Source organism: Dromiciops gliroides, chromosome 4, assembly GCF_019393635.1.
Source record: "Dromiciops gliroides isolate mDroGli1 chromosome 4, mDroGli1.pri, whole genome shotgun sequence".
NCBI lineage: Eukaryota > Metazoa > Chordata > Mammalia > Microbiotheria > Microbiotheriidae > Dromiciops > Dromiciops gliroides.
This window is the reverse complement of record NC_057864.1, coordinates 298,831,725-298,903,813: the sequence shown is the minus strand read 5'-3', so window position 1 is coordinate 298,903,813 and position 72,089 is coordinate 298,831,725.

The following is a 72,089-nucleotide window of genomic DNA, read 5'->3' as shown; positions in this document are numbered from 1 at the left end:
TCCATGTTATATCCCACAAGAATAAGTCGTCCACATAACATTTTTAAAGGAAAAATTAAAAAAGTAGAAAAGAAAGTCAGCAAGAAAAATCAATAAATTAAAAAATCCAAATGTATATTATATATTTTTTAAAATTGCAAAATTATAGATGTATATGTTTCTCATATTTTTTCTTTTGGACCAAGTTTGTAATTTTGGAGCATTAATGTTCTATTGTTTTGTGCTTGCTATTCTTTCCATTTATGTTGTTGTAGTCATACTCAAGGAATAAGTTACATTCACTTTCTTTACTATGGTTATTTTACTTTGCAATTGTTCAATCAATGTCTTCCTATACTTATCTGTATATATCATATACACTAGTTCTTATAGAATAATTATATTTTATTTCATTTTTGTGACACTGTGCTTTACCATCCCCCAGTTTAGGGGCATCTTTTTTCAGTTCTTTGCTCTCAAAAATATAACGCTATAACTTTCTTGGAGTATTCCCCTTAACACCAGAATTTCTTTTCCAGTGAAGTCTTATTTTCCAAATATAATGACCAAAGTGTCATTCTCATTCCTCATCTTAAAACTTAAAAGTGTTAACCACTGATTTTTCCTGGATACTCTTTCTTCATCCAATTTTCATGATAGTATTCAGTCCTCATTCTCTTCCTACCTATTTTACTGGTCATTTTCAATACCCTTTTCTCTGTTTTTATTCTCCCTACTACCTCCCAAATGCTAGTGTCTTCCAATGTTCTGACTTATAAATGATTACAACCATTCTGGAAAGCATTTTATTTTTTGAAGTTTTTCATTTCTTTGTTTTTAAAGTATTTAATACAATACTAAATAATAATTTTCCAGTTACATATAAGGATAGTTTGCAACATTTGTTTTCACATGATTCTCAGTTCCAAATTTTTCTCCCAACCTCCCTTGCATCCCTCCTCCACAAGATGGAAAGTAGTCTGATATAGGTTATATATGTACAATCACCTTAAACATATTTATACATTAATCATCTTGTGAAAGAAGAATGAGAGCACAAGAGAAAAACCTCAAAAAAGAAGGATAAAACAGTACAAAAGTAGAAACAGTATGGTTAAATCTGCAATCATAATTCAGTTCTTTTTTCTGGATTTTGAGAATGTTTTCTATCATGAGTTCTTTGAAAATGTTTTGGATCATTGCATTGCTAAGAAGAGCCAAGCTTATCACCATTGTTCATCACACAATGTTACTGTTACTATGTACAATGTTCTTATGCTTTTGCTACTCTCAGTCAGCATCAGTTCATGTAAGTCCTTCCAGGTTTCTCTAAACTCCTCCTGCTCATTGTTTCTTACAGCACAACAGTATTCCAATACATTCGTATACCACAACTTGTTTAGCCATTCCCCAATTGATGGGCATTCCCTTGATTTCCAATTCTTTGCCATCACAAAGAGAGCAGATATAAATATTTTTGTACATGTGGCTCCTTTTCCCTTTTCTATGGTCTCTTTGGGATACAGACCTAGCAGTGGTACCCCTGGCTCAAAAGATATGAACAGTCCCATAGCCTTTTGGGCATCGATCCAAATTGCTTTCTGGAATGGTTGTTCACAGTTCCACCAACAATGCATTAGTGTTCCAATTTTTCCACAGCTTCTCCAAAATTTATTATTTTCCTTTTTTCTCATCTTAGCCAATCTGATAAGTGTCAGGTGGTACCTTAAAGTTGTTTTAATTTGCATTTCTCTGATCAATAGTGATTTAGAGCATTTTTTCATATGGCAATAGATAGCTTTGACTTCATCAGAAAACTGCCTGTTCATATCCTTTGACCATTTCTCAAATGGGGAATGACTTCCATTCCTATAAGTCTGCTTTAGTTCCCTATATATTTTAGAAATGAAGCCTTTATTAGAAATGCTGGCTGTAAAAATTGTTTCCCAGTTTTCTGTCTCCCTTCTAATTTTGGCTGCACTGCTTCTGTTTGTACAAAACCTTTTTAATTTAATGTAATCAAAGTCTTCCATCGTGTGTTTCATAATATTCTCTATCTCTTGTTTGGACATAAATTGTTTTCCTCTCCATAGATCTAAGAGGTAAACTATTCCTTGCTCTCATAATTTATCTATGGTATCACCCTTTATGTCTAAATCTTGAACCCATTTTGACCTTTTTTCAGTATAAGGTGTAAAATGTTGGTCAATGCCTAGTTTCTGTCATACTATCTTCCAGTTTTCCCCCCAGTTTTTATCAAATACTGAGTTCCTATCCCAGAAGCTGAAGTTTTTGCAGTTATCAAACAATAGATTACTATGGTCATTTAATGCTGTGTCTCCTGTGCCTAACCTATTCAATTGATCCACCACTCTATTTCTTAGTCAGCACAAATAGTTTTGATGACTGCCACTTTATAGTATAGCTTCAAATTTGGTATGGCTAGCCCACCTTCCTGTGCATATTTCTTTTCATTAGTTCCCTTGATATTCTTGACTTTTTCTTTTTCCAGATAAATTTTGTTATTATTTTTTCTAACTCTATTAAATATTTTAGGTAGTCTGATTGGTATGACACTGACTAGGTAAATTGATTTAGGTAGAATTGTCATTTTTATTATATTAGCTTGGCCTATCCATGAGCAACTGATATTTTTCCAATTACATTGATCTGATTTGATTTGTGTGAAAAGTGTTTTGTAATTGTGTTCATAGTGTTCCTGGGTTTGTCTTGGCAGGTAGACTCCCAAGTATTTTATATTGTCTACCATTACTTTAAATGGAATTTCTCTTTCTATCTGTTGCTGCTAAGCTTTGTTGGTCATGTATAGAAATGCTGATGATTTATTTGAGTTTTTTATATCCTCCAACTTTGCTAAAGTTGTTAATTGTTTCAAGCAATTTTTTGTTAATTCTTTAGGATTCTCTAAGTATACCATCATATCATCTTCAAAGAGTGAAAGTTATGTTTCCACCTTGCCTATACTAATTCCTTTAATTCCTTTTTCTTCTCTTATTGCTATAGCTAACATTTCTAGTACAATATTAAATAGTAGGGGTGATAATGGGCATCTGGAAAGCATTTTAGAAGTGTGCATGAAAAAGTTATCAATAGTATATGTTCTTTGACCCAGATATACCACTGCCAGGCATTTTGATAACTTCATCCACTTTCATGGATTCATTCATTTAATTGCAAATTGCCTTCAGTAGCCACTCAGCTGATCCTATTCAATAAAAATCACTATGATTCTGGGAAATTCCAGAATTAACTGGTTATTTTGCAAATGAACTCTTCTATGGAGAATCTCTGTAATTACAGACCTCACTATACCTTTTAGAAACTAATGAGTTTTGGCTCTCCTTTGTCTATGGGGCAACACAGTTTTGTTGTCAAGGTATATGCTGGTTGACATATTCTGCATCCTTTTGGACCTTGCTATATTTCAGAGCCTCTGTCATGAAACCATCGTAAAATGGAATTACCTCTTCACAAAACAAATAAGAATGATTAAATGAGATGCTGTATGCATTATTTTTACTCCTGGCATATATTCTCTAATCAAATAAACAATATATAATAGTAAGAAAATGCTATTCAATATTTCAATTTGATAAACATTCAGTAAATACCTACTAAGTTCCAGACACCATGCTAATTTGCTAGGGACATAAGTACAAAAAAAACAAAAAAAATAACCCAGTCCCTGCACTTATGGAGATCACTATCTAATAGAGGAAGATTATACACAAAATGAAGCAGAAAAAAATGTAGTGTAGGGTAAGGAAGTACCTCACTTGGAGACTCAATGGAGAAGACAGTCAGAAAACTCTGAAAATAGTATAGCCACATGAAAATCAAAGAGATGGAGGATAGTGATGGGGTACTATGGCTGATGAGATCTTTTTTTTTTTTAATTTTAATTTTTTTTAGTGAGACAATTGGGGTTAAGTGACTTGCTGAGGGTCACACAGCTAGTGTTAAGTGTCTGTGGCAGGATTTGAACTCAGGTACTCCTGACTCCAGGGCCAGTGCTCTATCCACTGTGCCACCTAGCTGCCCCTAATCTTCCTCCTCCAAAAGGTGAGGTTGTTCAAAAACTGCCTATGGAGAGTGGTTTCTCCTTCTGACCTCACTAGCATATGTCACTTTAGGGCAGGCCAGGTGTGGCCCCTCTGAATGAGTCAGTCAAATTCCAATAATTTTACCATATTAGGAAATGGACCTATTTGTATAAAATTATTTATAGCAGCTCTTTCTGAGGTAGCAAAAGACATGGACACTGCAGTGGTACTCATCAACTGAGGAACTATTGACTAAGTTATGTATATAAATGTGTTGGAATCCGGTTGTTCTGTAAGAAATAAAGAAATCTATGACCTAGAGAAGTACTCAAATGAACTGATATAGAGAGAAGTGAACATAATTAGAGTGATTCATATTATAAGAGCAATGATGAATATTTACCGATTGATTGAATATAAAAATGAACAATTGTGAAGGCATAAATTAATGAGGAATGAAATGAACAGAAGCAGGAAAACTCATTATACAATAACAACAACATAAAGATAAACCACATTAAAAGTTGTTTGAGGGGCAGTTGGTGGCGCAGTGGATAAAGCGCCAGCCCTGGATTTAGCAGTACCTGGGTTTAAATCCAGTCTCACATACTTGACACTTACTAGCTGTGTGACCCTAGGCAAGTCACTTAACCCTCATTGCCCTGTCCCCACCCAAAAAAAAAGTTGTTTGAATTATGATCAATGCTTGTTATTCAGTCATTTCAGTCATGTCTTACTCCTTGTTACTCAATTTGGGCTTTTCTTGGTAAAGATATTGGAGTGGTTTGCCATTTCTTAATCCAGTTCATTTTACATATTAAGAACAGAGATAAAAAGTATTAAGTGACTTACCCAGGGTCACACAGTTAGTAAATATCTGAGGCCAGGTTTGAATTTAGGAAAATGTGTCTTTAATACTCCAGGCCCAGCACTCTATTCATTGCTCTATATAGCTGTCCATCATTCATGATTACAGAGGATCACTTATGAAATACACTATTCATTACAGAGACATGACAGATTTTACATATACACATATATACACATACATAAATATACATTTAATATGGGTATCTATATAGATATGTATGTATAGTAGATATAATACAACAAATATTATGCTTGATAATTAATATTTGTTACAAGGAAGCTTTTCTAATTAAGGGGGAGGGAGAAAATAAATTTCTGTTAAGTAAAAAAATAAAAATTGAGAGGTAGTGGGATGTGTATGTTGGATGAAGTCACTATTTTGGTAGCTTACTTAACCCTTTTACTTTGTTATAATAGATCTCTAATGAAACAACAGTAATCTGTAAATGTAGTATAAAATCAAAACAAACACATCAATAAAATGTATATATATATATTTATTTCCTAGAACATTTTTTAAAATTTCTCTTTTGCCTCATTATGTTCTATCTTCTATCAGATGATTTTATATGTGTGTATCAACTTCAGCTGTATTCTCACTCCCCTCACCTTGCCAAATTAGACTGGAAGTAAGCTTCTTGAGTGGAAAGTTTGTGTTATTTTAACATCTTTGTATACCCAGTATCTAGTATGGTTCCATGCACATAGCTATTGTTTTTTCATGAGTTGATGACTTGGGATCACTTAGATTATTCTTTTTGTCTGCTGTCTTTCTCAAGAGGTTTAACTAAAATTAAAAGTAAAGATTTTATTGCATGAGACCTTTATTGTGTGAAATTAGTAAAACTTAGAACTAAGGAGATATTGCAGAAATAGGCCTTCAATTGTCTCCCAGTCTTCTATTCTGTATCCTTTCTTGTATCTGGGAACATTTCTATATTTTCTTTATATGTCTTATGCCCCAAATGTTAAAAATCTGAAATAACATTTTAATTAAATGACATCTACATTAGACAAAGGATCTTCCAATTAGTGATCACTGAGAGAAGACTTACTCTGAAGTTAACTATGCTTAAAATAGTTGATGCCTAAGAGAAAGTATAGGAAAGTCATTAGAGGTAATTGAGGTGTTATTTTCGCTGTCCCATGGATACTTTCCAATTACTGAATAGATTTTTAAAAATCCTTTTGTATGTGTGTGTGTGTGTGTGTGTGTGTGTGTGTGTGTGTGTGTGTGTGTTTATCACACATTTCCTAATAGGAAAAGAAAGTTCCTTCAATGCTAATTTAAAATAAACATTAATTAATTCAGTTGTGATATAGTTAAATGGAAGGAACTTATGAAAATTAATATTAGCTATTACTAACAAAGATGATTTTATATGTTTCATAGTTACAAAACACTTGTTTTATGTCATTTCATTCAATCATACCAATAAATTTGTGAAGTATACAGCATATTATTCCCAGTGTATAGATGTTGCTTCTGTACCACATACTAGGTACCCTTGAGTCTCCCTTCCCTAACTCCCCATGTACTTTGTACTTTTTTTCTACAAAAAGCCCAAGAAGTAAGGGAAGCTAGGTGGAGCAGTGGATAAAGGATTGGCCCTGGATTCAAGAGGACCTGAATTCAAGTCTGGCCTCAGACACTTGACATTTACTAGCTGTATGACCCTGGGCAAGTCACTTAACCCTAATTGCCTCATCAAAAAACAAACAAACAAAAAACAAAACAAAACAAAAACAAAACAAAAAGTCCAAGAAGTAATGATAAGATTTTCAGTGCAGGCAAATGGTCCTTACACTTGCTTGCTCCACTTTCTATACTATTCACAAAAATTCTACACTGTCATAGTTTCTAATCTCTTTTCAGGTCCTGTGCTATATCCTGGGAATATAGAGACAAAAATAAAACAGTCATTGGAATCGAGGAGCTTGAGTTATATGGAAGGGTAAGGAATCAGGTACCCTAGCAGGATGGTTAATTAACCCTACCCTTAAATAAAGCAGGGAAAGATTGACAATGACAACTGTCTTCCTTCTCTCATGAGGGTAAAGTACACAGGCATATTTTACTCCATTCTTATCATTCTAAGCTTAGAGAAGTGGTAACTCTTTCAAGGTCACAAACTATAAATGTTGGATCTGAGACTAGAATTCAGGTCTTCTGATACTGAGTATGTTAATCCTGACTTCATACTGATGTGGAGGGGAAGGTGTACAGATTCATCACACGAAGTGATGTTCCTGAAAGAAGTTCCTAATGGTAGTATTTACTTCGTACAATTCAAATAACATTTCTTAAAGCCACAATGGGAAATTATATTTGCTTCAGTCCTAAGTATTATAATGTGCATCTGGCTGTACACTCATCCTGTTTACAGTTTTAAAGGACTACTATTTATAGAGACAGTTTGGTGCCACATTGGATAGAGTATCAGGGCTGGAATCAGAAAGACACAAGTTCAAATACTGCCTCAGACATTTAGGAGGTATGTGACCATGGGAAGGTCATTTAGCCCTGTTTGCCTCAGTTTCCTCATCTGTAAAATGGGCTGGAGAAGGAAATGGCAAGCCATTTCTATATCTTTGCCAACAGAAAAGCCCAAATTGGGTCATGAGGAGTTGGACACAGCATAAATGAACAACAACAAAAACTATTTGTTAGGTTATTGTTTCTTGAAACTAGAAACTAGTAAACTAGAGGGTAATTCTTTTAGAGTAATCAGGAGGAATGGAAGTGGAGATGAGGAAGGAAGGTAAGGAGAATTGAGCCCATAGTAAACCAGTCATGACAATATACCTTTCAATAACTATGTCTGAATCTGTGACACAGTGATCAGATGGTTGAGAAAGGAATTAATTGCAAGATACAAGCATGATAGCTTCAGAGGATCACTAGAGCAAACATGTGTTTTGACAGAGAATAAACTGAATTTGCCTGAGCATGGGAATCAGTACCATCCTTTATTTCACTTTTCTCTCTGATTGACTGTGAGTGGGCTGGATTTACTCCCACTTGCTTTATTATTCCCATTTTATAGGTGTAGCTACTGTTCTACAAATTAGGTATCCTTGAGTTCCTCCACTCCAACTCCCCAAGTACTTTTTTTATACAAATAGGCTATGAAGTTATCAGAAAATATTCGATGCAGATAAATGGCCCTTGCAATTTCTTTCTCTATCTCCCATTTTGTTGTTGTTCAGATCTTTTTTCAGTCATGTCTGACTCTTTGGGACCCCATTTGAGATATTGGAGTTATTTGCCATTTCCTTCTCCAGCTCATTTTACAGATGAAGAAACTGAGTTAAACAGGTTTAAATGAGTAGCCCCAGGTCATACAGTAGTAAGTATCTGAGGCCATATTTCAACTCAGGAAGATGTCTTCCTGACTCCAGGCCTGTAACTCTATCCACTGTACCACCTAACTGCCCTATCACCACCTTGCTGCCCCAATACCATATCACTCACAAACATTTTCCCCTCCCCCCACTTTATTTGGGAGCATATGAGTTAATTATTGAAGATGAACATTTTTTACAATCTGAAGCCTGTCTGCTTTTCTAGTCTCATTTCATAGATTTGGTTTCATATATTCTCCAGTCAAACTGGCCTATTAACTTTTCCCTACACGTGACATTCCATGGCTCATGTTCATGCTTTTATAGATGAGGGATACCCTATGCTTAGAAATTCACTTTCTTCATTTTCACTTTGTAGCATCCCTAGTTTTCTTCAAAGCACACATTAGGTTGCTCTTACTACATATGTTTCTCCATTCTCTGAACTCTAAGTGCTCACTCCCTCTTGCACCTCATTTGTACTTGTTTTGCCTGTGACAGGACTGAATTTATAATTTCATTGGTATCGAGGATTACCAATGAGGACACTCCTTCTACCAATGCTGAATGGTACTTTCAGAAACTTATAGCCTTGGGGAGTTATGTAAATCATTGGGAAGCTAAGTGACTTACCTAAAGTCATACAGTAGATATTATAGGCAAAATTAAAATGCAGGTCTTCCTGACCCCAATGCCAGTTCTCTGTCAACTACACTGTACTTACTGTTTTTGCCTGGTAATTACTTATTCCCATATGTATTAAATTCCTCTTTCCTAATAGAATATTAGATCCAGGAAAGCATGGACTATTTTTCTTTTGTTTTTGTTTTTGTTTTGCCAGTGCCTAGCACAGTGCCTGGCATATACGGGTGTATACATTATTTTTTTTTACTTTATATTTTGTATCATGATACAGTTTATAAGTGTGGGAATTCATTACAATTTGGGGACCCTGCCTTTGGGCTGAGATTAAAAAGCTTTAGGCTCTCAGCGATTTTTTCTGTGTGACAGTCTGGTTCCCCTCCTCCTCCACTTCAGCTGAGCCAAAAAAGCTCCATGGGCTTTTCAGGATGCCAGGTCAGACAGTTGGGGGAAAAAAAAGCCCCAGCTCCCTATGCCCTGAGGGGAACTGTCTGGAAATCCCAGGCTTGTCCTGCCAGGCCTTAGCATAGCCCGCGTGGAGGTCCCAGGTGCACAGCATGGGGCATGGGCCCCTCAAACACCACTGGGTACAGCCCTAGTGGGGCTGGCGGATTAGCTTGGCATGTGTGGGGGCGCAGAGAGCTTGAGGTATGAGGGGAGAGAAGGAACACACACACACACACACACACACACACACACACACACACACACACACACACACATATATATGAGAGCTAGCAAGACAGTGAGGGGGGGACACCAGAGGACTAGGAGGATGCAAGGAGGCCAGAAGATTAAGAGGATGGACAGAAGTGGGGCTGCTTCAAGGGCACTAAGGAGACTGAGGCTGTGTAAAGAGAGGGGCTAATGGGGATGGAGAAAAGGTTAAGAGCAAGGAGAAAGAATGCCAGAAGGCTAGAGACATAGAGAGGTCAGTGAGAAAGGGACGCTAGAGATGCCAGGGGTTTGGCAATACAGAGGTGAGGATGCTAAGGTGCTTTTCATGGGGGTCAACAAAGTGAAACAGGCTTGGAGTTAGAAGAAAGGAGCTGAGCAGTGAAAGCAAAGTTGGAGAAAGTGAAAGTTGGAGCACACCATAAGGCAAGAGGCAGTGGGCCCTTATTGTATTAAAAGCAGACAGGTTGTATAATTTGCATTTCTTTACCCTTATCATTTATAGTGATTCTTATAAATAAATTCTGCTTTGGTTATTTAATTAAGAGGCTTCTTAATTGTTTGCTTATCAATTTGGGAGCAGTGTGGAGAAATTTTTAAATGGCCCATACTAAATTAATAGCAGTCAGATAGCCAGCCAGTCAAACATCCCTAAATTAGTCATCCACAGATTAGTCCCCAAGTTAGCCAAATTAGCCCCAAGTTAGCTAAAATATTCTTACATTTGAATGGCAACCACGGCAGAACTTAAGGCCCAAATATAATTTTTCTAAACTTATAATGTTTCATATGGATATAATTTTTCATATCAGTACAGTTCTATAATTTTTCAGATTAGCTAGATAATTTTTTTTTTACATAAGATACCTCAAATCCATTAGACTATTTCATCCCAGGTATAACCTTGTACAGTAGATGAAGCAGATAGTATTATTCCCACTTTTTGGCTCTGAATACTAAAAGCTCAGAAAATTTGCAGCTTGTCTAAGATCAAATAGCTAGTAAGTGACATAACTACTGGTTTTTCCTTTGTTCTTTTCCCCTTATAAAGAATACCTTGGAGCTATTCTAAAAGAAAGAATACTGAACTGAGTGTTTATTGGTCAGGATTGGTGAGGCCACTTTTTGAGTAACTGGGCAAACTAAGCTTTTAGGAAGGTAATATTTTGTTGGAAGTATTTAATTATTTTTTTGAGAGGTAGGATAAACTAAAAACTTTTTTGACTAGCTGGAAATGGCAAAGGCTAACATATCATCATCAATTCACTGACTCTTAGAACCAAAATAAGAAATGATAATGGTTTCAGCCCTTAATGTCAGTCATTGCTCCTTGAATAGTCATGTACTTCAGACTCAAAGTAACTCTGATCACCAGAAAGGGGAAGGAGGGAATTATAATTTGTATAGGAAATATGATGTGCTACAAAATTACAAATATTTCATTTGATCTTAACAACCTTGTGAGCTAGGTGTTATTATACCCATTTTACTCAGGGCTTCATGACTGGAGGCCCAGTGGTCTATCCACTGTGCCTCCTACCTCCCTTGATGATCATCTGAGCATCAAACACTAATTTACTTCTTCCGCTGACACATAATAGGTGATTAATCCATGATTGCTTAGTAATTAATTGATTCTCTATAAGAGTCAGACAGATGTTTCTCCATTATAGGCTCTTAACTAAAGACTGAAGAAAACAGGTCAAATTTTAGCACCCTTCAATACCTGCTTCTTGCTTCTGGCTTCACCCTGATCTACAGTTACCCCCAACCTCTATGCAGTACTCAGTTTCCATGACTTTTTTGATTACCCTTATTAGAGTTTGCCTTGTAGCTCACTCACCTTATTTATTGGCAGTTCTATTTCTAGACAACTCCTTGATTTTAGGCCCCTTCTTATTTTTTGTTTCTTCTTATTTTTTTCTTACATGAACTAGTTTCAACTTCCTTTTTACCTCTATATTTTCCATGACATCATTTCCCATACCTTTGACATAATACCTTGTGGAAATTCAGAAGAGAGAAATCAGCCCAAATTCAATCAGGTACTACTTTAGAGGCCTCATTTCTCATGGTAAATGTCCACATAGTTCATAACTGCACAAATGTGTGCTTGCTGCACAGCACCCAAATAATTCTTGACATGCTCTCATCTTACTCCTGTTATGTCAATAAAACATAACAACACAATGCAACATATCATCATTAAATGTAACATAATGTATAATATACCATCATTATCTATCTTATCATAAGGTAACATGTTAATGAAATTTATAACACAACACTACTTATCCTGACACTAAATGTGATGTTGAATACATGTATTTGTGCCTCTTGCTCTATAATTATTCTGCTGGATATATTAGGGGAAATATATTTCATTAAACTCCTAGAATAGCACTATTATGCACATGGGCTAATATTTTGTTTAAACCTTCATCCAGGGCATTTTCTTCTAAAGGAGTCAGGAATCAAAAATCAAATGACAATGCCTTTATTTGGACCAAGAGAAATTGAGCAATAGAAAAATGTTCAGTTTCCCTTACAGAGCCTTTCATTCACACTTGTGGGTGAGGAAGGAAACATCTTGCTAGGAAGTTCTTGTTCTATGTTGAGGAAAGATTTTGGGAGGCTGTCAGCTCTGTATCATGGAAGCCACACTTTCCTGAATTCATGAGTCTACTTCTCACAGCTTCATGGCATGGGCCAAGCACTCGCTTACTTCTCAGGGTCAGCTCTCTTCTGCATCCAGCCCTTTTAGAGCTGGAAACTCCATTACTCTGTTGTTTCATTCCACTTCCACAGTTGAGATCTATTGAAGTCATACCTGACATTTCCTGAAACCCTTAACAAATTCTATACTGGTTTGAATAGAAGTATGTGGGTTGCTGAAAAGGCCAGGAATGGGATGGGGGAAATGCAGACAAATTATAGTCTAAAACATTTTAATGAAGAAAAAGAATAGTAGGGAAGTCAGAAATATGGCCAAGAAAGGAGGATAGCATTTAAAACTACAGGTTGATCTTATATTCTTAAAAAAAAATATCAAGGTGTATTTAATACAAACTGTCAGTTTCATATAAAATTCTATTGTGTTTTTTATGTTCTACTTAGTATATACAAATGCTGATTCTATTTGGTGTTTATGTTCAAAATAAAAGAGTTTAAATTCCGTTTTTAAAAGATCAAAATTAATCATGTTTGAAACCTCAAGGCTAACTGAATGAATGACTGACTCACTCAATGAAGTCATGAACAGAGACAGATGAATGAATGAATGAATACATGACAGAACAAAGATCCTTGAAAATACTAAAGAAGTATCCTTAGCTTGAACTAAAATTCTAGAAATCTCTTTAAAGGTCCTGGTCTCTCACCTTTCCTCTCTCCCCCTGCCCCTACCCCTATTAGATGGAGTGCGGGTCGTGGAATCAAAAAGACTCATTTCCTTGATTTCAAATCTGGCCTTAGACATTCACTAACTGTGTGACTCTGGGTAATTCATTTAACCCAGTGTGCCTCAGTTTCCTCATCAATAAAATGAGCTGGAAAAAGAAATGACAAGTCACTTCAGTATATTTTCCAAGAAAATCTCAAATGGGGTCATGAAGAGTCAGGCATGACTCAATAACAACAACCCCCCCCCAAAAAAAAGTATTAAGTATTTCATGATCCCATGTACCTATGAAATCCTATTGATTCTGTGTGTGGGGGTTAATATTCAGCTTAGGCCACCATCTGATGCTGTTGAAGTTGGAAAGCTGCAATGATTATTGCCTGTTGTAGTTCCACCCCCTGTTGATGCTCTGTCACATTCTTCATCTTTCTTTCCCTGATTTGTGGGCTTCTCATTTGATATACATTGAGTGTCCACCTTACTTTTGTGGATGCCTCTTTTACCATTTAAGGAGAATGTTGTTGTTTTAGAGTGAGACCCCCTGAGCTACTTTCTTCAGTTTGATTATCAGTTCTGTTATTAAATAGCTCCATAACTTCTGCTCGGCTGGTACCCAAAAGGGCCACTTAGTCAGCTATGAGACTTGAATTACTCATATTTTCCTCTGGAGTATGCCCAGTCCTTAATCCTATATGAGATAGAAGCAAAGAATTTTAATCATGTTTTCTTGCCTCACATTGTAGACAAAAACTAAGTCACATAGTAGATTAAACACGGGATTAGAGTTTAATTCCTGCCTCAGATATGAATTGTGTGACTTTCACAGTCACCTAATTTCTCACTTCCTTAATTTCTTCATCTTTAAAGTAGGAACCACTTATCTCACAAAGTTGTTGTGAGGATTAAATAAGATAATGGATTTAAAAGGCTTTGTAAACTTTAAGACACTATAAAAAAGCTAGCTATTATTATTTTTTACCTTCTCCTATGATGGTCAGAAACTTACTTGAATCTCTTTGAGGCTAGAACTGAATATTTTTTACCTTTTCCCCTTTATCTTTTGACCTCCCATGAATCCCCTAGGAACTATTATTCAATCATGCAAATGGCTCTGAACTTCCAATAGGTCTCCAGAAAAGCCCTACAAACACTGCTGGAAATGGGACAAAAGCTGGCAATCCAACCATCACAGAGAAGGTTCCAGATTCATAGTTTATTAGGTTGTTACTTTGGGAACACTATTTTGGGAGTGATCAGGAGAACGGCAGATATGATAAATCAAGGAGAGAGAATGAGTTCTCAAGCAACATTAGATTCAAAGTGAATGAACAAAAGTCTAAATTAACACCTTTCTATTTCTGGACTAGGTGATGGGAAGATAGTGCCATTGGGGTGTTTTCCTTTCCCTTCCCTACCCTCTCTGCTCCAGTCCAGGCTACAGAGACCCCATCTGGACTACTTGACTGTTCACACTAGATGGACAATATGAAAATCATCAGTTCTATTCCCTCAAGTGAGATGGAGGACCACTAGCCATGGCCACTGCACTTTAAAGTTCTCTTGGTTTTACCACCATACCCTCAGTCATTGCCATCTAACATACTGATGTAACCTGAGAATTCATGGACCTTTGATACTAAATCCTTATGACTTCCATTCCTTTCCATATGCTCTTCAGCTGACCTTTATTTTACATGTCATTTTCTCCAGAGTATGAGTTGCTTGAGAGAAGAGATTGTCTAACTTTTTGCATTTGTTTTTTTCAAAGCTTAGCAAAATGCTTGGTCACATTAAGTATTTAATTATCATTTTTTAAATTTTATTTTTATTCAAGTCAGACATATGAAATTGTGTATCTTTCTTTTATTAAAAGTGTTATCACATAGTTCTGAGAAAATTTGATGCATTGGCGACTTTCATTGTGATTAAATACCCATTGCTCCAGTTTTCTTAATGAGAGGACAATACAAATTCCTTATGGGAAAAAGAATGTAGGGCAAGTGTTGGAGTTTTTCCCCTCCAAATGTACATTGTGAATTACTTATCACTACTAAAATAATAATGACTAACATTTTTATAGTACTTACTACATGCCAGATACTGTGCTAAGCACTTTAAACATAGGATTTCATTTTATCCTCACAACTATGGGACATAGATTCGATAATCCTCATTTTACAGATGTTAAGGGCTAAAATTCTAGCTAGTCTGTCTAAAATATCTAATGAGTGGTCGCCAATAAATTATAAGCTTTAGCAAGAGTTAGACTTTTAAGTGTTTATTAAGGAGAATAAGAATTTGATAAAGAGAGAGAGAAAGGCCTAGATTCCTATCTATTAAAGAGAGAGCACATTTTTAGCTCCCTTCTCTGCCAGAGTCCCCAGGAAAGAGTGTCAGAGCGAGCGCCAGTCTCTTCCTTCCTCCTCCCACTAGCCCACGTCACTTCCTGACGCCAAAGAAAAGACTCCTGGTCTTTCCCTCAAAGTCCTTCGCTTCATGGGTGGAACTCTTCTACAGTAAGTCTCCAGCAGGTGGCGTCATTCCAATCGTTACAGTTCCCTGCTTTGTTTCTTCAAGAAACGGTACGTTTCCTTGATGAAACAGTCAAAAATAACAGAATATAATAACCTATGCTAACTAACAATATAGAAAAGGGAGAGAGGAAAGTTTTGTCCAGAGGGGCAATTTTTTGTCCTCATGAACCGACACTTTGACATTGGTCTTGCAAAGGGAGGGCCTCTGCAGAGAATACATGTTACAGATGGTGTATATTATAACAGAAAGAGAAAAGAGAAAAAAAAACAACAACAAAAACAAAACAAAACTGTTCATTTAAAGTCTCTAAAAGTCTTTTCTCAGATGTCCTCTAGGTGTAGTCATGGAATGGAAGTCTTTTCAGGGGTTGATGTGTGAATGCTAGTAATCAGCCAGGAAAATTTCCTACAAAATTGAGCTTAATACAACTTTAAAATAGCTGTGTCAATAATCAAACCAAACAATGAAAGTTCTCAAAAACATGTCTAAGGGAATACAGAATCTTAGTTGTTAACACATGAAACATACAATAAAACAAAAATTGAACCATTCTTTAAAATTATATTATTATTATAGTCCCCCCTTATGGAGAGTAATTGAGAAGACAATTGCTGTGATATTAATTTTTTAAAATAATTTTTATCTTTGTTTCATCACTTTTTGCATCATCTACCTAATTATCCTCATGCCATTATGAGAAATTAGAAAATCTAATATAATTGGTAACAGGTTTCAAGGCCAAATTCAACACTGTATTTATCATGACACCTGAGATAATTATGGGGGTTACCATAAAAGAACAGAGAAATGATGGGATATGAGCATTCCCACACTTGAGCAATATGTACTGCCCATGCAGTATGCCAGGCTTAAAATAGGTGGATGGAATATATGTCCATGCCACCGAACATATTGGAGGAAACTGAGTCAGACTTAATCAGATGCATGGGATTGAGATGTCCATGGCAACAGGCATATAGGAGGGAGCATAGAAGCCAGGTGTAGAAGTGAGATGGGTGGGATCAATACTTCCAGCCATCCGTACAATATTGTGGGGAAAAATAAAATAAAATATTAAACCAAGAGAATCCAACCTCAACATTTGTCAAAAGCGGTTCCCTTGGCCATACCTTGACTTCATGCATGTCTCCCCTCATGTGACAGTTCACATGTCTGCTCTTGCATGTATTCCTCTTCTGATTGGATGGCATCTTGGCCAACTGGCATCTGATAACTCAGAATAAAGGCAATTAATGTCTTAAATGATAAGTTCCCATAATCCAGGTCTCATATGGATTTAAAAATTGAGGATAATAAATGATTGCAAAAAATGTGAATACATCTTGACTCAGAACACAATATATAATTATGCAACAATTTCAAATAATACCCTTTTTTTACTTAGTATACAATTACTTTTGTGAAAAATCAGAACATATTTAAATACAAGTTAAAGCACAACAGAATCTCAAAGAAAACTTTTTTTTGAAAAAAGAAAACTTTTACAAATGTTCCCCTCTTTTTTTTTTTTTTTTGGAATATGCTTACCAAAAATAATACTTCTAGAATCAATTTACACTTGCCATGGCAACCAATTTGCCAGGGAAATGCTTTAAAGAGTTTGATCAAATAATCAGTTGAGAAAAAATAACAAAAACAAACAACTCAGAATATGGGAGCACAATACTCCTAGAATTAACATTGTATTATGAAATCAAAACCATGTTTCAAAATTAGATAGATGAATGAATAGAAGAAAATACACATGGAATAATAAAAGACAATGAAATTCAAACTAGGGAAATCTAAATGAATATGAACTTAATATTAATAAGAGTATTATAAAATATAAACTTTATCACATGACTATAAAAAGCTTTTACAAATATTCTCCTTGTTTTAGAAACTAAGTATAAGACACAATCTCAAAAGCATGAAAATCTCTATGAAAATAAACCCATACCATGAATTTCAAAATGTATATGTAATAGCATAGAAATCCTATGTAACCTCTGAACTGATACTATTACTCTGAGTGAATTCAGAACACTTTTGATTCCGATATCTAAAATCCCCAATACTCATATCAATATCTTGCTGTTTACTTCTACATTTCTGTAAAATATATACCCTTCCATGGCAAAAGAAGCAGAGTCTTGAACTATGTTGATGGTTGTCATTCTTATTCAGCTTAAGTTTTTCTTCTTTAACCCCTCTATCTTGTCTGTCGGGCTTTTCACCATACAAATGCTTTATAAGATTACTAATTAAAGACAAAAGCAGGTTAGCAAAATTATGAACAAAACGAGCATATCTGGAATTTAAAGGGCTTTTTAAGGTTGTCTCAGAAGCAAAGCCAGGCTGGGGAAGGGCTGAGCCTGAAGCTGCAAATGTAGTTAGAGAAAGTTGAGCATGCGCATCAGATCTCTGGACTTCCATGGCAGGGGAATCAATGGGCTTGGCCATGGTAGGAGTAGAGGGTGGGGTCTGGAGAGGAGGGGAGGGACCAGTGCAATTTGAATCAGACTTGATTTTGAACTCAGGACTGGATTCCTCTTCCCCCACTTTGCCTCCAGGTGCTAGGGGATTAAAAGCTTCAAGAGGGTGGGTCTTTGCCTCCAGGCATGCAAAATTAGAGCAACAATTAGTGTTAGAACTGGGAAAAGCTGCAGGAATCTCTTCAGGTTTCTCTGAAAAAGCATGGTTGGGAGAGGGGGAGATATTTCCTTGTGTGAGTACATTGCTGGCTCTTCTAACAAAAATAAAAAGAAAAATAGAAAATCCACAAAAACAAATCATTAACATGATCTTATCCCCCATTTGTCTGGTTAAACAGACTAAAATAAAAAATAGGGTAACTAGGGAGTTTAAAAGGCCCATTTGAAAAAATTTAAAGGGAAAACGCAGCCAGTACGCCAGTACTTAGCAGTTAAAGGGAGAGGGTAGGGGAAATTTCTTACCCAACCAGAAGATCAGAATACTGAGCTTCAGCTTTCCTCTTCGTGGTCAGCCATCTGTTAAGGGCTAAAATTCTAGGTAGTCTGTCTAAAATATCTAATGAGTGGTCGCCAATAAATTATAAGCTTTAGCAAGAGTTAGACTTTTAAGCATTTATTAAGGAGAATAAGAATTTGGTAAAGAGAGAGAGAAAGGCCTAGATTCCTATCTATTAAAGGGAGAGCACATTTTTAGCTCCCTTCTCTGCCAGAGTCCCCAGGAAAGAGCGTCAGAGCGAGCGCCAGTCTCTTCCTTCCTCCTCCCACTAGCCCATGTCACTTCCTGATGCCAAAGAAAAGACTCCTGGTCTTGCCCTCAAAGACCTTCGCTTCATGGGTGGAACTCTTCTACAGTAAGTCTCCAGCAGGTGGTGTCATTCCAATCGTTACACAGATGTGACAATTGAGGCAAACAAAGATTAAGTGACTTGTACAGAGTTGCACAGCTAGTAAGTGTCTGAGGCCAGATCTGAACTGAGTCCTTCTTGATTCCAGGTTCAGTACTTAGTCTACTATGCCACCTAGCTGGCCCATTATAGAAATACAATGTTCAGACTCATCATAATGATCCAAGACAATCCTAAAGGACTAATAATAAAGCATACTATCTGCCTCCAAAGAAAGAATTGATATTGATTTAACACAGACTGAAGCATGCTGTTTTTCACTTTCTTTCATTTTTTTCTTTCATTTAAGATTTCTTATACAAATTGACTAATATGGTAATGTTTTACATAATTGCACATGTATAACCTAAATCTGATTGCTTATTGCCTCAGTGAGGGGAGGGAAGGGAGAGAGGGAAGGAGAGATAGAATTTAGAACTCAAAACTTTAAATAAAAATGTTTATTATTATTAAAAAATAAAATAAAAAATACACACAATGAAATAAATCAACATGAGTGGATTTGAAAATTTGATTCAAAATAAAATAAAGGACAGTAAAAAATAAAAAGAAATAGAACTTTCTGATCTTATGCTTACTTGAGCCAGTTTGAGAGTTTTGAAATGGACATTTTTAGCTTGCTCAATTTGTCTAGATCAGCACAGACTTAGGATATTTATATGTTTCATTGAGGAAAGTTCCAGAATGCAGATGTAGGTTCTTTCTTTTGGGGGTTTGGGACACATGTAGAAATTTTAGAAGCATAATTACAACAATGGAAGGAAAGATGAAACATGCAGCTAGCTATGAGTCAGGATCTTAAGTTGGAAAGTTTCATGTAATACAAAGTTTCATGTCACAGAAAAGTAAAATTGAAGGTAATATCTTGCCTTCATCTTATCTCTCAAACGATTATTCAACAATGTCAGATAATTATTACAGAAGTGGGTGTTCTCTGCCAAATTTCCCTATGTTCTTTGACATTGCCCTTTCCTGGTTCACTTCTCAGGCCTATTAAAATCCTGAGCACAGCTCTCAGAGCCTGTATTGTACACTGACTCCTTGTTTTGATCATTCTTTCACAGAGAAGGTGTAAGAGCCACAAGAGACTGTTAAATAACAATGAGGTGCAATGAAATGAATTCTGTTCTGTAAGAGAAGGGTCGGGAGTAGATGCATTGAAAGGGAGAAGTTTCCTATTAAGTTTCTGAAATTAAAAAGGGCCTAAGAACTACTTTTAGGTAGTCTAACTTTTTCTTCTTTTGCATCCTGTAGGCAGCTAAGATGGAATTCTTCATTCATAAATTAAATGAACATCTATTAAGTACATAATGAAATTACGGAGGTAAAGCTCAAAAGGACCCAGAGATCATTGAGTCCAATTCTCTTATTTTTCAGATAATGAATACTGAGGTCCAATGAAATTAAGCAACTTTCCAAAGGTCTCAGATAATTAGTATACAACATGGGATTTGCACCCAGATTATTCGAGGCTCGAGCCAGTTTTCTTTTCTCTGTGATATGCCTCTGATGTGAAACAATAAGGTACAGTGGAATGAGCACTAGATTTGGAGTTAGTGGGATCAAATTCTTGTACATGAATTGATAATACAATTATTTTAGGCCCAAAGATTTAAATATTTCAACTTGTTGATGAAGAAACTGCTGATAAGGTTTATGTGAAGTTTCTAACTACCACATAGCATTGAGGAGAAGGTATTTAATACCAAATTAACATAAGATAATTTGCTGTGGAGTTGTGGTGTATGCCTATAATCCCAGTTAGAAGGGAGTCTGAGGCCAGTGGATCTCTTGAGCTTGGGAGTTAAGAGCTACAGTGTGCTATGCCAACTGGGTGCCCACTCTGAATTTTGCATAAATATGGCGAACCCTCAGGTTCGTCAGGTGGCCTAAGGAGGGATAAAATGACTGATGTAGGAAATGGAGCAGGTCAAAGCTGCTATGCTGATCAGCCTATAAGTAGCCCTGAATTTCCAGTCTGGGTAAGATGAAGAAACCTAATTTAAAAAAAAAATTGGAAACAGTACTATGGAGGTCTGTGATCAAGAGGTATATTTCCTATGAGATACATGGTACCGTTAAAGCTGCTTCAACTTTTCATAAGAATTATAAATGAAATCTTAATATTGACAAATGTGGCACCATGTGTGAAAGGAATAGATCTCCCAGGTACTCAGAACTGGTAGAACTTAACAAACAGATAAAGAGTCTACAAGTAGGGAGAATATGATCCAGTTATAGAAAATGTCCCACAGAGTCCAAGATATCTTTCCAAATCTGGACTACAAATATCAAATAAGAGTCTAGCCTGGATTCCTCAAACTCCACTTCAGGAAGGCATATCTACTGGAAGATGGCTTAATGAGTCACCCTTAGTGAAAGGAAACAAACGAAGGCTTGGGAAGAGAGGGCAAAACTTTCCAGAATAGCAAAATTAGACAATAAATTTGAACTATCTTGATGATCAAGTATAAATGCTGAATAAGATTGAGAGCACAATCTGGAATTAATATATCAGATACGGAATACCACTAGATTAGTTTTAGTAAATACCACTCTCGGTATTTGGTATATACCAATATTGGTATTGGTCAAGAAGAATGAAATAGAATAAACATTTATTTAGTACCTACTAGGTTCCAGACACTATGCTAAGCACTTTTAATGAATATTATTTCATTTGTTATTCACAACAAACACAAGGTAGTTATTAACCACAAGATAATATTATTATCCTCATTATACAGTTGAAGAAACTGAGGCAGACAGCTTTTAAATGAATTGCCCAGGGGCACATGACTAGTAGTATATGAGATTATGTTTGAACACTTGTCTTTCCTGGCTCTGGGTCCAGTGCTTTATCCTCTATGATAACCTAGATCTTAAATAATCTTAGCCATAATCTACTTGCTTGTTATTTCTTGGCTCTTTCCACATGAACTTGAAGGACCTTAGGCACCAGGAACTGTAAGGAATGGAGATATAGAATGTCTTTTGTTAAAAACTAGATTAAAAAAATTAAAACTGCATTTTAGTCATTTTATGAGGGATACTTGCAAAATATCTGCCAATGCAGAGATGAGGTCTCTGTGGACTGGGTTAGAGAGATTATTTGTATTTGGGTTACATGGATAAGGAGGAGGGAATGTTTTGCTTTTCTATGTATATTCTCAGTGCTTTGCACACAATACACACACACACACACACACACACACACACATATATATATATATACATATATAATATTTATAGCAGCTCTTTTCTGGTGGCAAAGAATATGAAATTGAGAGGATGCCCAACAATGTGGGAATGGGTGAAAAATTGTGGTATGTGGTTATGATGGAACACTTGTGCTGTAATAAATGATGAGGGGGTTGCTTTTAAAAAAGACTAGCTTGGAAAGACTAACATGATCTAATGCAAAGTGAAATGTACTCTGTATAAGGTAACAGCAATATTGTAAGATGATCAGCTGTGAATGACTTTGCTCTTTTCAGCAATACAATGATCCAAGATAACTCTGAAGGACTTATGATGAAAAATGCTATTCATTCCCTAAAGAAAGAACTGATGGTGTTTGAATATAGATTGAAGCATGATTTTTTTAAACTTTATTTTTCTTGAGTATTTTATCTGTTTTCTTTTACAACTTGACTAATATGGAAATGTTTTGCATGACTACACATGTATAACTTATATTGAATTGCTTGCCTTCTTAAAGGGAGAATTTTGAATACAAAGTTTTGAAAATGGATGTTAAAATTGTTTTTACATGTAATTGGGGAAAAGAAAATGCTAAATAAACAACAAAAAATAAAATATAATGGAGAAACATATGTCCAACTGATTATATGTCAGTAGTATAATCTGTGTGTGTGTGTGAGTGTGTACACATACAAGGGCATATGGGATAGAAGAAATGTTTTGGAATCAATAATTACTCGAATTAAATCCTCATTAGAACTGACAAGCAATTTTTCCGACTTCTGGCCAATCGTTTTAAACCTCAGTGCCAAGGCAGCTATCTTAGACAGTAAAAAAGGACAGATTGTTTCTCTGACTCTTTGGAAGGAGATTCTACACCAGACCTTGCCTACATTGATAAAATCCTAGATCTGTAAAAACAAATAAAAAAAAATTAACAAACAGCCACTAATAAATTCAGTTCTCATTGTTCTGAAACTTTGGTAAGGGTACTGGGGATTTTACATACATTGCATTCCTGTGTACTGAAAGAAGGATGAATGAGATATTCTATATCTAAGTTCACACAGCAAAGGAATTGGCAGGTGAAGGAGCAAGATTCAATATAATCTTCTACCTTGATCCAAAACTCTTTCCATTAGACAAAGTCACTTAGGGGATGTGGTGGTTGGGGAGGGGGGGGGGGAACAAACATAAACTGAGGACAGTTCAATTTACTTAATTACTTACTTAGCTTTTCTTTCTTCAGTTGGGATCAAAGATCCATTATTCAATTTATTATTTTTCCATATAAACACTTTATTATTTTCCAGTCAAATTTAGAGATCGTTTTCAACACTTTTTAAATAATATTTCTAGTTTCAAATTTTTGTCTCCCTCCCCTCCCTCCCCCCTCTACAAGAAACAAGTAATCTGATATAAGATATATATGTACGATCACAATAAACATATTTCGGCATGTTATGAGAGAAGAATCAGAGCAAAAAGGAAAAACCTCAAAAAAGAAGAACAACAAAAACAATAGAAATAGTATGGTTTGATCTGCATCCAGATTCAATAGTTTTTTTGTTTTTGTTTTTTTTTTTCCCTAGAGTTGGAGAGCATTATGCATCATGAGTCCTTTGCAACTATCTTGGACCATTGTATTGCTGAGAAGAAACAAGTCTATCATAGTTGTTCACCACACAATGTTGTTGATACTGTGTACAATGTTCTCCTGGTTCTGCTCATCTCTCTCATCATCAATTCATGCAAGTCCTTCCAGGTTTCTCTGAACTCCTCCTACTCATCATTTCTTACAGCACAATAGTATTCCATTACATTCATATAACACAACTTGTTCAGCCATTTCCCAATGGATGGGCAACCCCTCAATTTCCAATTCCTTGCCACCACATAAAGAGCAGCTATAAATATTTTTCTACATGTGGGTCCTTTTCCCTTTTTTATGATCTCTTTGGGGAAAAGATCTAATAGTGGTATTGCTGGGTCAAAGGGTATGCACAGCTTTATAGCCCTTTGGACATAGTTCGAAACTGTTCTCCAGAATGGTTGGATCAGTTCACAGCTTAATCAACAATGCATTAATGTTCCAATTTTTCCACAGCTTCTCCAACATTTATTATTTTCACTTTTTTCTCATATTAGCCAATCTGCTAGGTGGCAGGTGGTACCTTAGAGTTGTTTTAATTTGAATCTCTCTAATCAATAGTGATTTAGAACATTTTTTTCATATGGTAATAGATAGCCTTGATTTCTTCATAAGAAAACTGCCTGTTAATTTTCTTTCACCATTTCTCAATTGGGGATTGACTTGGATTCTTATAAATTTGATTTAGTTCCGGATATATTTTAGAAATGAGGTCTTTATCAGAAGTACTGGCTATACAAATTGTTTCCCAGGCTTCTGAATCCCTTCTTATTTTGGATACATTGTTCTGTTTGTACAAAAACTTTTAAATTTAATGTAATTAAAATAATTCATTTTGCATTTCATAATATTTTCTAATCTCTTGTTTGGTCATAAACTGTTCTCCTTTCCAAAGATCTGAAAGGTAAACTATTCCTTTCTCTCCTAATTTACCTATGGTATCACCTTTTATGTCTAAATCATGTACCCATTTTGATCTTATTTTAATATAAGGTGTAAGATGTTGGTCTTTTCCTAATTTCTGCCATACAATCTTCCAGTTTTCTCAGCAGACATCCCTGTTTCACCCCTGAACCTATTGGGAAGACCTCTAACTTATCTCTATTACATATAATGCTTGCTGATGGTTTTAGGTAGATACTGCTTTTTAAAGGAAAGCACCACCTATTCCTAAACCCTCTAATGTTTAGATTAGGAATGGGTGCTGTATTTTGTCAAAAGGTTTCTCTGCATCTATTGAGATAATTATATGATTTTGGTTAGTTTTCTTATTGATGTAGTTGATTATGTTTATAGTTTTCCTAATGTTGAACTAGCCCTGCATTCCTTGTATAAATCCCACCTGGTCATAGTGTATTATCCTGGTGATGACTTGCTGTAATCTCCTTGCAAATATCTTATTTAGAATTTTTGCATCAATATTCATTAGGGAAATTGGTCTATAATTTTCTTTCTCTGTTTTGGCTCTGCCCGGTTTTATTATCAACACCATACTTGTGTCATAAAAGGAATTTGGCAGAACTCCTTCACCTATTTTGCCAAATAATTTCAATGATATTGGAATTAATTGTTCTTTAAATGTTTGATAGAATTCACCTGTAAACCCATCTGGTTGGGCAGACTTTTTTCTTAGGTAGTGCATTGATGGCTTGTTCAATTTCTTTTTCTAATATGGGCTTATTTAGGGATATTATTTCCTCTTCAGTTAACCTGGGCAATTTGTATTTTTGTAAATATTTATCCATTTAATTTAGATGGTCAAGTTTATTGGCATAGATGTGGGCAAAATAGTTCCTAATTTTTACTTTAATTTCCCCTTCATTGGTAGTAAAATCACCTCTTTCATTTTTGATACTGGTAATTTGGTTTTCTTTCTATTTTTTAATCAAATTAACCAAAGGTTTATCTATTTTATTGATTTTCTCATAAAACCAGCTCTTAATTTTTATTGGTTCATTCTATGGTTTTCTTGATTACAATTTTATTAATTTCTCCTTTAATTTTCAGGATTTCTAATTTAGTATTTAATTTGGGTTTTTAATTTGTTCTTTTTCTAGCTTTTTAAGTTGCACACCCAATTCATTGATCTTCTCTTTCTTTTTTTTAAATTGATGCAAGCCATTAGAGATATAAAATTTCCCCTAAGGACTGCTTTGGCTGCATCCCATAGATTTTGGTATGTTGTCTCATTATTGTCCTTGCCTTGGATGAAGTTATTGCTTGTTTCTGTGATTTGTTTTTTGACTTACTCATTCTTTAAAATGTGATTATTAAGTTTTCAATTAAGTTCCAGTCTACCTGTCCATGGCTCTTTCTTACATGTAATTTTTATTGCATCATGTTATAATAAAGATGCATTTACTATTTCTGCCTTTCTCCATTTGGCTATGAAGTTTCTGTGCCCTAATACATGGTCAATTTTTGAATATATGCCATGTACTTCTGAGAAAAAATATATTCCTTTCTATCCCAATTCAGTTTTCTCTAGACATCTATCTTGTCTAACTTTTATAGTAATCTATTCACCTCTTTCACTTATTTCTTATTTATTTTGTGGCTAGATTTTGTATTTCTAAGAGGGAAAGATTCAGATCCCCCACTAATTTAGTTTTTCTGTCTATTTCCTCTTGTAACTCATTTAACTTCTTCTCCAAGAATTTGGATGCTATACCACTTGGCGCATCCATGTATAGTATTGATATTTCTTCATTATCTATACTCCCTTTTACCAAGATGTAGTTTCCTTCCTTATGTCTTTTAATTAGATCTGTTTTTGCCTTTGCTTTGTCTGAGATAAGGATTGCTACCCCTGCTTTTGTGACTATAGCTGAAGCATAATATATTCTGCTCCAACCTTTTACCTTTACTGTGTGTGTCTCTCTCTGTTTCAAAAATGTTTCTTGTAAACAGCATAGCGTAGGATTCTGTTTTTTAATCCACTCTGATATTTGCTTCAGTTTTATGGCAGAGTTCATCCTGTACACATTCACAGTTATTATTACTAGCTGTCTATTCCCCTCCATTCTATTTGCCCCCTTTGTACTTTTCACCCCTCCTTTCACCCCATTCCTCCTCATTAACCTTTTGCTTATTACCCCTGTCTCCCCCAAGCTGCCCTCCCTTTTATCAGGCCCCTCAATTTTCTTCACCCTTTTCTCCCCTGCTTCTGCCTTGCCTTTTATCAGTCCCCTCTTTTCCCCTTTCCCTTTTACATCCCTAAATAATATGCTAATATTCTTTATCAAAATAAACATAAATATTATTCCCTCTTTGAATCAAATCTAGTGAGAGTAGGGTTGAAACAATGTTCACCCCTCCCTTCTTTCTCTTTGTTGTAATAGGATTTTTTCACCTCTTCATATGATGTAATTCACCCCATTCTATGTCCACCTTCCTCTTCTTACCATAAACTACTTTTAACCCCTTAATTTTCTTTATATTATCATATCAAAGACAATTTATATTTATACCTTCTGTGTATAATCCTTCTGTCTGCCCTAATATACATACATATATACATATATATGTGTGTGTATATATATATATATATATATACACTTCTCAAGAGTTATAGGTATTAATTTCCTGTGTAGTAATTTCAACAGTTTAACCTTATTGAATAACTGTTTTCCCCTGCTTACCTTTTTAAACTTCTCTTGAGTCTTATATGTTAAGATTGAATTTTCTATTCAGTTCTGGTCTTTTCATCAGGAAACTTTGAAATACCCATATTTCGTTGAATGTCCATCTTTTCCCCTGAAAGAAAGTGATCAGTTTTAATGGGCAATAGATTCTTGGATCCAAGCTCCTTTGTCTTTTGGAATATCATATTCCATGCCTTGCAATCCTTTAATGTTGAAGCTGATAGGTCCTGAGCCATCCTGACTGTGGCTCCATGATATTTAAATTGCTTCTTTCTGGCTGTTTGGAGTACTTTCTCCTTCACCTGATTATTCTGGAAATTGGCTACAATATTCCTTGGAGTTTTCCTTTTGGGGTCTCTTTCAGGAGGTGATCAATGGATCCTTTCAATGATGATTTTATCCTCTGATTCTATAATGTCAGGGCAGTTCTCCTTGATAATTTCCTGGAACATGGTGTATAGACTCTTTTTACTGATCATGGTTTTCAGGCAGTCCAATGATTCTCAAGTTGTCTTTACATTAGGTATTTCACATTTTCTTCTATTTTTTCATTCTTTTGATGCTATTTGCCTGATTCCTGGTGTCTCATGGAATCCTTAGCTTCCCACTATCCAATTCGAATTCTTAAGGCATTGTTTTCTTCTTTTAGATTATGCACTACCTTTCCCATTTGGACAAATGAATTTTTTTAAGGAATCATTTTTTTCAGTCAATATTTGTGCTTCCTTTTCCAAGCTGCTGATTCTTTTTTCATAATTTTCTTCTGTTGCTTTCATTTCTCTCCCCATTTTTTCTTCTACCTCTCTCAACTGATTTTTGAAATCCTTTTTGAGCTCTTCCAAGAAAGCTTTTTGGTCTTGAGACCAATTCATCTTCCCTCTTGAGGCTCCACATGTAGGCAATTTGAGAGTATTGTCCTCATCTGAGTTTGTGTTTGGCTCTTCTCTGTTGACACAGAAGCTCTCAGTGGTGAGAGCTCTTTTTTGTTGCTTACTCATATTGCAGCTTATTATTATTTTTTTTAAGTTGAGGTCTACTCCTGGGGCAGCAGGGTCACTGTTTCAAGCTTCTTGTTCTGGGAGATAGGGGCTGTGTTGCTGGCTTCTACTCTGAGGCCTCTATGGCTTGTGAAATTCTCACCACCCTGGGTTTTCTCCCTGTGCTTGCTCCCAGTGTGCTGGGATGGCTAGGCCTTGTTGCACCCATCCTGTGGGTGACCTCCTAGCTGACAGCCTGCCCTCTCAGCTGCTGCTGGTGGATTTTTCCACTGGTCTGCTGTACCACTAACCTGCTGAGCCAAGATCAAGGCACCTCAGTTGCTCTGCTGTGGGCTATTCCTTCCTGCTGACTTGCCCCAACCCCCTCCACACTGAGCTGCACTGAGGTGCACTTTGCTTCCCCCTGCCAGAGTGAGATGGACATTTCCTGAAGTCTTTTAAATTATCTCAGTCTTTTTGTAGGTCCTGTAGTTTCAGAATCTGTTTACAGGTTTTATTTAATGCTCTTTTTGAGGTAACCTAAGGAGAGCTCAAGCAGCTTGCTAGCTTCTCTCCGCCATTTTGGCTCCCCCATTCTTCAGTTTAAAAATAATCTTACCCCTTTCCCGTTATGGCAACAGTTAACATTTTGAAATAACAGAATGGAATTTATATTAGCTTGCAAATAATTATCTTTGGTGATGTTGGAAGTAGTGCACTTTTGGACAGCTCTGAACTTTTTTTTCATGGGTTGGCTACAGCTTTAGCATGTAATTTGAGAATCAGATTTTAGTACTAGAATGGATTTTGTAGATTATCTAGTTCAAATATTCATTTTACAGATTTCAAAACTGAGACCCAGAGTATAGAGGAGATTTATTCAAAGTCATACAGGTATTTACATACAATATTTAGTACTAAGATCCAGGTTTTCTGAATTAGATGCTCTTTATGGATACCAAATTTGCTTGTGGCAAATATTCAATGCAAGTACTAAGTGCCAACCTTTTTTTCAGCAACTCTGTAGGGAAAGTGAGCTGAAAATTATCTTGTTAAATCAGTTACAGCAAAATTAAATGTTAGAGGTAAACATGACCTTAGAAGTTATCTAGTCTAATCTGCTTTTTTTTAAAAATGAAAGTTTAATTTCCTTGCCCAAAGGAACATAGCTAATTTGTGACACCTTGAAGGGTTGGGTTTCTGATATTGCGATTTCAAGTTTTTGTTTTGGTTCATTTTGTTTGTATACTCCCCTGCCATCTCATCACCTTCCATTCCATACAGTTCTCAGAATTTTAGAATTGAAAATGACCTCAGAAATCTTTTATTCCAAACTGACCTTAACAAGTATCCCTTATAAAATACACCTGGCAAGGGCCCAACTAATCTTTGATTGAAAACCTCGAGTGAGTCCAAATCCATTCCTTCAGGAGACATCTAATTTTACTTTTGAATAAGTCTAATTGCTAGGAAATTATTCCTAAATTCCAGTCCAATTTTCCTCTTTACAATTTTTCTGGATTGCCTATAATTCTGCCCTTGGAAGACTCTTTTCGACTGCCCAAACACCAATTTTGAAAACATCCACCTCCTCATCTCCCACTCAATATGCTCCTATGCTTTCTGATTGCTTTGAGTATTAGATACAAATTCATTTGTCTGGGATTTAAAACCCATAACAACTTGACTAAACCCTACTTTTCCAGGTTTAACACTTATTATTCTACTTAATAAATTGTGTAGGTGAATGAAATTCTCCTCCTTGCTTTTTCTTTTCAGACATGAAATTCTATTACCCATCTTCATGCCTTTGCACAGACTGGCCCTCACGCTGGGAAGTCAATTTCTCATAATTGCCATTTACAATACTTACCTTTAACTTTCTTCAAGGCTTGGCTCAAACTTTATCTACAACATGAGACCTTTCCCAATCTTACCAGCTGATTGTTTTTTTCCCTTAAAAAGAAATCTTTGTTTATATTTTGTATGTACTTTTATGAATAGGTATGAATTCCTTTAAAAAGCTCCATGAAGACCAGGATTCTTTAATTTTGTCTTTTTGTGTCCCTTGCCTAGCACAGCTTCTGACACACATTGAGTACTTAATAAATGATTTTTGATTGGCTGATTAATTGGACCATAATAATTATAATAATAGCTGGCATGACATAGTGTTCATTAACTACCATTTTTATGGCATTTTATGATTTGCAAAGTATTTACATGCATTGTTTCTTTTGATTTCACAATAGCCATAGGGTGTAATCATACAATAACTTTTAACCTCATTTAATAGATGATGAAATTGAGTTCTCATAGTGGCAGTATTTGATTCTACGTCTCTTTTGAATTGTAGATGAATACTTTTTCCATAATAACTTACTGACAGAGGGATGGAATTGGAATCAGGAGAAATGGGATTACATTTCATCTCAAATATTTATCTAGTCGTGTGATAAAGAGCCAACAACCAGAACCTCAGGATCCTCATTGATAAAGTAGAAAAAAAAATTTCCTCTTTACAATTTTTCCTTTTTGCCTATAATTCTGCCCTTGGAAGGCTCTTTTCAACTGCCCAAACACCAATTTTGAAAATATCCACCTCCTCATCTTCCACTCAATATGCACCTATGCTTTCTGATTGCTTTGAGTATAAATGTCTTAGTTAACAGAAGAGGAAAGAGAATACTTAAATAACACTATCATAGAAAAAATAAATTGAATACATCATAGAAGAGCTTCCTAAGGAAAAAAAATCTCCAGAACCAGATGGATTTTTAAGTGGATTCTATAGAACACACTATAGAAAAATTAGTTCTAATACTATATAAACTAGAGGAGTCTTATTAAATTTCTTTGATGACACAGATATGTTTTTATTTTCTTCCTTGGTGAGGCAATTGGGGTTAAGTGATTTGTCCAGGGTCACACAGCTAGAAAGTGTCAAGTGTCTGAAGCTGGATTTTAACTCAGGTCCTCCTGAATCCAGGGCTGGTGCTCTATCCACTGCACCACCTAGCTGTCCCTACAGATATGGTTTTGATACCTAAACCAGGGAGAACAAAAATAGAGAAAGAAAAGCATAAGGCAATTTCCCTAATGAATATTAAATACAAAAATTTTAAATAAAAAAAATAGCAGCAATCTATAACAAAGATCACTATGACCAAGCAAGATTTATTCCAGGAATACAGATGTGGTTAAATATTAGGAAAACTATAAGCATAATTGGTCATATCAATAACAAAACAAAAATAATATGATTATGTTAGTAGATAAAGAAAAAATTTGACAAAATACACAACCCATTCCTATTAAAACACTAGAAAATATGGGACTAAATGGAGTTTCCTTTTTTGTGGGGCAATGAAGGTTAAGTGACTTACCCTGAGTCACACAGCTAATAAGTGTCAAGTATCTGAGGCCAGATTTCAACTCAGGTCCTCCTGAATCTAGGGCCAGTGTTTTATCTACTGTGCCACCAGCTGCCCCCTGGAGTTTTTCTTAACATGCTAAGTACTATCTTTCTAAAACTAAGAGTAAGCATCTGTAATGGGTATAAGCTAGCAGACTTCGCAATAACATCAGGGAAAGGATGTCCATTATCATCATTGTTATTCAATATTGTTCAATTTACAAATTATACATAGAAATAAGAAAAAAATTTTAAAAATCAAAGAAATAAGAATAGCAAAGATAAAAAAACTATCACTCTTTGAAGGTGATATTGTGGTATACTTGGAGGATCTATCAACTAAGGAATCAACTAAAGAATTAATTAAAACTTTAACAATTTTAGCAATTTGTAGGATATAAAATAAACCCACACAAACCATAAACATTTCTATATACTACCAACAATACCTAGAGAAAAGAGATAAAAGGTATTTAAAATCACTTCACACAGTATAAACTATCTGGAAGTCAACCTGCCAAGACACACCCAAGAAATATATGAACACAATTAAAAATTGTTTCACACAAAGACAGAAGCAAACAGTTGGAAAAACATTAATTGCTCATAAGTAGGCCAAACCAATGTGATAAAATTATAATTTTACATAAGTTCATTTACTTATTCATTGCCATACCACTGAAACTACCAAAGAATTAGTTTATAAAGCTAGAAAAAATAATAAGAAAATTCATCTGTAAGAATAAAAGGTAAAGACTCTAAAGGGAATCAATGAAACAAGATGTGAAGAAAATCTACCTATCATTTCTAGATTTTAAACTGTATTATGAAGTGGTAATCACCAAAACAATCTTATACTGGATAAGAAAGAGATTGTTCAATCAGTGGAAAAGATTAGTTGCACAATATACAGGAGTAAAAGACCATAGTAAGTGAGTGATTGATGAACACAAAGATTTAAGCTTTGGGGGCAAAAACTCAATATTTGAAAAAAAAATTTGGGGAAAACTGGAAAGAACTAGGGATAGTTTGATATTTCACATTATATACCAAGATAAGTACAAAATAAATACATAATTTAGACATAAAGGGTGATGTCACAAACAAATTATTAAAGCATGAAAATATTTCCCTGCTATATTTATAAATAAAGGAGTTTGTGACAAGATGTCCACAAGATCACAGAATGTAAAATGAATAATTTTGATTGCTTAAATTAAAGTTTTTACACAAATAAACCAATGCACTCAAAATTAGAAGGGAAGTAGAAAAGTTGGAAGAATATTTACAGTAAATTTTTCTGATAAAGTCCTCATTTATGACAAATGTAAGAAACTGAGGCAAATTTATAAAAAAGAGAAATAAGCCATTCCCCTATTGATACAAGATTAAGGGATATGAACAGGCTGCTTTCAGAAGAAACAATCACAGGTAACAATAGTCACATGTAAAAATGCTCAAAAGTATTATTTATTAGAGAAATGCAAATTAAAACAACTCTGAGGTACCACCTCTCATTTATCAGATTGGATAACATGATAAAAAAGGAAAAGGACAAATATGGGAGCAATGTGGGGGGGGGGGAAGTATACTAATGCACACTGTTGGTGAAATTCTGAATTGGTACTACAATCCTTGAAAATAATTTTTAACAATACCCAAAGAGCTATAAAAGTGTGTATATCCTCTGACCCAGCAATATCACTAAGTCTATCCCAAGGAGATTAAAGAAAAATGGAAATAACCTATATGTGCCAAAATATTTTTAGCAGCCCTTTATGTTTTGGCAAAGAACTGAAAATTGAGGGGATGCCCAACTTTTGAGAATGGCTGAACAAGTGGCATATGCTTATAATTAAATACTATTGTGCTATCAGAAATGATGAAGGGGATTATTAAAAAACAAAACAAAACTGGGAAGACATACAAATTGATTGAAAGTGAAGTGAGCCAAACCTTTAGAATGTTGTGTATGGTAAGAGCAATATTATAATGATGATGAACTTTGAGAGATGCTTCAGTATTTGGGTTTATTTATTTATTTTGTCAATAAAATGATACAAGAGAATTCCAAAGGCCTCAGAATGAAACATGCTTTCCACCTCCAATGAAAGTACTGTTGAATTCTGAGTACAGATTGAAGCATGATTTTTCTCCACTTTATTTTTCTTGCTTTTTCTGATAACGTGGTTTGTCTGAATATTCACTTGGCATGACTTTGCATTTATGATTGCTATATTGCTTTCTTTCTTTTCTTTCTTTTGTTTTGTTTTGTTTTTTGCTGGTTTTTTTGGAAGGGCAATGAGGGTTAATTGACTTGCCCACACAGCCAGCAAGTGTCAAGTGTCTGAGGCTGGATTTGAACTCAGGTCCTCCTGAATCCAGGGCCGGTGCTTTATCCACTGAGCCATCTACCTGGCCCCTATTGCTTGCTTTCTTAATGGGAGGAGTGGAGGGTAAGTTAGAATATTTGGAACTCCAAAAAAAATTTTAAAAGGGGAAAGATTTTCAAAGCTTTTCTGATGAAAAGACAAGAGCTAAATACAATCTTTAAAATTCAACCATGAGTTAACAGAAACCCTGAAAAGAAAATTTCTTTGAGCAGTTGGAAAGAATTGTATGATGATGCATTGCTGATATAATGAAGCAAGAAGGAAATAAGCATCTTTTCAGAACCTCAATGAGTTCAGATAATCCTTAAAGAATTAAATGAGAAAAAGAGCCATAGCTGTAGGTAGGTTCTGTTCTAAGCCTTTGAATAGGGGAAGGAGGAAGATAGTTTAACAGAATATACTGTTGAATAAAAAAAGAATAAGGGGGTAGAAATTACTATTTTCCATAACTAGAGTATATGAGAAGAAGAGTATTAACATGGAAGCAGGGGAGGGAGAGCAGGCAATAGATGAACCTCTCTTAACCACAAGCAAACTTTCTGATCCTGAAGGGGGAATTAAAAGGAGAGAGGGAGAAAAAAAGAGCAAAAATCTAAGAAGGAATCTTAGATTGCTTCTTACTTGACTGAAAGGTGGTGGTGTTTGAATGCAATGCAATATTACTGTGCCATAAGAAATAATAAAAGAGACAATTTCAGAGAATCCTGAATAGCATGAACTGAGGCAGAGTTTAGTGAGTTGAATTAAAGTAATACTTTCTATAAGGACAACAGTGTTGTAAAGAAATATATCTCTGAAAGTTTTAAGAACTCTGATCAACACAATAAGCAGCCATGTCAGCAAAGGACTTATGGTGAAATATATTACTCACCTCTTGACAAAAAGTAATGGACTCAAAATGTAGAAATTGAGATCCATTTTTAAACATGATCACTATGTGGATTTGCTCTGCCTATGATGATTTGCTACATTTTCTTTATTTTATTTTTTAATAAGGTAGGGGTGTTTTGAAGGGAGCGAAGGTGGGAGGGAGTGATGGGGAGAGAGAGAGAGAGAGAGAGAGAGAGAGAGAGAGAGAGATCAGAAATAGTCATAAAAAGAAACATTAAAACAATTCAATTCACAAAAGAGAACAGGATTTCATAAGGAAGCACAGATGACAAAGTTAGTAATGATAGCAATATGTGAAATATATTATATAGCTAAAAAAAGAAAATCAAGCCATATAAAAAAGTTTCAAGTTATTTTAGTGCATATGTGGAAATTCAATTTTTCATGTTTATGTTCAAAATTAAAAACAAAAATAAAACTAAATTTTAAAAAAGGGTTGGGTTGACACATTTTTGAAGATTTATGTCAGGAAACATATAAGAATTGTGAAGGAAGAGAATACTTATGTAGATAGATGGTGCTATGACTTTTGGAAGAGAGACACATATGGATACAATTATGGATGTATTAAAGTATTGAAGAATTGAAACTCTTTAAAGATTATTACATGTTTTAGATACATTGTCTCCTGCTACAACAATGGATACTTGTGAATATTATTATCCCCATTTTACAGATGAAATAACTGAGGCTCAGAGAAGTTGTTATATACTCATTCATCATCACGCAGCCAGCAGAGTTGCACTATGAACATAGGTCTCTCCTGATTCCATATCTGAAGTCCTTTCATGCTACCCATGCATTTACAGAGGTAAAGAAAAGAAAGTGAGAAGGAGAAGTGTGCTAGAAAATGATTTGATAGAAACTATTGCACAAAATGATCAGGAATATAAAGTAGTGAAGCTGAAAATTGGTCCTATAAATAGAAAGAGAATCAAAAGAGAGCAGGCAATCAATGAAAGAGAATTTCTGAGAGGTGTGGGTGTTCAACAGGGCCAATAGCTATAGAAAGTAGAAAATAATGTAGAATATAACCTGTGAAAATACTCAAATTGTGCCATCACTGGGAATCACTTATAAAGCCATTCAGTAATTTAGTGAGGTTGGAATCTTCCAAAATCATGTGTCTAAAGTATCTCTCTCAAGAATGTTTTGTGGATCCCTATTGTCCTTAGGATCAAATAAAATTTCTTTGTTTAACACTTAAAGCCTGTCATAATCTGTCCCCAGCCTGCATTTTTAGGTTTATTAACTATTCTTCTGCTTGTGAACATTATGCTTTTAGCTAAATTGCTCTGGTAGCTATTCACCATGCCCAGTGTTCCATTTCCCATCTGTCTTTATGCAGATTATCCACGATAATTGGAATGCTCTCCCTCTTCATTTCTGCCTCATGGGATTGCTTCCTTCATATCTTATCTCAAGTACTACCCTTTTTAAGTTGAGATCTTTTCTGATTTCCATTCATACTAGCTCCCCCTCAACCACTTTATATTTATGTATACATACATAATACCAACATATATACATGTCAGTATGGACTTACATGCACATATGTGAACACATTCATATACATGCTAATATATGCACATGTATATGTATGTATCTTTCTCTATCCAGAGACATGCATGTGTTTTCATATAAAAACAAATAGTGGGGGCAGCTAGGTGGCACAGTGGCTAAAGCACGGACCCGGGATTCAGGAGGACCTGAGTTCAAATCCGGCCTCAGACACTTGACACTTACTAGCTGTGTGACCCTGGGCAAGTCACTTAACCCTCATTGCCCTGCAAAAAAAGACCAAACCAAAACAAAAAACAAATAGTATTTTTCTGGTAGAAGGTAAACTCCTCAAGGAAAAAGTCTCTCCTTTTTATATTTGTATCTTTCTCACTATTTACAGCCATGTTGCAAATGAACCCTAGATTACTCAGGACCTCATCACCTCTGCTTTGTATTAATGAAGTAGTCATCTATTTAATCTTCCTTCCTCTAGCCTTTCCAACTATAATCCATCATCTGTAAGATGCTGAGGTGAATTTCCTAAATCCCAGATCTGATCATATCACTTTCCTACTCAATAAATGACACTGGCTCCCTATTGCATCAAAGATCAAATACAAACTCATTTTGACCCTTAAATTTCTTCATGGCTTGGCTTCTTCCTAGTTTTCTTATCTTATTTCATAATGTTTCAAATTATACATTTGGTAATACAGCCATCTCATCCCACCCATTGTTCTGCACAAATGAAATTTCATTTTCCATCTCTTTGCCTTTGCCCTGAAATGTATTCCATCTTCATCTATGTTTCTTGGAATCCATGTTTTATTTCCAAACCCAGCTCAAATATCATTTTCTGTATGGCTTTCCTACTCTCCTCATCTGCTAATGCCCTCCTCTCTCTAACTACCATAAATATGATTATATGTCTGCTGCTATCCTCCATTAAAATATAAACTCCTTGAAGCCAGGGGATATTTAACTTTTTTCTCTGTATTCCTAAGGATTAGCCCAGTGCCAGGCACACTCAAAGAGCTTAATGAGTGTCTACTGATAAAAATCATTGATCAAAATTGAAATTTTGTGGTATAGAAGAGCATGAAAGGACTTACTCAGAAATGAGGATAATATAAAAATAATAGATACCATTATGATTCAAAAGACAAGCACATGAAAATGGCTTACAATATAGGGCTGCGCAGAGGCCTTGGTTTAAATATTGTTTCTCCAACTTTTATGTCACCTCTTTAGGCTTCAGTTTCATTTTCTAAAAATAAGGAGCTGATATTAGGATATCAATGTTAAAATTTGACTTTTAATCCTAAATGCCATTTGAAAAATGGTGAAATTAAGTGCTATAGATTTTTGAATCTGGACATATCATCAGGACACCTGGAGAAGGCTTTGCAGGAGACCTAAGGCTTGAGCTGAGATCTGTAAGGAGAAATGGTAGCTCAGATTAATTGAGAAGTGAACAGAAAGCATTCAAGGTATTTTTCCTGAAATGAAAGCAATAATAATAATGATAATTATAATTATAATAATAATCATTGTGATGATGATAATTTTCAGTAAGCTCCTATTCTAATGTCTTGTGCTTAGAGTCGACTTCTCAAAGGTTCTGCCAGTGGTAAAAACTTGGATCACTCTTCTTCAGGTAGAAAGCTTTTGATTTCTGAGATATATGCCTTTTTAATGCTGAGATATTTCTGGTGACCAGCCTACCTGAGTTTAAAGAAATTCATCATCACACTAACCACACAATGATGATTTTTTCAGCCACAATGACTCTTTTTGTCCAATGATTAGATTGTAGAAGGGATATTCATATCTCTCCAAATCACTGTTCAATGAAGCATTAAAAATGAGGCATATGACCCTGAGAAATTTCATATGTTCTTGGAGATAGCAATAACATTTTAATCATGAACATTTTGTCTGTTAGGGAAAAATTAATTCTAAAAATACTTCTATTAAAATGTAAACACATTTGTGGCATATATTTCTGAGCAAGAAGTTCATTGGATAATATAAGCCGTCCACTGCCAAGGTTTGGGAGGCTGAATTTTCTATGCAGTATATATATATATATATATATATATATATATATATATATATATATATATATATATATATATATATATATATATATATATATATATGGCTTGATTTCACTGACTTTGAATTGTCTTATGTTGGAATAAATTTGAAGGCACAGACACAGCAGATACTATCTGCAAAATGTGACCAATACAGACACAGGTTCTGAAAAACTTTTAAAATTATTTCATATGCAGTCCATATACATACTGAATTTAATGTAATTCAACAGATATTAATTAAAAGAGTACGCTGTGCCAGTCACTGTTTTGGAAGCTGGGGAAAGAAAGACAAAAGAGTAGATATTTTCTGCCCTCTGAATGTTTATAATCTATTGGGTGTGAGGCAGTAGAAGAAAATATTTATGCAGATATGTAAATATAAACTATATATTTTAAAAACATATTGAAGCAAGGGAAAAACAGCATTAACAACTGACAGGGCAGTTAAAAATCCTCAATCATGAAATTTTCATGTTGTCATGAAAATTTCTATTTTCCATAATCCTATTATTACTTCTGATATAAGAAATATTCTTAAGTAAACGTTCTCATAGACTTATCTATAGAAAGACCTTGATAGTGCATTCCTTAGGCATCTGAGGGCTTAAGATAGTTTCCCATTCAAAAGCCTTTTAAGATCATAGAATGATCACAGATTTGTAAAGCTGAAAGTGACTTAGGACATCTATTCCAACCTCTTCATTTTGTGGGTGAGGTAGGCTAAGGCCCAGCTTCATAAACTACAGGTCACAACCCCATATGGAGTTGTAAAACTGAATTTGGTGTGCCTGAAAAATTTGGCAATAGTAAAAGATCATACATATTTGTTTTAATTACCCATATGCCTGGGGTCACATAAAAATTTCCTGGGCAAAAAGGAATCCTGAGTGGAAAAAAAATTAAGAAGCTGTGGGGTAAATGACTCATGAGAGACAGAAGAGAAATGCAAAGCTAACTTTCTGTGTTGATCTCATTCTTTAACCTGATGCTGCCACACTGATGATTGAGGTTATTTTCAGCAATGCAATGATCCAACTGCTTCATTTTTCTCCACATAAAATATCAATGAATCCTAATGCCTTAAAATTGTTATTCCAAAAGAAATGACTTGGCCTAATTTTTTTCTTGAGACAACTAAGTGGCACAGTGAACTAAATACTGAACCTGGAATGAAGAAGACCTGAGTTCAAATATGACCTCATGTCCTTATTAGTTATATGACACCGAGTTAGTCACTTATTCTGTATCTCATCAATAAAATGGGGGATAATGAAATCATCCACTTTATGGACTTGTGGTGAGGATAAAATGAAATATTAGTAAAGTACTTTGCAAACCTTCAAGCATTATATTTACTACTACTGTTTTCATCATCATCATCATTGTTGTTGTTATTATGACTATTCTTATCACTATTATTACTATTGTGACTTATTGAATATAGATGTGAAATTTTTATTGGTAGGTGTTATTACTGCTATATTCCCTGAGATCATCTCAAGTTTCACATGTACAAAATCAAGTTTATTGTACTCCTTGCCCTTTATACTTCTCTCCCTTTGCCCAAATACTGCTTGCTCATAACTTTAGTGTTCCTTTTATTAGCTTTACTAGTCATAAAGTCTCCTGTATTTGAAACCACTGGGCCATTTTGTCTAGCTAATCTATTATAAGGGAACTGTCAATATTTGGTACATTTTCTATTGGTACAATTTCTCTTGCATGTTTTCTCCTTTATTCTTTTTGCCACCACCATCCCATTTGTCTAGAGTAGTACACTATCTTTTTGGGTGTCACTTAACAGGTTTTCCCATCTCCTTTCTTTTCTCCTGATGAAACATTATTCCCTGAAAGGGCTTCATTGGTTCCCTTTGCCTACTGAGTAAAAATGATAGCACTTTTGCTTGATGTTTACAATCATCCAATCAGGTATGCCCCTACCTATTTGGTCATACTACTTCCCTCTATATGTTCTATGTTCTACCCCTTTCCAATTCCATGACTTATTATATTGTCCTTTATGTCTTAAATGCACTCCTACCCATCTCCAATAAAATGTTACCTTCTCCGAGAAGTTATATTGTCCTCACCCAAGGTAGTAATGACTTTCCCCTTCTTAGACATCACCTTGCTCTTTCTTTGAAACTCTATTATGCAATTATTCTATTATTTTATGTTAGTTATTTGTCTACATACCACAACTCATAATAAACTACTATACCCATGAAACCACCAAAAGTGCTACTGTCATGCTTTACTGCAGTGTATAGGGAATCCTGGGTTCCTGAAGGCAATATGGACAAAGTAAAAGCTCAGGTGCATTTTACAGAACTAGAAAGACTGTGAGTATGGTTCCATTAAGAGATTTTTTTTTAAAGTTTTTTTTTCCATATTTCCCAATTACATTTATTACATTCTTTTTTTTTTTTTTTTTGTGGGGCAATTGCGGTTAAGTGACTTGCCCAGCATCACACAGCTAGTAAGTGCTAAGTGTCTCAGAACTCAGGTCCTCCTAAATCCAGGGCCAGTGCTCTATCCACTGCACCACCTAGCTGCCCCAATTGACATTAATTTTTTTAAAAATAGAATTCCAAATTCTCTCCCTCCCTTCAGCTCCTCCTTCACCAATTGAGAAAACAAGTAATATGATAACAATTATAAATGTGAAGTCATGCAAAACATATTTCCACATTAGTTATGATACAAAGGGAAATACACACAAATATGGAAAATAAAGAAATTGATAAAAAGTATAATTTAATCTGCACTCAAAGTTCGTCGGTTCCCTCCCTAGAGATGGATAGTATTTTTGATCATGGGTACTTTGGAATGGTCTTGGATTATTTCCTTAATCAGAGTAGCTAAGACTTGCCCAGTTGACCATCATTAAAATATGACTATTACTATGTACAAATTGTTTTTTTCTTATACAGAGTAGTATTCCATCATGATCATATGCCATAACTTGTTTAGCCATTCTCCAGATGATGGACATCCTCCCCGGTTTCTAATTCTTTTCTACTACAAAAAGAACTGCTATAAATATTTTTATACAAATGGGTCTTTCCTCCTTTTATGTAATGTCTTTGAGATAAAGACCTAGTAGTGATATTTATGGGTTAAAGATTACACTATAGCCCCTTTTGGTGTATTTCCAAATTGTTCTCCAGAACAGTTGAACCAATTCAAAGCTCCACCAACAGGACATATGTCTCTATTTTTCCACATCTTCTCCACCATTTATGACTTTCCTTCTCGGTCATCTTAGCAAATCTGATAGGTGTGAGGTAGTATCTTAGAGTTGTTTTAATGTGCATTTCTTTAATCAATAGTGGTTTAGAGCATTTTTAATATGACTTGATAGCTTTGATTTATTCCTCTGAAAACTTTCTGTTCATATCCTTTAAGCATTTATCAATTGTGGAGTGGCTTTTATTGTAAATTTGGCTAACTTTCCTATATACTTGAGAAATGAGTTCATTTTCAGAAAAATGCTATATTTTTCCTCTCATTTTCCTTCTTTTCATCTAATTTCCAATGATTTTATTTCATGCAAATACTTTTTAATTTCATGGAATCAACATTATACATGTTATTTCCTGTAATTTTCTATATCTATAGTTTGGTCTTAAACTCTTCCCTTATCCACAGATCTGACAGGTAAAATTTCTCATGCCTCCCCAAATTGCTCAAATTTACCCTTTATGTCTTAATCATGTGCCAATTTTGAACTTATCTTATTATTATGTGAGATATTGGTCTGTGCTTAGTTGTTGCCAAATGCTTTCCAATTTTACTAGCAATTTTTATCAGATGAGTTCTTGCGCACAAAGCTTGGATCTTTGGGTTTATCAAATACTGGATTACTATGTTCATTTATTATTATGCATTATATACCTAATCTATTCCACTAATCCAGGACTTTATTTCTTAGGCAGTTAAGATTTTTTTTTTGGTGATTAATGCTTTCTGATATAGTTTGAAGTCTGGCACTGCGAGGCCATCTCCCTTCACATTGTTTTCCATTGATTCCCTTGATATTCTTGACCATTTGTTCTTCAGGATGCATTGTGTTATCATTTTTTCTTTATCTATAAAATAATTCTTTGGGATTTTGATTGGTATAGTACTGAATAAGAAATTAATTTAAGTAGTATTATCATTTTATTATATTTTCATGGCCTACACATGAGCAATTAATATTTCTTAATTGTTTAGATATCTCTTTATTTATGTGAAAAAATATTGTGTAATTGTGTTCACATACTCCCTGAGTTCCATCAACTATGTGTATAATTTAAGATTCTAAATGTGGATTCTAATCTGTTCCCTCAGTTTTGGGGGAAACTGACTAAAATCACTGATAAAATGAGTTTAGGTTTTTAAGGGTTTATTGAAAAATAGAAAGAAAAAGATTGAGAACAGAATTCCTATCTTTCCTCAAATTTCCTGTGAAGTCCTCTGCCACCACCACCACCATCAAGTCAGGAACCCAAAAGAGCGAGAGCTCTCCGCTCAGGCCCTCTTTCCTCTTTCCTGTCTCCTCCCAGAAAATAGGAGGCTCCTCAAGTTGATTGGCTGGTAGCCTTGATAGACAGCACCCATGAGCAAACGTCACTTCCTGATGCCAAGGAAAAGCCACATGGCCTTGCCCTCTGAGGCATTTTCCTCATGGTGGAGGTTTCCCACAGCAAGTTTCCAGTAGGTGGCATCATTCCAATCATTACATATGGAACTATTACCTCTCTGAAGATCTACCTTTTTAAGTACAGAGAAATTCAGCAATAGTGGGATGGCCCTCAGGAAATAAGATTATTGTCTGTGGGAACCCAACTCATCCCCCCTACCCCCAGAGTATGATGGTATGTACATAGTAGACACTTAATTAATAGCTGCTGAATTAAATTGAAAGCATATTTTTGGTTCTCATGAATGAGAGAAAATCTACATGATCATTAGCTTTTACAAAATGTTAATGAATAAGAAGTTCTGGCAAAAAATGACTCATAATTTCTTTTTACTTTAGTGAAATGATTGGTTTGTTCAGTACTCCTGGATATTTCAGTTAAGAGGGAGATGTACTGCTGCCAATTCATTTTCCTGAAAGCCATAGCCAGAACAGATTCAACCACATTCTCTTCCTTTTACTGGTTCATAACTTTAATTCCATTAAAAATAAATATGCAACAATCTGTTCTTTTCTATTGCTACATCTACTAATGATTTCCTCAAAGAGAAGCAGCATGATGTTTTACTTTTTTTCTTATAACATTTCCTGTCTGTCTGTCTGTCTGTTGGTCTGTGTATCTCTCTGTTTGTTTGTCTATTTGTCTTTCTGACTGCCTATCAGGTTTTATGTACCAAGCATTGTTCCAAGTACTAGAGAATACAAGTAGAAAAGAGAAAAATATTCCTGCTTTATATTCTACTGCAGGATATAGTATTTAAACATATAAATGTAAACACTATAATGTCAGAAGGCATTGAGCACATACAACTATGGAAACATCTTCGATAAGAAGTGGCGACTGACTTGAATTTCGAAGGATGTTAGTGATGCAAATAAATGATTTGGAGGCGGGAAGATGCATACTTGCCAAAAAGGACAGTTTGTACTAAGGCTCAGGACAGGGGATGGATGGAATGTTAGGTCATGTAATAGTTTGGCTGAAACAGAGACTATATAAAGTGAATGGAAATAATGTAAAATCAAACTATAAACAGGTAGGAGCAAAATTTGAAATGACTTTAAATTTTAAATAGAGGATTTTCTTTTTAAAAATGAGAAGCAATAAGGATAAGATAGAAAGCTAGGTAGCACAGTGGATAGAGTGCTGGGCCTATGGTCAGGAAGACTCATCTTACTGAGTTTAAAATCTAGCCTCAGATACCTATTACCTATATAAACCTAGGCAAGTCACTAAAATTTGTTTGCCTCAGTTTCTTCATCTGTAGAGAAGGAAATGACAAATTATTCCAGTGTCTTTACCAAGAAAACCCCCAAATGAGGTTATAGAGAATTGAACAACAAGAAAAAGGAGAAATTGGAAATCTTTAAATGGTGGAGTGACATACTGAGAATTATGCCTTTGCACAATTATTTGAAATTATTTTAACAGCTGTGTAAAGATAGTATTGGAGACAATAGATACTAGAAGCAAAGATGATAGATAGATAGACAGACAGACAGACAGACAGACAGACAGACAGACAGACAGACAGACAGATAGATAGATAGATAGATAGATAGATAGATAGATAGATAGATAGATAGGAAGGAGTAGAACACTTATAATTATAAGACCTTGTTCTATTCTAGGTACTGTGTTAAACACTGGAGATGCTCATACAAATAGCACAGTTCCTCCTCTCATAGACCTTACACTATTAAAGGAAAACACTTTTAGGTAAACTGGAAAATGTAGGGCAGATGAAGTATAGCCACTGGGGTCATGGTATCATTTGAGAAGAAGGAAAAATCTAGAAAGTGAGTTCAATGCAATTTGATAAAATAAACATTTATTAAGTGACTTTTGTGTGCCAAGGATGGTGCTAAATGCTGGGGATATGATTAATAAAAAGAAAGATAGCCCCTGCCCTCAAGGAGCTTACAATCTAAAGAGGGAGACAGCACACAAAATGAGTTATTCGTGTTCAGGTTTGAAAGAGGTGAAGCTTGACTAAGGTCCTTCCCCAAATGGTGGTTCTAGTGAGTGTGTCAGCAATCAGAAGATCAGGGACTCAGAGGCTAGGAATCTCTGGAGTGGCAGGCATCACATGAGGTAAAGAAGTCCAACTATTACAATAAATCAAGGAAGAATATGCTAAAGACTTGAATTTCAATAGTAGCCATGTGAATGGGGAGAAGGCGTGACTGTGATAGAGTGTGGAGATAGAATTGACAAGACTTGGCAATTGATTAGAGTGAAGGAGTGAGACAGAAGGAAGAATCAAGAATAACTCTAAGGTTTTAAACCTAGGAAAGAATAGGATATAAATGAACAGATATAGAGGGGTTTGAAGGCAAGGCATACTGAGAAGAAATGGTGAGTTTTGTTTTGGTCATGTTGAGTTTGAGATACTTAAAGGACAGCCTCAGTAGAGGCAAGGCTAAGTATACATAGCATATAATCCCTGTGACACATCCTAAAATATTTTTCACCTTTTTCTGTTTCTTTTTGACTGCAAAGTGACCAGGCCATACTAGAAGAAGCCAAAGGCATAGAACAAATCAACTTGTCAAACTTCTGTCTGTGGCCACATTACCTCACCAGCTATGTCAATGTCTTCAAAGATAGGACCCATAAAAGCAGTTGCTACAAAGGATGTGTCAAGTCTTGCAGGCTGCTGAACAGCTACTTCTAGAAAGACTTATTTCTTATAGATGCCCCTGCTTACATTTTTGGCTGTCATTATGAATGCAGATGGTGTGAAGTCTGGGAACTCAAATCTCTTTTCTTTCTGTTTGGGCTGTAAACAATAAGTGAATCTGCTATTAGTATGCAAGAAAAATACTTTACAGTCTATGATACAAATGTATTATGTTTACTAGTCTAATTGTATTATAACCAAGGAAACCATGAAGCTTCGTGCTCCAAAAAATTGCTGTTCAAAATCAACCAGGAAATTAGCTAAAATGGAGAGGAGATGGTTTATAGTAAGGCTTGCTTCATCCATGGAGCATTTGCTGGGCCCACCTGAAAATCACAGCAAAAATAATAGTACTCACTTTTATTAGTACCAAAATACAAATACATACCTAATGATACTTGCCTTGATCTCAAGCTACTTTCTTGACCTTTTTTTGTCTCTTGTTCACACTTTATCAAGTGAATTAAATCTAAGATATAGGTATTAAGCACCATATTTTCTTAATGTATGCTCAGAGATAGTTTCTCTCAAAGGAATAAAGGGGAAAAGACAAGTGAAAGTACAGCATATATGTACTTCTGAATTGTATCTACCAGTATAATGTACAAATCATTTTCAACAACTGTTTTTCCCTTATATTAACTATTAAACTAATTTTGTTTCCTAGTCACAGTCTCCAAAGCTAATATGTATATATTAGTGAACAAATGCCTAGATTAGACAACTTTGAAAAAAGAATCTTAGTTCCCCGCACTTTCATATTCACATTTTGGATCTTAATATTATAGATATTATAAGATCTTATGTAAGATCTTTATGCAAACCTTATGGAGAGTATAGAGCCATTTATACTTCTGGTCTTTAGTTCTGTTCATAAAATGAAAATAACTATAAAATATACTTTTTAATCTTCATTATATTTCTCAAGGATCTGATATAAGATCAGGTTGATATTCTTGCCCACAGTACAAATTTCAAACCCTCAATGATTTAACTGACATAAGCTACTATGGCTAAAAACAAAAACAAAAAAAACCTATTTACTTGGGGCACCCATCCCATTGGTTATTAATCAGGTTAGCTAGATGGTTTCTTTTTTTGACTGATACATAATCTATTTCTGGGTCCCTACTTAACAACTTGACAGTTTGATAGGAGCTTCCAGAAGTTGTGCTTCATGGGAATAGCTTTCAAGGATGCAAGATCAATTGGCATGTCATTATAAGACATTCATATAGGCAAAATAGTGACTAAAAATTCCAGAGCGAACTCTCCACCACCAGGCCAATGCCAGCATACAGCAGGAGAACAGGGTGACCTAAGACTGCAAGTTATACCTCTGACAACTGCAGGAAACAGCAAGGATCTATACTAGTCTATAACATTTAAATACACTACTTTTGTTCTGATTTGGGACACAACACAGCACACAGACCAGTGACCAAGGATACTGAGAAAGGGGTGCTTCCAGCCTTATCAGCTACCTTGCAGATGTAGCCTTCCTAAATTCATTTTAGGGTATCAACCAAGCAATAGGAAAATATTTTATATAACAGCAATCTTCTTGGAGAGGATGACCACCACCTCCAAATTATCCTGCATCCGAAGAAGTAAAGAAAACCATGCCCTGGCCAAGAAATCTAGACCTTGCTAGCCTTATGTGATAATTACTATGAACTGCTTAGACTGTTCAGATCAAGGGTGAATGAATATTACTTATTCAGCAATCTTTCAAACTTATCTTTTATTTCTAAGAGGAATAAAATGAATGTCATGGATTATTTTGGTTTTTGTGTTACTTGTATTATATACATTTTTTACATATGATTCACTGAGTACATATGAGACAGAACTGAATTAATTACCCAAGCACATTTTATGAGTGGATGGGGAAAATATTTTTAAGTACTTACCATATGCCAAATAGTTTTTTTTTTAATGCACTTGGAATAGAAATCCCAAAACCTATTCTCAGGGAACTTCAATTCCATTAGAGGGAAACATCACCTATCAAGGAGTGGTGGCATTCAATTTCAGTGATAAAATAAGCAGCTGTTATATCTAATACCCATATTCAGCACTGAATACCTTTATGGGAAGGGGTTCTATTGTCAATATTTTAAGGAGTCCCTAGGGATGAAATTGGTTTTAGATATAGCACTAGATTCTTACACTAGGCTGGGACAGAGCCAGAGGGAAAGACCTTAGCTCTCTTTAAGGGATGAGGCAATCCTGAAAAGATTAAGGTTGATGTGAGACTATCAAACTTTTATTGGGGCTGCCCAAGATATTGGGATCATAAATGGAAAGTTCTAGAATAGTGCCCAATAACTTCCAAATGCCAATTAAATTTTATAAAAATCTTCTTCTAATTCTTCTTTAAGAGTTAGAAATGATCCTGAGAAGATGGCAGAGAGGAATCAGCAAGCTGCCTGAGCTCTCCCTCTGTTCCCTCAAAAAGAACATTAAATCAAGTCTCTGGATGGATTCTGAAACTATAGAACCTGCAAAGAGACAGAGAGACACAGTCTTCTGACCAGAGATAATTTAGAAGACTTCAGGAAAGGTCGGTCTTACTTGGGCAAAAGGGAGGTGCCGCACAGGGTGGCAACGCAGCATTGAGGGGATGGGGGCAAATCAGCAGGAAGCTGTGGGACAGAGCTGAGCAACTGAGGCCCCTGGATCCTGACTCAAAAATCTGGTGGCACAGCAGGACAGTGGTGAAACACACCTGCACCAGCAAAGTGGGCAGGTTGCCAGCTGGAGGGCCATGAAAAGGATAGGTGCAACTAGGCCCACTGATCCCAGCGCACTCAGACAGGAAGTCCAGGGCAGGGGAACTCCACACACCATAGAGGCCTCAGTGTAAAAAGCCAGTGACACAGCCCTTATACCCCAGCACAAGAAGCTCAAAACAGGGACCCTTGTGCCCCCAGAGCAGACCTCATCTTAAAAAATAAATAAAAAAGCTGCAATATGAGCAAGAAGTAAAAAAAAAGGCCTCTCCATTGAGAGCTTATGTATCAACACGGAAGAGGCAAACACAAACTCAGATGAGGACAATACCCTCAAATTGCCTACATGTGAAGCCTCAAGAAGGAAGGTGAATGGGTCCCAAGAACAAAAAGCCTTCCTGGAAGAGCGCAAAAAGGATTTTAAAAATCAATTGAGAGAGGTAGAAGAAAAAAATGGGGAGAGAAATGAAAGCAAAACAAGAAAACTATGAAAAAAAGAATCAGCAGCTTAGAAAAAGAAGCACAAAGATTGACTGAAGAAATCAATTCCTTAAAAGATTCATCTGGCCAAATGGAAAAAAAAGGTGCATAATCTCACTGAAGAATACAATGCCTTAAAAAATTCATTTGGTAAAATGGGAAAAAAGTTGCATAATCTCACTGAAGAAAACAATAGCTTAAAAATTCATCTAGCAAAATGGAAAATAAAAGGTGCATAATCTCATTGAAGAAAACACCGCCTTAAAAATTAAAATTGGACAGTTGGAAGATACGGAATCCATGAGACACCAAGAATCAGTCAAGCAGAATCAAAAGAATTATAAAATAGAAGAAAATGTGAAATACCTCATTGGAAAGACAACTGATCTAGAAAACAGATCCAGGAGAGACAATTTGAGGATCATTGGACTGCCTGAAAGCCATGATCAGAAAAAAGAGTCTAGACACCATATTCCAGGAAATTATTAAGGAGAACAGCCCTGATGTTATAGAATCAGAGGATAAAATAGTCATTGAAAGAATCCACCAATCACCTCCTGAAAGAGACCCCAAAAGGAAAACCCCAAGGAATATTGTAGCCAACTTCCAGAATTATCAGGTGAAGGAAAAACTACTCCAAGCAGCCAGAAAGAAGCAATTTAAATATCATGGAGCCACAGTCAGGATTGCTCAGGACCTGGCAGCTTCAACATTAAAGGACCGCAAGGCTTGGAATATCATATTCCAGAAGGCAAAGGAGCTTGGATTGCAGCCAAGAATCTATTACCCAGCAAAACTGATCATTCTCTTTCAGGGGAAAAGTTGGAAATTCAATGACAATGGGGACTTTAAAGATTTCCTGAGGAAAAGACCAGAACTGAATAGAATATTCAATCTTAACATACAAGACTCAAGAGAAGTTTAAAAAGGTAAACAGAGGGAATAAAAGGTTACTCAATTAGTTTAAACTGTTTACATCCCTACACAGGAATATAATACTTATAACTCTTGAGAATTGTAAATGTATTTGAGCAGACAGAAAGACTATACACAGAGGGTATAAATATAAATTGTCTTTGATGTAATGATACAAAGAAAATTAAGGAGTTAAAAAGGGAGTCTATGCGGAGAAGATGAAAGAGGAGGTGGAATGAGGTGAATTATATCATATGAAGAGGTTAAAAAACCCTATTACAATAGATGGAAAGAAGGGAGGGGTGAACATTGTTTCAACCCTACTCTCACCAGATTTGATTCAAAGAGGGAATAACATACGTTTATTTGGATAAAGAAACTTAACTCATTCTTTAGGGAAGTAAAAGGGGAAGGGAAAGGGGGTGGACTGATAGAAAGGAGGGCAAAAACAAGGGAGAAAAGGGTAAAGAAAAGGGAGGTGGTGATAAAAAGGGAGGGCAGATTGGGGGAGGCAGGGGTAAGAAGCAAAACGTTGGTAAGGAGGAATAGGGTGAAAGAAGGGGGGGGAAGTACAAAGGGGGTAAATAGAATGGAGGGGAATAGGCAGTTAGTAATAATAACTGTGAATGTGAATGGAATGAACTCTGCTATAAAACAGAGGCAAGTTGCAGAGTGGATTAAAAACCAGAATCCTACAATATGCTGTTTATAAGAAACACATTTGAAGGAGAGAGATACACACAGAGTAAAGGTAAAAGGCTGGAGCAGAATATATTATGCTTCAGCTAAAGTAAAAAAAAAAAAAACAAGAACAGGGGTAGCAATCCTTATCTCAGACAAAGCACAGGCAAAAATAAATCTCATTAAAAGAGATAAGGAAGGAAATTACATCTTACTTAAAGGTACTATAGATAATGAAGTAATATCAATATTAAATATGTATCAGCCAAGTGGTATAGCATCCAAATTCTTAGAGGAGAAGTTAAATGAGTTACAAGAGGAAATAGACAGTAATACTATACTAATGGGGGATCTGAATCGCCCCCTTTCAGAATTAGATAAATCTAGCCACAAAATAAATAAGAAAGAAGTGAAAAAGGTGAATAGAATACTAGAAAAATTAGATATGATAGATGTCTGGAGAAAATTGAATGGGGATAGAAAAGAATATACCTTCTTCTCACAGTACATGGTACATTTTCAAAAATTGACCATGTATTAGGGCACAAAAACATCATAGTCAAATGTAGAAAGGCAGAAATAGTAAATGCATTGTTCTCAGATTATGATGCAATAAAAAATACATGTAAGAAAGAGCCATGGAAAAGTAGACTGGAAATCAATTGGAAACCAAATAATTTCATTCTAAAGAATGAATGGGTCAAACAACAAAATCATAGAAACAATCAATAACTATATCCAATAGAACGACAATAGTGAGACAACATACCAAAATTTATGGGATGCAGCCAAAGCAGTGCTTAGGGGAAAATATATAGCTCTAACTGCTTACATGAATAAAAAAGAGAAAGAGGAGATTAATGAATTGTGCATGCAACTTTAAAAGCTAGAAAAAGAACAAATTAGAAATCTCCAAATAGATACTAAACTAGAGATCCTGAAAATTAAAGGAGAAATTAATAAGACTGAAAGCAAGAAAACTATGGAATTAATCAATAAAACTAAGGGCTTGTTTTATGAAAAAAAACAATAAAATAAATAAAATATTTGATAATTTGATTAAAAAAATAAAGAAGAAAACCAAATTACCAGTATCAAAAATGAAAGGGGTGATTTTACTACCAATGAAAGGGAAATTAAAATAATAATTAGGAACTATTTTGCCCAATTGTATGCCAATAAATTTAACCATCTAAATGAAATGGATAAATATTAACAAAAATACAAACTTTCCAGGTTAACTGAAGAGGAAATAAAATCCTTAAATAAACCCATATTAGAAAAAGAAATTGAACAAACCATTAATGAGCTCCCTAAGAAAAAATCCCCAGGGCCAGATGGGTGTACAGGTGAATTTTACCAAACATTTAAAGAACAATTAATTCCAATATTATACATATTATTTGGACAAATAGGTGAAGAAGGAGTTCCACCAAATTTGTTTTATGATACAGGTACAGTGGTGATACCAAAACCAGGCAAAGCAAAAACAGAGAAAGAAAATTATAGACCAATTTCCCTAATGAATATTGATGCTAAAATCTTAAATAAGATAATAGGAAGGAGATTACAGCAAGTGATCACCAGGATAATACACTATAACCAGGTGGGATTTATACCAGGAATGCAGGGCTGGTTCAACATTAGGAAAACTATTAACATAATCAACCGCATCAATATGAAAACTAACCAAAATCATATGATTATATTTAAAGACTCAGAGAAACCTTTTGACAAAATAAAGCACCCATTCCTATTCTAAACACTAGAGAGCTTAGGAATAGGTGGAGCTTTCTTTAAAATAATAAGCAGTATCTACCTAAAACCATCAGCAAGCATTATATGCAATGGAGATAAGTTAGAAACCTTCCTAATAAGATCAGGGGTGAAACAGGGGTGTCCATTATCACCCCTATTATTTAATATTGTACTGGAAATGTTAGCTTTAGCAATCAGAGAAGAAAAAGGAATTAAAGGAATTAGAATAGACAAGGAGGAAACAAAACTATCACTCTTTGCAGATGATATGATGGTATACTTAGAAAATCCTAGAGAATCAACTCAAAAATTACTTGAAACAATTACCAACTTTAGCAAAGTAGCAGGATACAAAATAAAACCACATAAATCATCACCATTCCTATACATGACCAACAAAGTCCAGCAGCAAGAGATAGAAAGAGAAATTCCATTTAAAATAATGGTAGATAATATAAAATACTTGGGAGTCTACTTGTCAAGACAAACCCAGGCACTCTGTGAACCCAATTACCAATCAATTTTCACACAAATCAAATCAGATCTAAATAATTGGAAAGATATCAATTGCTCATGGATAGGCAGAGCTAACAGAGTAAAAATGACAATGCTACCTAAATTAATTTACTTATTCAGTGCCATACCAATCAGACTACCTAAAAATTATTTTATAGAACTAGAAAATATAGTAACAAAATTCATCTGTAAAAACAAAAAGTTGGGGCAGCTAGGTGGCACAATGTATAGAGCACCAACCCTGATACAGGAGGACCTGAGTTCAAATCCGGCCTCAGACAGTTAACACTTACTAGCTGTGTGACCATGGGCAAGTCACTTAACCCCAATTGCCTCACCAAAAAAAAAAGTCAAGAATATCAAGGGAAATAATGAAAAAAAATCACAGGAAGGTGGGTTGGCTTTAACAAATCTGGAGCTTTTTATAAAGCAGCAGTCATCAAAACTATCTGGTACTGACTAAGAAATAGAGTTTGAGGATCAATGGAATAGGCTAGGCACAGGAAACACAGTAGTAAATGACACTAGTAATGTAGTGTTTGATAAACCCAAAGACTCCAGCCTCTGGGATAGGAATTCAGTATTTGACAAAAACTGGTGGGAAAACTGGAAGATTGTATGGCCGAAATTAGGTATAGACCAACATCTTACACCTTATACTAAGGTAATGTCAAAATGGATACATAAGAGGTGATACCACAGGTAAATTAGGAAAGAAAGGAATAGTCTACCTTTCAGATCTTTGGAACGGAGAACAGTTTATGACCAAACAAGAGTTAGAGAATATTATGAAATGCAAAATGATTGATTTTGATTACATTAAATTGAAAAGTTTTTGTACAAACAGAAGTAATACATCCAAAATTTGAAGGGAGGCAGAAAGCTGGTAAATAATTTTTATGGCCAATACTTCTGATAATGGCCTCATTTCTAAAATATATAGGGAACTAAATCAAATGTATAAGAATCCAAGTCATTCCACAATTGAGAAATGGTCAAAGGATATGAACAGGCAGTTTTCTGATGAAGAAATCAAAGCTGTCTATTTCCAGATGAAAAAATGCTCTAAATCACTAAGGATTAGAGAGATGCAAATTAAAACAACTCTGAGGTACCACCTGACACCTATAGAATTGGCTAAAATGACAAAAAAGGAAAGTAATAAATGTTGGAGAAACTGTGGAAAAACTGGAACACTATTGCATTGTTGGTGGAGATATAAACTGATCCAACCATTCTGGAGAGCAATTTGGAATTATGCCCAAAGGGCTATAAAGCTGTGCATACCCTTTGACCCAGCAATACCACTTTTGGGTCTTTTCCCCAAAGAGATCATGGAAAAGGGAAAAGGACCCACATGTACAAAAATATTTATAGCTGCTCTTTATGTGATGACAAGGAATTGAAAGTTGAAGGAATGCCCATCAATTGGGGAATGGCTGGATAAGTTGTGGTATATGAATGTAATGGAATGCTATTGTGCTGTAAGAAACAATGAGCAGAAGGAGTTCAGAGAACCTGGAGGGTCTTGCATGGGCTGATTATGAGTGAGATGAGCAGAACCAGAAGAACGTTGTACACAGTATCATCCAACATTGTTGATCTACTGTGATGGACTAGATTCTTCTCACCAATGCAATGGTACAGAAGAGTTCCAGGGGACTCATGATGGAAGAGGATCTCCAAATCTAGGAAAAAAAAGAACTGTTGAGTATAGATGCTCATTGAACCATACTATTTCTTTTGTTTTTGGTGCTGTTGTTTTTCTATTTTGAGGTTTTTCCTCATTGCCCTGAGTTTTGTCTTATAACATGACTAATGCAGAAATATGTTTAATTTAATTTTATATATATATATGTAACCTATAGTGGATTGCCTGCTGTCTAGGGGAGGGGGGAGGGAGGTAGAAAAATCTGAAATTGGAAAGCTTGTATAAACAAAGGTTGAGAACTATCTTTACATGTAAGTGGAAAAAAATAAAATACTTTTATCAGAAAAAAATAAATGATCCTGAGCTTTTGAATGCAGTTCCTGGGAATTGTTTGCAAATGTAACAAGTAAAGTTTTGGCAAGTAAAGGCTACAATCCTAGAATTTGTGCCTCTCCCTCCCTAGCCTCTTATGTCCAGAATCTTTTTTAAAAATAGATTTTTGTTCATAGTACCTTTTTGTTATTTTCACTTTCAAATAATTCAGGAAAAGACCAGAATATCTCAAATAGTATCTGCTATCTGAAGACTGGCCTAGTTAAATGCAGAGAACCAGAAACTGCATCAAACAGGTGTTAAGTTATTTGACCATATGACCAGTATGAATAGATGAAAATACAAAAGGAGTGAAAGTCTTATATGTTTTCCTTCTCCTCCTGCAATGAGAATGATAGAGAGGTAGAAAAGGGAACCTTGTATTATGAGAATCAAGCAGCTCTCAGACCACCACAATATATCAGTATAGTTGTTGATACTCCAAATGTATGATCTTTGTCCAACAAGTAATGAGTTACTGCATTGCTGGAGTGATTTAACCACATCAACACTGAATTGAATCAATACTTTGAATCAAGTTGGAAGACATAAAGACAATGCAGCTAAATTGAAAAATAGATCACAAATTTCCTCCTGAGGGATCAATAAAGGAGTTGGTGTTCTGTACTAAAATAATCAGCTGAGGTAAGATTTCATTGACCAAGAATTTCAATGATGGCTGCAACCCTTCATCACCAACTAGTTTTGAAGAAAGTTAAAACTTTTCCTAAGGATTTGTTATTCTATGCTTGAATTTGGATAGCCTATTTGTGAGATGGGAGTATACCCAGGCGCTACCCATACATATACCCAGAATTATCAAGCCCCATGCTTTTCTTTCATGGATTACAGTGTGTGCCACACACTCAAACTCACTCATCCACCATTAGGATTCTATTTGTACAGCAAGTAAGTGTCATACACTCTTTTCAATGACTTTAATTCAAGAGATTCCCTTGAAACTCACAAGTACTTCTCTTGGTTTTGTGCTTTATCCTTTGCTCCTCATAAAAAATGGGAGGGGTGGAGACTTAATAGATAAGAGATTAGTGCCTCCTGAAAAAAGGAACTGCTTGATGATTTGTCTTGCTCCCTGGAGTAGTCCAGGCAATTGTAGCCACAGCAGCAATCATGGAGAGGACTGTGATTCTCACAAGCTTTGAGAAAGAGGGCTGGCACCCAAGGAAATGAAAAAAAATATTAGAACTGTTATTATCTGTACTTACAATAGAAGTATTGCATGGCAGATAACAGCATTCAAGGTTCTCTTTTATTTATCTTGACTTCCATCTGCTGAACAAAACCAGTGTATAGACAACAGAGGCTTGTTCTAATAACAGTGTTGCCTAAAATGAAATTCTTGACATACCAATCATTCTCTGAAGCATAATCATTTCTCATATGAAACATATTTGGGATTGGCTTTAATGAATGTTTTAAACTGCGTCATCTACTTTATTTTCTTAGTGAAGAAAGAATTTCAATAACTATTAAAAAAAGAATCTTTTATAAGAGATGAGGAGGGGGATTTTAATCAAGATCTACATACACTGTTTGATTTTTATCATCTGATTAATGAGGAAGAAGACCTTGAAGATTTTAGGGGAAGGAAGGTAGGCAATAACTGGGAGGATGAGAAACTACTCCCCCCGCCAAAGTGTGGCAACTTAAAAGGTTTCTTTTAAAATGGAAAAAAATAAAGGTCATATAAAAGAAGAAGCAGCTAGGTGGCACAATGGATAGAGTGCTGGGTCTGGAGTCAGGAAGACTCCTCTTTTTGAGTTCAAATCTGGTCTCAGACACTTACTAGATGTACAATCCTGGGAAAGTAACAACCCTATTTGCCTCAGTTTCCTCATCTATAAAATGAGCTAGAGAGGGAAATGACATACCATTCCAGTATCTTTGACAAGAAAACCCCAAATGGGGTCATGAAGTGTCAGACATGACTAAAATTATTGAACAACCACAAAAAGAAGAGGGATGAAGAAAATTGGGATGAGATAAGCTACAAAACAATTCATTAAGAAAGAAGACAGGCAGGCATGCATGGTATTTTATGCAGCTTCATGTTAACCCTTCAAATATGTTACAGATTATGAGAAACTGGATGAATGAGGCAATTTAATTCAGGTAGATAGATATTCTTCTACTAAAAATAAACAACCAGCAAGGATATATAGGAGGAATTCTTTTGGTTCTCAGTCAAAGGAGAATACACAGATAAATAACAACTACCTAGACGAGAATAAAAATTTTGTTGTGTGCCAAGAGTTACTCTTCTAAGTTGATACCAATTTATATAATATTTTGCAAAGAGGAATTCAGCCTCATCAAATCTCAACTATCTACGACTAATGGTTATATATACACTTAAAGTCCTTAGTTCTGTGAAATCTAATCAACCTATTATGACCATAGGCTTAGGCAAAACAAATAATTTGTGAGACATATAGGTAGAGTATTAAAGAATAAGGTGGACCATGTGGTAAGGGACCACTTCAAAGAGTGATGAGAATGATATACATATGCAGAGATACCCTTCCCCATAGAGTAAAAAGAAGTGTGTTTTTAAAAAATTATTGGGGTTAAATTGTGCTTTTCTAAAATTATTTGCTACTTATAAATTAATGTTTATATAATAATGACTATTATACCTATTTTGGTATCAATTATTTATTACTAATTAATATTAAATATTAGTAAAGTATTGACCACGTGGCAGTTAGCACAAGCCGGAGAAAAACCACAGGAGACCAACCTCAAAGTGACAGTACATGGTCTCAAGGCCTAACTACATACTAACCTACATACCCCTAAGCTGGAGAGTGAACAAAGAGTCAGAGAGGAGAGCAAAAAGGAGAGGCTGACCCTGGTGTGCCAAGGGATTTTATCACCCTTAGATAGAGGCAGGTCAACATACATTGATCTAAGCTATTTGGTTATATCCTCATTTGGTTCCATTGATTGACATGACTTGGGGGATGGTCTTGAGAGAGTAAATTCCAACTGTGATGTTTAAAATCTAATGCATGGTCGCCTTACTTGCCCCCCAGTGTGTGTGTGTGTGTGTGTGTGTGTGTGTGGAGAACTAGGTAAGTTTACTGATAAATTAGGATTTTAAGTCTTTATTAAAGTATATTAGAAGTTAGTGAAGAGAAAGAGTGAGTACAGGTCTCTGAAAGAATTGAAAAACCTAGTTCAGATCTATGACAGATAGAAAAACTGGCCTTCCTCTAGCAGCTCACACTTCCAAAAACAAAGCGAGCTCCAGCCGGTTCTCCTAGAAGTCCCATGTGGAACAGGAAGCAGGGTAGTCTATACACACAGCTACAAGCCAATTGGCTGCTCCATTGATTGAAATGTCTTACGGGCAGTCTATGAATAGAATTAACTTCCAGATGCTAATCTGACCTTTGAAATCTCAGAAAGGTCACCTCATGCTTTTTTGGTTCTCACACAACATTTAGGTGCTTCTTCCCTTGGCTAAACAAAAGAATCAATCTCTATTGCTTTTGTTCACCTGAGCTCATCCCAGGCAGGTCTTAAAACTTCCTCCTAAGAACTGAACTTTCTGGGGTAAGGGACACAGAACAACTAAACTAATATCTGGGTTTCTCTTAGAAATCCATTATTAATAATTCATTTCTCTGATGAGCAGGAGGAGTTCAGAGAAACCTGGAGGGTCTTACGTGAGTTGATGGTGAGTGAGGTGAGCAGAACCAGAAGAACATTGTACACAGTATCATCAACATTGAGTGTTGACCTACTGTGATGGACTGTATTCTTCTCACCAATGCAATGGTACAGAGGAGTTCCAGGGAACTTGTGATGGAAGAGGATCTCCAAATCCAAGAAAAAAAAAAAAAAGAACTGTGGAGTATAGATGCTGAATGGGCCATGCTATTTCTTTTGTTTTTGGTGCTGGTTTTTTTTTTTTCTATTTTGAGGTTTTGCATCATTGCTCTGATTTTTTCTCTTATAACAGGACTAATGCAGAAATGGGATTAATGTTATTGTGTGTATAGATATATGGATATGGATATGGATATGGATATGGATATGGATATGGATATGGATATGGATATGGATATAGATATATAGATATGGCCTATATCAGATTTCCTGCTGTCTAGGGGAGGGGGGAGGGAGGGAAGGGAGGGAAAAATATCTGAAATTGTAAAGCTTGTATAAACAAAAGTTGAGAACTAAAAAAAAAATAATTTCTCACAGAAGAGAGTTAGCTGGAGTCTAACACAAAGTCTTCTAAAAGTGGCAGAATCTTTCAGCATTGGAATTTTTCTGTGGTCCTATTGCTGTTTATATACATGATAAAGGAAAAGAAATGAGCTGGCATGGAAGAAGGATTATGGCTACAGCCCATATCATTTGGCCGACTGTGTGACCCTGGAAGCTGAGTAGTCAGGACAGAAAATACTGACAAGGAAACAGTGAAAAATCTTGAATGATCTGGACTGAGAGAGCCTTATAGCTGGACAATAGGAGCTGGTGCTAGCAACTGTCTTTTGGCGATCCAACTAAAGTTAAGTTGATGTGTTGACAAAATCTAAAGAAGAGTTGAGACCCTCAAAAGTTTAGTCCAAGTAGGTAATGATCAGTCTAATGATCAGTAATGGTCAGTGTTTGCTGAAATGTGCAGTGCCTTTACATGAGTTGCCTTGAGGTGCTTGAAGAACGTGGAAACCAATACCCAGAAAAAGCAGCAGTAGAATACCAAATGTTGTTGGTTAGGACCATACGAGGCCCCAACATTCCCTTTTGAACTGAGCAGAACCCTCTTCTGCAGGTGACTCTCTTGAACTTGCCACATGCCCTCTCTTCTCCTGCTTGGCAAAATGTTCTGGGAAAACATCTTGGTGATCTGCTGCTTCAGAGGAGCAAGAGTCTCACAGGATGTTTAACTTCTCATGTCATACCTACTTCAAAGATGATGCAGAAAAGACACAGGATTTTCCCACAGCCAACTGACACAGACAAAAGCCTTCTACACATGTGTCCATAAACACACATGGTCACACACATCTTAAACATAGAACAATAAATACTTAAAATATTCATTTCTCTGTCACATAATGGCCCCCTAAGACATGCTATAGGTGAAGAAGTTTAGCAAATGTATCTGGGTTCCTTCCAGGTTTTTGATCTGCACAATGTCTTCTTCCCTCTCAGTGCTCTTTGAGGAAGAGAAACAGAGACCAAAGAAGACAGAAGACAAAGAAGAGGAGGAAGAGGATAAAAGCAAAGAGTAGTCAGGAAATAATGTCATAAGACCTTTCCTGGAGCAGCAGAACCGATAAAAGGATGGGGTGAGATCATTTTCCAGCCAAAAACAGCTTAGAAGGTAGGCATAAAAGGTCTGTTGTACCTGGGTGTGAATAGATCCCAGACCCAGGCTACTCCTATATAGATCCAGCCCCAGCCAAGCTGCTCCAGAGAAACAGGCATACAGAGACTCTGAATTGGCTGCAACACCAGCTCCTTCTGGAACTCAGCTGATGGTCTGGTGAGGTAGTTGAGCAGTTGGTCAGGGGTAGATTGCAGGAATCTCTGCTGGTGCTGAGGTGGAACTCTGTTGTGTTGCCAGTGCCTGGAAACAGGAAGCAGTTTTGAGTGGTGGCCCAGATCAGGGAGGGGTGCAGCCATGCTTGAGCTTGCAAGAACCATGAAACAAAAGTCTTTTACCAGGTTAAAGAGCAAGCAGGCCTGTTGTTACTTATAGACCAGAGCACAGACCAGGGGAGTGTATAACATGCCTCTCCTTAAATAGTACCATGTGAAACCCCCTAAGCTTGGGACAGTGCACCCTGCAAGCAGTGCCCTATTTTAAGAAGGAGTTAATAGTCAAGAAATAGGGTAGCAAAATGAGCAGACAGAAAAAGATGCTGACCCAAGAAAGTTTCTTTGGTGATGAGGAAGATCAAATTACACCCTCACCAGTAAGCAAATAGCTTCTGCTAACAGGGGAGAATAAGGTTCACGTCTTCTGCTCCATTGCTCTCTTCCTCTTCTTTTACAAAGTTACAAGTTTCAATCCTTACAGATGTTCTGGCTACAGTGAGCATGAAGGCAATTTTCTTTCTCTATGAGTTCTGTTACTCAGGAACTCCCTTCTTTTAAGGCTAATTCTGAAGTCTTGAATGTAGGGTTATGTGTAAGGCAACCCTCAGGGCTAGCATGATCAAGAAATCTCCCTCCAACATTTGTAAGATATATATTTGATAACGCACTAGCTAAGACATTTTTTTTTGCTAAGTAGTGGATGAAATTCAGAAACAATGCCATCTCCTTTAATTAGTGCAGATTTCAGTATTTCCCCCAGCATGTGTATAAATGAAGTAACAACAACAAAAAGTACTACCCACTTCTTTGCAAAGAAGAGGGGAGGAACTGAGATAGATAGATAGATAGATAGATAGATAGATAGATAGATAGATAGATAGATAGATAGATAGATAACAGATAGATATACAAACTAATTTATAAATTTGCTATGCACACTGGGATTTATTTGACAAGTACATTTTAAAAATTGTGTAGGGGGTTAAGATATGAAGTGGAAAAGAGAAGAATTATAGGCGAGATGCTTTTCAAAAAAAAGAGAAGGAAAGATGGAAGGAGGTTTAGAGAGACACAAACAGGAAATCTCTGAAACCAATATATTTCATTTTTATACACTGCTTTAAAAAAGAGGCAAGCTGTTCATAGTAGAGATGTTAGATTTCATATGCATATCCTCCCTTTTATCTTCATTGTATGCAGAAATGCTCATGTTATTGTTTTAAATACATAAAATACATAATAATGAACTAATTATGTATTATATAATATACATACACATATGTTATGTGTATATTTGTACTTGTGTATGTACACACACATATGCACACATGAATTTTGGGAGCTCTTAATACTTAAGTGGTAACAGCAGAAAATCACCAGCTGAACAACACTACAGAACTTCTTCTTTAGGGGGTTCCTCACCCAGTTAATCAGAGGTCAAACGTGGAACCTAAAAGCCTCCAGGAATTCCCATGAGCATAGGAGGAAGCTTTGGAATTCCAATTGTCAATTAGTGAAAAGAAGCAATAGCTTTTTAGTAATTGGGTAAATAATCCTTTTGTTATAGCTGAAGGCTGCAAACATGGTTCATTGTTTAGGAAAATTAAAAGCCTATTTAAAAATATATTTTTAGTTTCCTGGAACTTCAATTTCATTGGTGTGATTTCTTTCCAAGTCTTAAAAAAATGTCCCTACTGACACAGATAAGGAACTCATTTATAACTTAGAATAGTAAGGAGTTATCTGGGGCACCGAGAATTTGAGCCACTTGGTCAGGACCGGAAAGACAGTTTGGTTTAAGAGTTAGTGTGTGAATTTAGGTCTTCTGGACTCTGGTCAAATTACCCCCCAGTCCACCTATAGCAGCATTAGAAAGGGGAAATAAGCAATATACTTTATTTCTTACCCCATTTTCTAGCCCCCATATGCTTCCTAAATAAAGTGACATTGCCTCCTTGCTCTCCCTTCCAAACATATTGGGAGAAAAAAATATCATTTGAGACAACAGGAAGGTTACATCCAGAGTAAATCTTCAGGAGCATTTATGAGGCAAGATCAAGGACCAAAAAAATGAAACTCAACAAGACAAAAGGGATTTCTTTGATATTATAAGTTTCCGTGCTTCTCCAGTATCTTTTCAGACATAGCTGGCTCTTTGCCATACTATGTTTCTTCATCGATTTTGGAACAGGGAACCATCACATTGCTTTTCTCTGTCCTTTTAAGTCATTTCTGTGCTGCTGTTTACACTTCACACAGGCTGTTGGGCCATGATCATAAATACCAGAAGCTCATCGGGCCAGAGGATAAAAAGATTCATAGGCTGTGGCTTACCTCCCTAGAATGGTAGGATAGATCTCTGGCCAAAATAAATAATACAATAAAAGAACCATTTTGGAATCTTTTGGCTTCTTTACAGATCAAATGTGGGCTGATGAGACTGTCTTCTCTGGCTGCATGTGCACTGTCTAATGTTTACAAAAAGGAGAGTCACCTTTGTTCAATCTGTCATTGAGTTAAAGAAAGGGACTTCATTTTTTGTGTGCTAGTTCCCTGTCGCACATTCAGTTTTTAAATACTCTTTGCCTGGTGAGACAAGTCAGGACTATGTACAGTTATGACATTTTACCTCAATCTTCAATCTAATAGAATGACAAGTCTAGTAGATCAGAGGAAAAAGAGATAAAGCTTGAATTTTGTGATGATTTTGATTTAGTTCTACATGGCATATGAATATAAAAATGTCAAAAAATATAGCTCTCTCATCAAGCTATCATTAGAACTTTGCATAATTAGACACGTGTCATTGGTATTAATGGTTCAAGGTTACCCCATGAGAGGTAAATTCAGAGGGGATACTACTAAGCAGTCAATTTTTTTGGGGGGGGGCAATGGGGGTTAAGTGACTTGCCCAGGGTCACACAGCTAGTAAGTGTTAAGTGCCTGAGGCCGGATTTGAACTCAGCTACTCCTGAATCCAGGGCCAGCGCTTTAACCACTGCACCATCCAGGTGCACCCTAAGCAGTCAATTTTGCTGCAATTATTAAAAGAATTTAATGACTTAGAAATACAATTGAGACAAATCTGGTTGAGCAAGACCCCTTCCTTCATAAGGAGAAAAGGTGATATATGGACTGAGACAGCAAGAATGACTGATGAATCCATAGGTTCAAACACTGAGAACCAAGAGAATTTTAACAAATCATATGTGTATTTTTTTTTTCTATTTTACCTTTGATTGGTATATCAGGTGTGTTTTGAATCAGTTTTTTCCTGGATTTATGCTATTGCACCATTGTGCCTTTCCATTAGGAGAGGTACTGGACCCATTGTACTCCTAATAAAATAGTTTAAGTCTGTATTAACTGTGATAATATGGAAAGTACTTTGCAAAGTACGAATAGGGTCTTCCTCAATATCTTTTTCCCCCAGATTTTCTTCTTCTTCTTTCTCAGCAACATTATTATCATCATCTAGTTCTTTTTTGATGGAATTTATATAGAAACAACTCTAGAATAAGTCATTATCCTACCATTATTCTCTTATATTTAATCTTCTGAGAATTATTGCAATGAAGGAGGAAATGGCTGCTTTCTGCAAGACAGCAAGATTATTGGGATATGAGATCATCTTCTATAAACTCATTGAAATTATCCTTAGAATGATGATGAGGATTTCATGGACTTAATCCTATTCCTATTTTTTTGGTTTACTTATTCTCTGTATTTAAAAAAAAAAATCTTCACATATCTTGGAGATTATAAGGATTCAGTGTATTGACATATATTAAAATGTTGTTCTTAACATTTTATGAAATATACCATACAGGTTATTATGGGAAATATTTTTATTTGTGATAATATTCCATTTACAATGCAATTAAATTGTGAAATTCTCATGAATCTTGGGGGTCTGTATGTAGTGTGTTTATGAGGATATGTTATCTGTTAGTTTAAGTATAGTGGGAAGATTATATGTGATATGTTGTACAGTTTCTACCTTTGCCTTGAAAGATCAATGTTTCTGTATTCTTGAAGGATATTTTTTTTTCAGTATCTGTCTGTGACCAATCTAGTCCTATATTGTTAACTTAAACTCCTTCATTTCTCTAAGTAAAGTATTTCAACTTAGTCATCTGCTCTACATTTCCTTATCAATATGTTTTTGGTTCAATTCATGCAAATATTATCCATGTAGGACCTTTTGATTCAATTATGGATTGTAGTCATTCCATTAGCTCTGTCCAAAATGTAAACCGAGATTGGTTACATTTGATAGACACAATGATATGTTCCTACTGGCAATCTTTACTATGTTGCTTTATGCAGTAATGTCTATTTGCCTAGAAACATTTTTAACCTGCTTATCAGACTATTGGAAGACAATTATGTATCTTCTTTCTACTACTTAATAAGGAGTTATTAATCTTTATGAAGCTGTCTTAGGGTGAAGTACTCTGTTTTTGTGGTAGGTATTACTGTAGAGTATTTAGGTAATATCATATGGGTCTTTAAATGCTCTTTCATGTTGTCAATTTTATTATTCTTAAAGTGTATATGGCATTGAAAAAGGGTTAAACATTACAAACTTTTTTTTTCCCATTGAGTTTTGCCTCTAGGACTTTTAGACATGACAAATATCATTCTTCTTCTTCTTCTTCTTCTTCTTCTTCTTCTTCTTCTTCTTCTTCTTCTTCTTCTTCTTTTTTGCAGGGCAATGGGGGTTAAGTGACTTGCCCAGGGTCACACAACTAGTAAGTGTCAAGTGTCTGAGGCTGGATTTGAACTCATGTACTCCTGAATCCAGGGCCGGTGCTTTATCCACTGCGTCACCTAGCCGCCCCTAGCATTCTTCTTGATAGCTTTATGCTTAATGTATTTTGTCTAGAAAAGACATAGTATCTGGGAAGCCCTAAATCTGTGGCCTTTGTAAGACTTGACCAGTTCCTGGATGGATTTCATTTGTACTCTGTCATATCCTAAATCAGCACAAAAGTGACTTATTTGGATGTTGTAGACTGACTTATGCCTTTCCTGCTTCCTTTGTCTTATTAATGAATTATAAATAAGTCCTTTTAGCATAAGCTGTGTCTTCTTTGAATGAAGAAACAGACTTTTTCAGGAATGAAAGTAAGATTTACAGCTGAAAGGGAATTTAGCACTATTCTAGTCTAACTCATTTGTTTTCCAGTTGAGGAAATTAAGAGTCAGAAAAGTTATGTTTCTATCTATTGAAGAATACAACTAGTAAAGCTGGGCCTTGAATCCAAGTGCTTTGACTACAAAGCAAGTGATCTTTCTGCTATATTGTACTGACTCTTACGTTCTAAAAAGATCTTCAGAAGGGATGGTTACAACATAAGAAAATGGAGTTGAAATATTAAAATGGTCTTAGAGAAGGAGATAGGTATCAGCTTCAATGAATCTGAATTATAATTAATTCAATTATGAGGAAAATGCAGATAAATCATTTTTTTAAGGCAAATGTGTTTTGAGTATTATGGTCTATTGAGATCATGGAAATTACATGTTGGAGATAAGGACTCAACTGAATTTTAAAGAATGGGTAAAATATAGATGTGATGAGAGAAACGTGAGGGGAAGCAGCAAGAATGAGGATTAAGAAATAGATATGAGTGCTATTTGTTTTTGGGGATAGTTATTTAAATAGGCTGATAAGAATGGAAGGGCATATATATTTGGAATGGTAGATGAGGGTAATGTTGTGGATATCTTTGAATATTGGCAAAAGTGTTAGAACATTATATGTAGCTAATGAGAAGCTATTGAATGGAGCAAGATGATGTTGGAAATCATGTGTATATATATATATGTGTGTGTGTGTGTGTGTGTGTGTGTGTGTGTGTGTGTGTGTGTGTGATCCTAGTACCCAGAATGTTTTATACATAGAAAAATCTGGAATATATTTAGAATATAATCCAAGTGTGAGATAATGGGAATCCAAACATATCATGATGTTGACAATTAAAAATAAATATTGATTTTAGAGAAGTCATGAAGGAGGAATCAACAACATTGGCTATGATGAAGGACTAAGGAAAGAGAAAAGAGTAAAAGATATAAAGTACAGAGTTTGACTATGTTGTAGTCAGACTAGCTATTTCTTTTTGTATTATTCTTAAGCATTAATCCAAATGTAAAACAATTTCTGCATTTATTCCAATGCCTGTGTCCTTTGCTTAGTCACAGCCTTTATACCTCTAGCAACACTGGCTCCTTTGATAACTTCCTTATTTTTCACTATGGGAGAGATTGTTGTTCTAGGCATTTTGTACTTGGCAGCAAGATCAGACACATGACTACCACAAATAATTATTAGCTAATGTCTTTTTTTTCTGTTCTATTGTGGTTCTCTCTCTCTCTCTCTCTCTCTCTCTCTCTCTCTCTCTCTCTCTCTCTCTCTCTCTCTCTTGCTCTCTCATTCTCACTCTCTCTTTATATATATATATATTTTTTTCTGTTGAGTGGTATCACTAGCCTTCTTTGAAATCATGATGACTTGCAAGAACAACAATAAAAAATAACCTTGAAATGAAAAAAATCACAAGAAAGTACGTGGCAAAATATGTGGTGTTCTATATTTAACATGAGCTACTCTGAGAGTAATGTATTGGTCTTTGTTTTGTCTGGAGAGATTGGATGTGGAGTAGTGTCTTGACTCATACAAGTTTTACCAAGTGCAATGAGTGCTGAGAAAATGTTGAGTTGTTGAGGCATCTCTTTTTTCCTCAAAATGTGTTAAATACTGATTTCAGAGAGCTTTGAAGCCAATGAGTGTTGAGGTATGACTGTATATATACACACATGTGTAAATGTGGATTTGGTATATACATGTGTATACACACATACTTGCACATTATATATATATATATATACACATATATACATGTGTATGTGTATATATGTATATATGTGTGTATGTATATGTATGTATATATATATATATATATATATATATAAAGAGAGGAAGTATAAGGAGAGAGAAAGTCAAGGACTAAACCTTAAGGGACATCCAGATTTCAAGAAAATTAGGAGGAAGAAGAGTTAATAAAAGAAAGGGTTTGTTATAAAGGTAGGGAGGCCATAATAGTATAGTGTTGCCAAGGCCAAGGGAACAGCGATCTTCAAGCTACATAGGGTAGCCTATCATGTCAAATATTGAAGAGGAGACAAGGGTAATATGTACTAAGGAAAATTATTTATATTGGTCTCTCAGAAATTCATTTAGATATTATGGCGAGGATAGACACTAGATTTCTGAGAGTTAAAAAGTAAATGGGTATAGAAGTAATTAATATATTCAGTAGGATTACATTATGTTTTTTTGCAGGGCAATGAGGGTTAAGTGACTTGCCCAGGGTCACACAGCTAGTAAATATCTGGCTAGTGAGGCTGGATTTGAACTCAGGTCCTCCTAAACCCAGGGCCAGTGCTCTATTCACTGCACCACCTAGCTGCCCCAGATTAGACTACATTTTTAAGAATTTAGCAGCTGTGATGAAATAATGGGATTTAGCAGATACTCAAAGACCCACCTGGAGATTAATCAAGACTGATTGAATCAAGGGAGAGTGATTAACTGCTGATTAGCCTACTTCAAGTTAACTGGATTGTAATCACACCTTGAGAACACCTTCAGAACCAATGGATTTGGATGACGCCAACCAATCAGCTTGAAGCAATGTGTAAGGACTGCCTCTGTTCCAGACCTATAAAAAGCTTCCACAGTCAGCTTGGAGGGGTTCCTGATTAAAGAAGGCTCATGGAGGAGGACTTCAGGAAGAACCCAACCAGGCTGGAACTCTAGGCTAGGTAGGACTTCTTTTTCATAACTTTCTGAACTCCACGGGAATATCTGTATGCTTTTAATAAATGTTTAATGCCCAAGGACTGGTGCTAAAGCTTCTAATTTAAGGCTACCACAATTTAGATTTTAAACATCACACAGCAAAGTAAAAAAGATGAATTGGTCTGCCTCTTGAAAGGGCAGAGCGTCTAATGAAGGTTTGGGGAGGGGTTAGCTGTGCTTATTTTAAGGCAGAGATAGGAAGGTGCTGAATATGAGGAGGGGTGGCAATTGAGAGGTAAGTGATTCCAAAGAGGTGATATAAGATGAGATAAATAGTAAAATGGTAGAAATTTCCTTTGGAAAATTGGAAACAATCTTTTCTGAGTCAGGAAGGAAAGAAGTGAGACAATGGATATAATGGTGCAGAGATACTTCAGTATGGAAAGGAGAGCTTGGTAATATCAGTTGAGTAGAAGACAGAATTACCTCCTAAAATATGAAAACATTAGGTTGGTTTAATAAAGAAAAATTAGATTGGGATTCAGACGACCCCAGCATGAATCCCAGCTCTTCTACCTGCTATATATGTGACCTTGAAGAATTCAATTAAACTCTCCGGGTCTATATTGTCTTATATATAAAGAGAGGGGAATTGAACTATACTATGATCTCTGTGGTTGCTTACAGATCTAAGCATGGGCTTGTAAGATCTTATCATTAGCATGTTAAAGACAGAGGAAAAGGTTTCAAACAAATATGAAAAGTGTTCTAGGATGTCATTAAAAGATGAATAATATGATCCCATAACACTGGCAAGATCTCAGCTCAAATTTGGTAGCATATATCCACAAGGATTAGCTCTGTGTTGCACTTTGAATTCTTCTGGTAGGGCTCTGAAGCCTGGAAGAAGAATTGATGAGAGTAGTGGTGATCTGCATTTAGAGATGAGTATAGTTTCTATAATGGAAGTACAAGAAGATAAGGAAGAGTAGATTGTTAATGAAGGCTGTGGCAGTATTGTGAGAAAATAATAAGGTTTGGGGACTCAGACGCCACCCTCCCTGCTCCCTCCCCCCCCCACACACATACACACAGGAACTCCTAACTAACTAAAGAAAGTTAACTAACTTAAGACTACCTTTAAGTGATGTCAATCAATGGACTTAAACGCTATCAGCCAATTAGTTTGGAGTAATGTGTAGGGACCACCAGTCTTCTGGATCTGCAGGGAGCTTCTGCTCTCACAGGCACAGGAACTTCCTCTTTTTTGTCTAGGATTTGGAGGTGGTGGATAAGCACCTTGTTCTAGGTACTTTCTGAACTGTACATGTTCTCTCTTTTCTAATATTTAATATAATTTAATAAATGCTTAATGCCCCAAACTGGTGTAGTAGCCTGTAATTTCTAAGTAACAAATATATTAGAAACCCCAGTTAAAAATTCCCTACACTTGGGACAGGAATAGGCGACCACATATTTAATTTTATATGTCACAGTATTTCAGGGGCTAATCAGAATTCAAATGCATGGATATTCAGATATAGCCAATGTAATGGGGAAAATGTTTAGGGTTGAATGATTAAAAACCTCTGTGACTATAAAAACTTAGGTTCAATAGGTATATATAAAGGACAGATTCTGGGGCTGAGGGAAATGGGAAACCCACTAAAAAAGAAAGTTGTGCCCTCATTGTTGTTGTTGTTGATGATGATGTTTTTCCTTCATTCTCAAAGAAGACCATGACATGAGGAGGTAATGTCATGACTTGCAGTGAATTGAATTTAAGTGAGGGAGACTGTGCAAAGTCACCAGCCTTCTTGTCTTTTCCAGAGCCATCTGGGTCCAGTGGCAAGATATAAATCAGGAATCCTGGAAATGACCCCGGGTATTTAAGGCTATTAGGGTTAAGTGACTTGCCCAGGGTCACACAGATAGTAAGTGTCTGAGCCCAGATTTGAACTCTGGTCCTCCTGACTCCAGGAGTATAGCACTATTCACTGTGCCACCTAGTTGTTCTTGTGGGTCATATGAAAGCAAGTGGCAGACCAGATTTGGCCTATTGACCATAGTTTGTCAACTGTTGGCTTATATGTAGAACAGGAAGTAGCACAAGGGAAGAAACAAGTTCATTCAATTAGAATTCAAGAACTAGAATCTAGTCTCAGTTTTTACAAAATGTCTTTGGACCATCAGAAAGGTCCTATCTCTTGATCTCAGTTTTCTCATCCATTAAGTAAGAGGGTTGACCTAAGTCCCAATTGTTATTTTTTTTAACTTTTAAGAAAAATTCTCCATCTAAGCTGAAAAGGAGCTGTGGAAAATTAATAGTAGCATTCCAATCTATTTTTGGGGGGTTGGAGTATCACATAGTAAGTTATCAGATGAAATATTTGATGGCTTTGAATGGGAATTACACTGACCTGAATTTAGTGAAAAAGTCTGTTTCCATTGGCTATTACTGTTTATTACACATACTGGAAATGGTGGTAGCATTATCTTCATGTAGGTTCTTAAGTAACAACTCTATAATATTGCCACTACTTTAGCACTTTCATTATAATTCAATTTGTCAGTTCCATTTCTTATCTTAATGATGAAATCACGCGTAGTTTAAAATTTAAAATGAGTATCATACATTTGAATAAATTGTATGTAAGTTAAAGTAAAGCCAAACTCACATGAGTAAAGAAAGTTTGCAAATATTCTAGATAATGTTCTGGGAACACCCCATACAGCTGTTTCCTAGAATAGAAATAGAAAAAGGACAAATGCCTATTTGATGCTGACATAGTCAGGACAAAAGCTTAGAGTGAGCACAGACTTTGTAAACATTTCCACAAATAATTGCTTAGTTCAGAATATAATACTCATTATTTGGAAACTAAAAGAGCCAATCATGTGAATCAATTAAAATGCAAATTAACTTTTAGGGGAGATATTGAAGTACTCCAAATGCCATTATATACACACACATACACATACACACATATAACATATACATATATATGTAATTAATTTCTTAAAATCAGCACCACCCATATGCTCAGTATACTGGGAAACAAAATTTGTGTGGTACATAATAGGGCTAGGTAATAGAAGAGAATTTAGGTATTAAGGAGTCAGAGGTCACAGGATCCTTATGGTGAAAATAATTATAAAATAACTATCTCTTCCAAATATTGTGGAGATGATTCAAACATTGAGAAGATGGATTTTGGATTAAAAACAATATCTAGGTGGGAAGTGTCATTAGTAGTCTTTTATAGGGAAGAAAGGATAGTAAGAGATATTAAATGACTAATAATCACATTGTTTAGACCATAGTTATGAGAAGCTACTATTGCTTTGGTACTTTGGTTGAGAGGAATTAATTTTCAATCAAAGTCAGCTAAGTAAGCTAGTATACTTTTGTTGGAGGGGGCTAATAAATAAGTAAAATTTCACTGAATCTAATCAAACTATAGAAGTAATTGTCCACTATGATTGGCCATGAGAGGTGACAGGATTGAGAGAATATTGAGGGGGCA